Raw genomic sequence first — 72089 nt, forward strand, 5'->3', positions numbered from 1 at the left:
GGGTGGGGAACCACAGGCTCAGGGGCCAAACGCGGCCCACCAGGCCTCTTTATCTCACCCTTGGGAGTCTCCTCAGGCACCCCCTACCCATAGCTGCCATGTTATCCCTTTTTTTAAGGGAAATTCCCTTATGCTGAATAGGCTTCCTCGTGAGAAAAGGGAAAACTTGGCAGCTATGCCCCTACCTCAGCAACACCCCTTCTCTCACAGGCCGCATCCTTACTAGTCCAGCTTTGAGCCCTCTTAAGTGTTTTTGAGCCTGTCTGGAATGTGTGTGTGAACATTTGTTAAAACCTCTTGGCTGCCCAAATGGAAGATGGCATGGGCAGTGTCAGAAGTGTGGAAGACATCTGAAGGCAGCCCTGTCTAGGGAAGCTTTTAATGTTTGATAGATTATTGCATTTTAATGCTCTGGAAGCCAGATGGGCGGGGTATGAATAGTAAATTACTGTATTATTATTATTATTATTATTATTATTATTATTATTATATAATGTGGGGACACTGGGAGAGCATTGCAGAACAACTGATAAAGTTGGATGGTGTGTGGACAGTCCAGTATAAATCCACTTCAGATGCACTATTAATGTCCATGATATGTTGCTGCATACACCTGCAAAAAAGAAGAAGAAGAAGCTGTCTGGATGTGTCCTGCATCTGCTGACAATGAATTTCAGTGGGTGAAGCCAAGTTGTGTGTAGAGACCCTTTAACCCGGACTAGAAATAAATTCAGACAGGACTCATAATTTTGGTTTGGTTTTTGGCAGAATTTAGGCCACAACTTTATTGATTGCAAATGAAGTGAGTGGTTGCATAGGCTCCGGTTCAACTAGCTACCTGCAGCTTTGCAGGCAGCGCTGACTCTGGGCACCAACCATAAGTCAGCCTTGGGGGAACACCTGGGATAGAGGCAGGAGGCCCCCACCCAGATGAGTCCTGAACTCTGGCTAAGGGCACAACACCGCATGGGGAAGACCAACCATGAGTCCTTGGATTCTTTTTTAAAGGAATACCCAACGCATAGGCTAGGCATCCTGCCACCCCTATCAACAAGAACCAGAACCTCTCCACAACCTTACAAGTTGGGACAATTTGCTACGCAGCAGGCGAAACCCAAATGGCAAGAGCCAATCAGCCACGTGGGGAAAATCCTGCTGTGCCCCTGTCCCAACAACAGGCGAGACACGACGGCATAGCAAGGTCAAGCGTGAGGCCTAAATATAGGGAGAGGTGGGTCGGTGTTCCGATGCAAAGAGCCCAAAAGAGGAAGCTCAGGGCACGTGCATCAGGTTATATTGTGGTCCCTTGAACTGCTTTGACTGGCATCCTGCTAGCCCAATTGCTCCCAGATTCGAGGGACCACCAATAGGGTGTTGTGGCTGCTCCAATGATCCCACCCACAACACAAGGCCTGATTGCACAGGTCCCACTGCAACATGTGCCCTCTGTTTCGGGAGGACCTAATTTTTAGTGTTATTGGGGAGTGTGAGGGTCTTTATCTCTTTGAACTTTACAGTGTATCACTGAATGTGTGGGGAAAGGCCTCATATATGAATGGGGTTCTTTTTGTCTTTCTTATCCTAACTTAAACAGCTACAGTAACATGATGAAATGTTGAAATGTGATGACATTTAATATCAGAAACTACGTGTTAGGAAAACTTGAATTGTTAAGTGTCTCCAGCACATTTCCAGGGGGGAGCCCTGCCCTGAGCGTCAAAGCATAAAAATAATTTAATCCTCACCTGATAAAAGGAATTGTTAGAAATAACTCACTCCTTGTCTTATTGCATATAGACTAATTCGGGAGTTCATTATTTATTTGGCAGGTATTTAGCATAACAAATCAATTTAAGGTGACATCTGAGACTACGTAATTTATATTGAAAGTCAAAATCAAGATTAAAAAGGAAGATTAAGGGCTGTGTTTGTATAAGCAGGACGTTTTGATCCATAACAAGGTCTCCAACGGCTGTCTGGCAGCTGCACGACAATGGATGATGGCACAACCACCACAACCATTTGTTGCTTCTATAGTTGTTTGCAATCTGGAGTGGAAGATTAGAAATAGATGTTAAATGCTGGGAGATAGTTTAGCATACATTCAACGGCTGTCTTTGGACAAGACCAGAAGTGGTGCAGCCGTACATTCTGAAGGCCAGGAGCCTCCAGAGCTTTGTTTACAAAGAAAGTCCAAAAATGCAGGTAGGGGTTTTGTGTAGGGATTCCATGTCGGGATTTTGTAACTGCTATTTATGTAATTGCTATTTCTGACTTGGAAGTGAGCCAATCTGTGGAAAGACTAGGTTTTGGTTTTTTTACTTTAAAATAAGGTTAAAAAATCTGGGGGCGTCTTATACACGGATAGTGCATAGGCCAATTTTCTAAATTTGGGGTCCCCAAAAGAAGGGGGTGTCTTGTGCATGGGGGCATCTTATACATGGAAAAATATGGTGTTCTTTAATTTGAGGTGGTCTGATCACATGCTTTCTACATAATAGTCATTACATCCACATTTCTATCTATTCTGAAGGTTCTGAAATAATGATATTTGACCATGATTCCTTTTATTAGTGCATTTTGGGGTGAGCAGCCAAAATGGCACTACCTATGAAGTAGAGGGAGTTTTCAGAATGTTCAGGGGAACTCAGAGGTTTGTAGATTTTCCTTGCAGCTGATTTTTTATGTGGCAATTTTTTATTTTTATTTTTTGATACTGACGAGGATGCTCTATTGAGTTAAGTTTTATAGAACGTAGAAATTCTCTACTTTTTGTTTTGGTATTTGCTGTTTATTTAAGTTGTTTTAACCTATGTTGTAAACTGCTTAAGAGTTTTGTTTAACTATGAGCAGTATATAAATGGTCCAAATAAATATACTTTTTTTTAAAAAAAGTAATGGAACAACAGCAGGAAAACAGGAGGAAAACAGACTATGCAAGCTTGTGCTTGGAGAGTGAGGAAGAAAGGAACACAGTCCAATTTGGCTTCACTTGGATTTACTGTACATTTGGCACCAACTGAGTCAGGGTTTGCTTGCCCACTGTACTCTGCCAAGGTGGGCATGGATTCAGAGCACACATGAAAGCCCAGGAATCAAGTACACACCCTCAGGTTCATAATATCTAATTGCTAATCTGATGATTAGTTTCCTAAAGACTGGCAATTCTTTTCTTTTCTTTTGTTGTTGTTCCTATGAAAGGAACATGGAGACGGTCTTTCAATTTCAAACATCCAGGTCCTCTCTACCGTAGATAACTACACGAGGCAAAAAAGTTCAACCATCCATTTGTAAAACACAATATGTACCTAAAAGGCAAAAGATTTGGGGGGGGGGGTGTTTGGCGGGTCTTTTTATCTCGACTACACTCATTATTTGTGCCCAGAACGTTTGATTAAATTAATAAATGAAGGATTAGGGTATGTTATGAATTAATTTAAGTGGCAAATCCTGTAATCGGCTGCAATAATCAAAGTGCATTTCCACTTTCTTCTAGCTTTTACTTAAATTTCAGCTTCAAAAAGGAAAGGAACAGGGGGCTGAGCAGAGAAATTTGCAGTCTGTCCCCATTGACCAGGCACATAATCCAGCACATGAAGAAGTTGTAAAATACAACAATGAGTCTTGCGGCACCTTAAAGGCTAACAAATGTATTATGGCATAAGCTTTATCATGCTAATCCACTTCTGAGTTGCAGGTACATATACTGTATATGTTAGAGATAGTGTAAGTTGAGAAGTTCATGTGCATAACAGGCCATTGTGCACATTCACCAGACTTTATGGAGAATGTGCACATCACCCAGCCATGAAATAACAAATGTGCACATTTCTCAGTCCATCTACATAATCTCCAACAAGCCTTAGGGAATGTGTATATCTCAACTGCATTACCCCACTACTTACTGGTTTGTCAGGATTTAAGAGCAAGTTCAAAGATTTTAAATCCCCAAATTGGGAGATTGACTGGGTATTTGATTAACTTTTTATTAGGGGACAGGTCCCGCTACACCTCTGAAAAGTGGCCTGTTTTGCCTTTAGAGTGACAATTTAATGAGAAAGGTTTGTGGGAATGATAAGTTATATTCTTCAAGGGAGCAAACTCTTATCTGATAGAACGTCTTGTCTTAATAATTACTTTAACTATGTAATGTCTTTTATTCTGCTTTCATTCTGTTTTATGTATTTTATCTTTTGTAATGGCTTTGGCTAGACAAAACAACAAACAAACAAACAGTATTTTATACATTCCCAGAGCATCGTGCAAACTCTCCAACAGGCCTTGAACAATGTACATCACTCCACTTATATTACCTCTAACATATATAGTATGTGGCATGTGGTGGTGGATGGAATTATAAGCAGTAAAGTCAGAAGAAAATGAGGTGCTGAAAAGAACAGGCAGTGACCGATAATTACATTATTAGCAGTTAGGGATGGGCCAATCCATTGATTTCAGTTGCTCTCCATTTCACTTTTTTTCAACCGTAAATTCAGTTCTCCACATTTCCACATCAGTTTGCTTCGTGAAAATTCATCAGCATGCTAAAATGAATTCATATACAGTGGTACCTCTACTTACGAATTTAATGCGTTCCGAACACACATTCGTAAGTCGAAAAAATTCGTAAGTCGAAGCAACCCTATCTAAAAATATGTAAGTAGGAAAAAATCCTATCTAAACCGCATTCAAGATGGCGGACGGAGCTCCATTTGTAAGTAGAAACATTCGTAAGTAGAGTTATTCGTAAGTAGAGGTACCAGTGTGTGTGTGTGTGTGTGTGTGTGTGTGTGTGTGTGTAGTGTAGATCCACCTTCCAGGAAGCATTCTGAAGGCCTTTGCTACCCCGTTCCATTATTGTCATTATGACTATGGTTGTGATTAAGGTTTTTTTGTAAATCGCTTAACTTTCCAAAATGGCTTCTAACCGGTTTACAAGTGTAAAACCAATTATGAAAATATAACTATGCCTAATTAAAATACACGCTAAGACCATTTCATCAACACATTAAAAACCATAATTAAGATGTAAGATAAAATAAGCCTGTTAAAACAGCAGAACAATTAAAATAGTTAAAATTGCAATTAAAATGATTAGATCAGGAGGTTCAGGTCAAGAAACCAACAGAATGTTTGTCGAAATAGGTAGGTCTTCAAGAGCTGGCAGCAGGGAGAACATTCTGCAGCGCTGGAGCCACCAGTGAAAAAGACAAGCCGATAATCATCAGGCCATGGCAAATGAAATATACTCGGAGTCGAGAGTGAATTTCATGCTCTTTATTCAGCTCATAGTTATCAAGGAGAAGAAGAGAAGAATCGCTCTTTTCCCCAAACCACCTGCTTATATACATTATTTACACAATGGGCTTTGCCTGATTGGCTACTTCAGGGCTACACCTGTGGGCCAATCAGGTTGTGGATTGACTTCTGCCTGCAGCCTGATTGGCTGCTCCTACAGGCCAATCAGGTTGCAGATTCACTTCTGCCAGCCGCCTGATTGGCTGCTCCTGCAGGCCAATCAGGTTGCGGATTCACTTCCACCAGGAGTTGGATTGGGTAGCTCCTGCGGACCAATCAGACTGCTGATTCTGAATCCTATTGTTCTAGGATTCAGCTCAGTACATAACAGCAAAACTAACTGGGTTCCATTTGCTGATTTTGATGCTCTTACTTTCTTATTATTACTTTTCCAACAAGCAGCCTGGCTGACCACAGATCCTAGGTGTGAGAAAGGTATGTTTATAGTCATCTTTGGTCTATTTCCTAACTGCTCTATTTCATAGTTGCGTACTGGGTCAAAATGATCCTGGGAAACAGGCTGATTTGCAGCTCTGCGTATTGCTGAACTCCTTTCCCCTTCATAAATCATGAAATTAGCTACCCTCGAGTATGAAAAAGAGAGACCAACTTTTTAAACAACTGTGTGTACCCTGCAGAGATCCAAAGATATTCACCATGGCTCCCCACAGCATGTGCAAATGAAGGATTCAACTTTTTAAAATAAAACAAAAATAGTGGAATTTTGTGACCATGATGCAACTAATTTGTGTCATGACAAATCTTTGGCTGGGGCTTCCTTCATTATGGAGAGAGGAAGCTCCCAGCAATCATTCTTGTCTGGGGATGAATAAATAAGTCTATCTCTGGACCACCTCACTTTTCCTTGTCTTCACTTACAAGTCTGTCACCATAACCTGCATTTTACACACACACACACACACACACACACACACACACACACACACACACACCACGTGTTTAAATAAGTTGTTCTTAATCCATTTCTCTCAAAATGCACATTCTTAAATGCATTTTGTTATGTTTATTGAGCCTAGAACTGCATTGGAACATTCAGCACTGGATAGGTAAGTTCCAATCTTCACATTAGTTCAGGAGGTCCTTATGTTCCTACGTATGTTTTTCCTTAATATGTCTGAAGCTGCACTGGGTTACCAGCTCATATTGAAATTTGAAAGCTGTGTGCAGATGACCCTCTAGACCTGTCAGATCTAGGCCAATGCATCTGAACTTCCTCTGACTAAGAAACCATATGAGAATGACTTTCCAATTACTCATCCCTTGCCATTTACTATAATGGATGTATCAGTACTGGTGTCATTTATATGAAATGAATATAGAGCTTTGCTGCTCAGAACACTCTAATTATCATGTCTAGGGTATTAAGGTCGCATCAAGCACACACTCTAATATTAGTGAAATGTACCACACAGCTCAGGTTAATTAGGTGAAAGAGTAGCTTGCTGGCCTTTTTATTTACCATGGAAGTATAATAGTGTGTCTTCTTAATAATATAAATTGGAAGCCTTATAGGCTTTAAAGTGCATGAGGTTAGGAGTTAGAACCAAAGCATAATGCATCACAGGAGGTAACAAATAGCCTATTGAAACATACTACTATTTATCAAAACCTGAGATTAAAATATGTTCCGGTCTGGCGCCATTTGCGATCGGCGGGGGATTTTCGGGCTCCGAAGTCCCCAGCGACCCAGAGGAGGGGGGGAGTCGCGAGGGCACCGCGACCCCTCGGAGAACCCCCGGATTTGGCTTTCCGGGACCGTGGGAACCCAGCTGAGCTCCGTTGAGTCCCGTCCGCCGCCCGGAATGCGCCTTGCGAGGTGCGCTGAGAGCCGGCGGAGCGGGACGGAGCCTTGGGTCGATCGCTACCTCTGGGATGCAAAGCTCCGTGCCGATGACAATTTGAGCGTCAGATACCTCCAAATTGAATCAAGATCGGACTTGTGAGTAAACTTTGTTGGATTATTAAGACTTGTGAGTAAACTTTGTTGGATTATTATTTGGTCCGGGGAGGGGAATCTAAAAAGGAAACGGAGGTCGTTCCCCCCCCCATCCGAGACAAGCGAGCAATTACCAAGCCCACAGCCAATACATTAGATTGGGACCTTAAAAACCGCTAAAAAAATTAAGCAAGACCCTTCCCTGTGGGGCAGAGCCAAGGGAAGGAGAAATCCTTGTAGATCTCTGCAAAGAAAGGTTTGAATCTGGGAACGAGCCCTCCATAAACCTGGAGGCGAGACCCTGGAAACAAAGTCCAGCCAACAGAGCGCTTCCACCGGTTAAGAAGATATTTTAAAAAACGAGTTTGTGAACTGTCAAACCAGGCACGGAAATATCAGAACTCTGGGACAAGAACGTTTAAATTGGGAAAAATCAAGTTGGATCTTATAAATAAATAAATAAATAAAGGATTTGGAATCTGCGCCATCTTGGGGTGAAGAAACCATGCCTTCTTCATTGTAATTTGAGAACACAAAGGAACTGGATAGACACAACAATGAATTCCCAGCTGAGCAAAGAGAGACTGCAACTTTTGTTACAGCTTGTTCAAGAGCTGGGAGAAGATGTCCGGCAATATGGGAGACAGATACAAAGTCTTAAAGAAGTGCTACAAGAGTTTTCCCCAAATGACACTTTGGAATTACAGGATGAGATAGAAGAGCCTGAAACTGAAGAACCAGAGCAACTTGTGGGAGAAGTTGCAAAGGACATTGATTTTATGCAGACGGCTTCGACTCGGAATGTTGGTCTCTCAGTGGGAGGGGGAGCCCAGATTCTGGTCAAGGTTATTCAAATAAAGATGGAAGTTTGGAGAAAGCTATGGTACTGGGGGGGAACAGAGAAGAAAGTTGGGAAAGAGAGGCGGAGAAAGAGAGTTGTGCAACAGAAGGAAAAGTGGAAAGAGGGAGGGGGTATGGAGTGGGCGAGGGATGGAGTGGGGTGAAAAAACAAAATGAATTTTAATACGGGATGTCTAAAATGGTTTAAAAATGGATTGTTAAAAGGAGCTGGCCAAAGTTTGCAGGAAATCGCCAATCAGGGGAAGGAGGGGGGGGGGTTAAAAATGCTTTAATAATTTAAATAGTGATTTTAGTAAGAAAAAATTTGGGAATATTTTTTAGGGAAATTACAGGCTAAGGGGTTTAGTTTAGAGATTTGATAGAATATTCTTTTTGGATAAAATTTTATGTAAGATGAAAATAATTGGTGAAGTGATAATTAACATTATGAATTGTATTTGATATGAGAAAATTGCTGATGTGGGGTGTAAAATGAACTCGGGGAGGGAGGGATGGGGAAGCCGAAGTTATGTCAGTGAACATCGGATAAGATTTAAAGAATTTTTTCTTTTCTTTTCTTTTCTTTTCTTTTTTTTGCTATTTTTGCTTTTTGCTTTTTTTCCTTTTTTTTCTTGTGCTCTTTTTCTTTATTGTTTTTGAGGTTAAGAGTCTATGTTATGATGATGTGATTAATGTTTAAATTGAAAATCTTCAATAAAAATTATTTGAAAAAATAATAATAAAGTGCATGAGGTTAGGAGTTAGAACCAAAGCATAATGCATCACAGGAGGTAACAAATAGCCTATTGAAACATACTACTATTTATCAACACCTGAGATTAAAATATGTTAAGGAATGTTTTTTTTAAAAAACAACAACAGCAGCAGCAGCACATCTGCCGATTAATATATTTTCATGTAAACCAAATCAAGATCTTCATGGTTCCTTTAATCTGTCAGTTCACCTTCAAGGATATAATGAACTTGTCTAGGTTAAAAATGTTTTATTCAAGGCAAACACCGATGCTATCATTTAAGATGTAAATCCTAAACTAATAGAAGCTGGGGCTGATGTAAAACAGCAATTAATCCACACTGAGAGTAACCAAAATTAACAAACTGCTGTTCAAATATTTATACAGAGAAAGTTCTGTTATACATTCATCACTGTGATTTGGGTGACCAAATTTGGGGGGGGGGGGTTGGCTGCTCGTTTCCCACAATGAGAATTCCTTCCTCTCGGGAGGAACTTCCCACCCATGGGGACATGTGGGTGCAATCCTGCTGCTCATACATGCATAAAATTCATTACAGAAAAGCCCCAAGTGAGACTCACCTCATTTCCCAACAGTGTGGTTTCTCTGTGCCAACCTGCCTGCCACCTCCCACCTGGGAACTGACAGTGTCCCAGAGACCAGGAAGCTACCATAGCAGCTGTTCTCCACTGAATGAGCTGCTTCGGCTGTGCACAAAGGCCCTGGAAAAAAAAAGGGCTGCTATATGTTATGCCTCTGAGTGCCAGGTTCTGACTGGGCAGAGTCCTATTGGACTCAAGTCCTGCTTGCAGGCTTCCCATAGGCATTTGGTTGCCCAATAGAATAATAACACAGTGGTACCTTGGTTCTCGAACTTAATCCATTCTGGGAGTCTGTTCAACTCCTGAAACCATTGAAAACCAAGGTGTGGCTTCTGATTGGCTGCAGGAGCTTCCTGCACTCAAGCGGAAGCTGTGTTGGACGTTTGACTTCCAAAAAATGTTTCCAAACTGGAACATTTATTTCCAGGTTTGTGGCGTTCGGGAGCCAATTGGAAAAACAGCACAAGCCACGCTGACACCCCCCCCAGCACCGCCCTCGGCAGCCGCGCTGCGTGCTGCACCCGCCCGCTGCACTGGGGAACAGGGCGGGGGGGCCGCCGGAGGGATCCGACGCACCACACGCCAGAGGTGCTTAAGACGGCCCTGCCCCCCAAAACGTATATTAAGTAAAATAGAAACACAGTCACCTGACCCCCCATCTACTTCTATCCCCCTTTTTCTTCCCAATGTCTCAACAAATGAAACTGATTTGTAAACATGTTATGAGAGACATTGCATATATTTCTGTAACTCAAGAAAACCTTTAATTAAAAAAAAAACTTAAGCTGTTCAAGAACCAAGGTACCACTGTAATGATAATAACAATAACAATTAAAAAGCTTCCCTATACAGGGCTGCCTTCAGATGTTTTCTAAAGGTTATCTAGTTACTTATCTCCTTGACATCTGATGGGAGGACATTCCACAGGGTGGGTGGTACTATCAAGGAGGCCCTCTGCCTGGTTCCATGTAATAATAATAATTCACTATGCGAATAAATTGTAGGATTAGGTGAGCCTTTGACTTGATCCATCTGGACTTCACTTATATCCTCATGATCTCAGGAAGTGACATTAAAAAAATATCCCACCATTGTTATGAAATTAAAAACAAAGATGTGCTCTCCTATATTCCCAGCATGTTCGCCCTCCTGTCTCAGCAACATCTATGCTGGCTTGGTCATGTGCACAGAATGGAAAATGGCAGGATCCCTAAGGATGTGCTCTACGGGAAGCTGGCTTCAGGCACCAGGCCCATTGGCATACCATCTCTGCATTACAAAGATGCCTGCGAGATGGCAACATCAACCCCACCATGTGGGAATCCCTTGCAGATGACTGCAAGGCCTGGAGACAGACAGGTCATGTATTCATAGCACTGACCAGAGGAGGAATGACTGCTGGAAGAAGTACAGAGAGAAGAAACACCATGGTGCCGTTAGCAATCTGCAGCTGCTCATCCATACGCCTTCATTTGCCCCAGCTGCAACAAAACATATCTGTCTCTACAGCCACAGCAGTCGCTGCAACCTTCCAACAATTTGACTTCACCCCGAAAGGCACAATCCTCCATTGTCTCCTCAGACAGACAGATGTCAGCAGTCAGGCTGTTGATATAATGGTGCATTGGTCGTCATCATCAAGAGAGAGAGAGAGGGAGAGAGAGGGAGAGAGAGGGAGAGAGAGAGAATCCACAGAATGAACGGATAATGTTTCTCCTGCTACAGCTAGGAGACTAGGCCTCCTTTCCTTTCTTTTGGAAAAACAACAACAGTTTGTTCCCTTCCTTCTGTCTGGATGGGTGGGTGGCCAAGAAACTGTTCCCTTTTCATTCTCTCCCCCTTCCAAAGGAAAAAAGACCTGTCCTCTCCTTTCTTACCCCACCCCCACCCTTCTCCCAGTGGCTCCTCCTCAGGTAGTAGCAACAACCCACAATGACAGCTATCCAGACAACCTTTCATCCTTGTACAGAGAGGGAACATTGATGCCCTCTTCAGTTCTCAGAGTACCTCTGCACCCACTCTGAGGCAATCAGTCACCAGCGGGTAGCAACTCTCTGGAGCTTTTCTCCAACTGCAACAGCATGCCAGCTTAGTAAAAAGTTTAAAAGAGGGGAATAGAAAAGAAGTGGGAAGTGCCACAGTCTGGGAGGGTGTGTGTGCTGTGGCTCGGGGATTTCCACACTGTGTTCCAGCCTTAGCACTGCCATTGCACCCAGGCCTTCTGCACAACTTGGGTGGGCAACTCAGCAATTAAAACCTGTCTTTTTAATCTTGCAGGTGCCCAAATAGCTTGACATTCTCATGCTCACTTCACTCCCCACTATCAGCCAGCATCTATAAGGGAAGAATGATGCCTACAAATGATATAGATGCAGAATAGCAGCTGTCGCTGGACAGTTAATTGCCTAGCAGAGGCCATGTTTTGGCTAGCCGCCACACCTAAACTCTTGAATACTTTAAAGGTCTTGCTTAAGACACAGGAGCAATGGTTGCATCAGCCTTTCATGCCCTGTGCTTCTTTTTCCCCTATGCTGGCCTGCAGCAACATTTCCCAGCGAGGCAGCTAGGAGGATGAACAAAATGTATGCAAACAGGGATCTACAAAAAACAGAATTAATAAAATATTATATGTACATGCATTATGAAACACATCTGCCTGCAGAGAGAAATGCCAGCTTTAATTTTTGCTAAGGCTGGAACTTGGAAGAGCTGGCCGGGGAGGGAAATCAATGCTTTATGGAAAGTGGCCTCCAAGTGCCCGTAGCCATAATGAGGTGAGGAGTGGGAGAGCTGTCTTTGGCCTGGCTTGAATGGTGGATGGGAAGTAAATTGCAGCTTTATGATCAGGAGGCACACAGGGGAACCAAAATAAATGTTCTCTACAGTGCAATGGAAAAGGAGATGGCAAAGAATTGGGACCTAGAGGATTGCCCGAAGGTGCTTATTGTTGTGCCTCTTCCGAAGGCAAAGCAAGTCATATATTTAATTATTCAGTATACCTGAAGGAGTGTCTCCACCCACATCGTTCTGCCCAGACACTGAGGTCCAGCACCGAGGGCCTTCTGGCGGTTCCCTCACTGCAAGATGTGAGGTTACAGGGAACCAGGCAGAGGGCCTTCTCGGTGGTAACTGTACTGTGTTTTTAATATTCGGTTGGGAGCCACCCAGAGTGGTTGGGGAAACCCAGCCAGATGGGTGGGGTATAAATAATAAGTTATGTTGTTGTTGCTGCTGCTGCTGCTGCTGCTTTTATACTTGTAAATATAAATATAATCTAAAATCTACCATGCATTAATTTCTAACATTCACTAACTCTTGCAGTTAGGATTGCCCTTGCATCCTCAAACTTCATTACCCGAGACCTGCAAGAATATGCATTGTTGTTGTTAGCAAGCCAATGAAGACGTGGGTGCACAGACATAATATGTAGTAAGGCTTGAACTATACGTGATATGGAATTCCATGAATTTATCTGCCATGTTTTTGTAACCCAAAGCAGCCCTTTCCTGGGTCTATACATGCAGCAGAAAGAGGTGGCAGAAATTCCGCCCAAGGCAGCAGAATAGACAGTTACACTTTGGCTTGCATGTGGGGTATGCCGATTCTAATCCCAGCCGTCCCATAAAAAGAACTCTTTGCAAATATAGTTCTAGCAGCAGATCAGGGAGAAACTTGATGAGGCCTTTACCTGTTATATTTGGGTTTCTTTTTCCCCCTTCTGGAAATTTTATAACAAAGCTGAACACTTGAAACCACACCTTGAAGTGACACAGCCTATTCTATGAGCTCATACTACTGCATATGCAGACCAGGGCAAGGGAAATAAGTTTCCAGGGTGGCTCCAATCTATGACAAACACATGTAATAATTATGGGGGGAACACCTCTGCAAGCATCTCTGCCCACATAGTTGTGGGGGTTTAAATGTTACAGCTGTGGCATGAGATCAACCCATGGAGATCAACCCATTGCAGTGGGGCTGCAATATGTGAAGGAAAAATGAAAGGTCCCAACAGGGAGTTGGTGATAGAATCACAGCACCAGTTGCCTGCACACCAACATAATGATCCCCTGCATGCTGTAACCTTAAGTTCCATCTGTAGATTGTTTAAAAGCACAGCTTCCAAACTCTAGTTTCAAATGGAGCTTCAGCTAATAACTAGCGGACCATTTAGAAACAAATTTAAAACGAGACCATCTACTGATGCAGACCTCCTGGGATCTGAATTTATTTAAGCTTGCGTTTGTGGTGTCAAACCTCCCTCTGCATTTGAGGCTGGTTGAGAGAATAATAACAAAAGTGGCTATTCGGCAAACAGTGTTTCTGAGCCTCTAGTTTAAAATCCTCTGGGTGCCTTTGAACTGTCTTCACAAGAGCAGAGGCTGAATGGACCCACTTTCGACCCTTTTTTCACTCATCATGACATTCCATCTGCTTATGAGGCACGGGGTGCAGCAGCCTAAATGGCTTGAACAGAAGCTATCAGAGAGTAAATAAGCAAAGATTAAATCAGTTGCACATGGGAAAGAAGCTGACAATATAGTTGATAACAGAGGGCAAAAAGGAATATATAAAAAAAAAACCGCTGTCACATCAGGACATAGGGTTCCAGGATCAAAATTTCCCACGATGCAGCTCAGTGCTGCAAATCCCAAGTTATATTTGCACACATAGCTTCTGGAGTAAATCATCCCACTGTTTTTCAATGACAACCTATATCTAGTACATGTCTGCGCAGCTGAAAGGTGTAGTGCATTAATGGTACTACTTTTTTTTTGGTCCAGAAGTTTGGTGGAACCCTTGGGAGGGGGGTACACCGAGGGAGGAGGGGAAGATAATGTTTCATTGCACCAATACAAATCTTTAGGAAACAAGGCATTATTCTGGAAATCCTTGTCAACTCCGTGGAACTGTAGTAGGTTCCAACTTGGACTTTATGAACAGATGTGGAACAGAAACTGGCAAATTGGTCTTTATGAATGAACTGAGCTATTGGGACTTCCGTCTATATTATTGCACTTTATGTGTTGTTTATGTGGAAGTTAAACATTTGATATTGTGATAAGAATATATAGAAGAGTATTGTTTATGTGAATGCACAGCCGGTTATATCTTGTGTGTTTGTCGGCTGCTTGAGAAAGCCAGGAGTGTTTAGATGTATAATTTGCATATAATATTATGCATATAGTAAAACAAACATTACTATATTTGTTTATAGTGGGGTGGGGGGCTAGATGCTCATCAAGATTAAGGAGCAAGAAAGAAATAATAATAAAAATTGTGGACAAAGCTTGACATCGAGATTTTCAGGAAAATCCCATCCCTAAAAATGAAGTTGCTTCTAGCAGCTGACTCATACTGGGCAGGAATGAAAGCTGATCTGATTAACTATTGTGCTTTGCATTGCTTTAAGAAAATTCAGTAGCTTGCCATCAGATAAGAACATAGAGAGAGCCCTTCTGGACCAGATGAAAAGTCCCATCTAGTCAAGCATCCTGTTTGCACAGAGGTCAACAAGATGCCTATGGAGATCTTGCAAGCAGGGCCTGTCACCACTTGTGATCCCCAGCAACAGGTGTTCAGAAGCATACTGCTTCCAATGGAAGAGCTGGAGGATAGCTGCCATGGATAGAAGCCACTAATAGCCTCATCCTCCATGAATTTGTCTAATCCTATTGGAAAGCCAACCATGTTCATGGCTACAACTACAGCTGGTGGGAGCAGATTCCATATTCTACCAATGTGCTGTGTGGATAAGTACTTTCTTTTGTCCTGAATCTTCCAACACTCGTGATATCAATAGTCTGATGTGCTGGAGAGATATTATCCTACAAACACGCTGCCTGGGTGCTCTCAGTTGCCTTTGGACAACACTTCCTAGTCTAGCCCATCGTTTTGAGGAGAGTGCACAGACCTTTTTTTGGCTGAATTGTCTCCATTGTCTGATGGCTTTCACTTAGTCCCATTATTAACAGCTACTCAGTGTCACGCTCAATTTAGCATTATTTAAACAACTGGGACAGAAAGTAAAGTGCCCAAGCACTGCCACTAATTGCCATATGCTCATATATTTCATGACTTTGATTACAGTCACAAAAGGTTCACTCTAATAGGAAGGTATTTATTATTTCAAACCTATCTTCAGCTTTTTTCTTTCACACATTTTAATGGTTTCTTACCCCCTCTTTCTAATCAGTGATCATGATGAAGAGAAGCAAGGATATATACCGTAAATGCCCTTCAGACACATGTCCCTGTATGTCTCGTTCATTTACTCCGGAACTACATACAGATGAATTTTTTGTTTCATTTATTTGTTTGTTTATTAAATTTGTATACTGCCCTTCATCTGAAGATCACAGGGCACTTCACAACATAAAAATAGAAAATGAAACAACCACAACCACCAATATTCCTCCTCTCACAAACACATTTAAAAGGCCATAGATAGAATGTTAATCTGGTTACAGAGAAACATTTTCATCTGGTGTCTAAAGATATATAATGAAGTGCCAGGGGAGCCTCCCTGAGGAGGCCATTCCACAAACAGGAAGTCATCGCAGAAAAGGCCCATTCTCGTGTTGCCACCCTCTTATGGAGGGGGCACATAAAGAAGAGCCTGAGATTATGATTGCAGGGACTGAGTTGGTTCATATGTGGAGTAGTGGTCCTTGAGGTATTGTGGTCCTGAGCTGTTTGAGGCTTTATAGGTCAAAACCAACACTTCAAATTGGGCCCGTCAAATAATAGGCAGCCAGTGCAGTCGGGCTAGGATATGTTCAAACTGACTTGCCCCAGGAAGCAACCTGGCCCCAGGATCCTGCACCAGTTGAAACGGTCTCCAGAGACATGTACTGTGTAACACGTTGCAGTAATCTAACCTAGAGGTTATCAGTGCATATATGGCAGAAGTTGGGCTATCCTTGTCTGTAGGGGCGCAGCTGGGCCACCAGCCGAAGCTGATGGAAGGCACTCTGTGCCACCGAGACCACCTGAGTCTCAAGTGTCAGCAAAGGATCCAAGCTATGTACCCATAGCTTCAGAAGAAGTGCAACCTCATAAAGAGCAATATACCACCTGGGAGCTTTCCATGGTTCTGATTTCTGTGAACTGCTTAAAGCAGGCTTCCCCAAACAAGGCTCTTTTATGTGGCCCCCAGTGGGCCCCACTCTTAATTGTGCAGCGCGGCTGCCCACTTCCGGGTCCCCGGAGCGTCGGAAATAGCTTGTGCACATGCATCATTTCTGGCGCGCTTCCGGGCTGGAGGAGGCCCATGCGCATGCGCACAAGCTATTTCCGGTGTTCCAGCAAACTGGAAGTGCGCCCGAAATCACATGTGTGCACATGTATGGGCGCACGCTCCCGTGCTCTCCGGCCCACAGCACAATCAGCGCTGGCGGCACTGGCCCTCAGCGAGGTAAGTTTGGGGACCCCTGGTTTCAAGCATCTTTACTGGATTGGAAGCAAATGTATCGGACCAGAAGGAAAGAAACTTTGCCTGATGTGACTTTGCATAGCTACTGCTTACCTCTTGGTGGAACAGGATAGTGGAGGCTGCACGGGTTTGATTTCTCTTCACCTCTTCAAGCATTCTTAGAGCATCTGATTAGGTATCGCTTGCTCTATCCACGGTCTCTGTGCAGTGCAGCCCACAAAATGTGAGTCCATTCCTTTACCATGTGGTGGACTTTAAACTTCTGCCACTTTTGCATTGTGTAGATGAATTGGCGTAGAATCATAGGATCATAGAATCGTAAAGACCGCAAAAGACATCTAGTCCAACCCCGTGAAATGCAAGAATCTTGTTGCCCAACGTGGGACTCGAACCCACAACCCTAAGATTAAGAGTCTCATGCTCTACTGACTGAGCTATCCAGGGATGGCTGCCTGTTAAATTAAGACTAGTTAATTTCACAGCCTTTATTTTCAAATGCAGTGACCACAATTCTATAACGTGAACTACATTATACGGCAGGGATGAGGAATCCGTGGTCCTCTAGCTGTTGCTGGACTGCAACTTCCATCATCCCTGACCATTGGCCATGCTAGCTGGGAGCTGGAAGCCAACAACATCTGGACAGCAACAGGTTCCTTATCCCTATTATAAGGGCATGAAGGCACAATGTTAAAGCAGCTAGTTATTATACACCGTTAAAGCAGATAATTGCACTGTCCAGACCCAAGGCAGTTTCCTCACATACCTGCAGCAACCTGTCATGCAAAATGGAAGTGCAATTTTCTGACCAATTCATACGAAAGTTGGTTTCTCACCTAGTTGCCTTAATTTTCATGAATATTTGCAGTATAAAAGATCCTTCCTTTCATGCAGAGATATTGTGCGCATTAAGCCTTTGTTTCTTGCGGAGGTCTTTGAACATGACAGTTCTCTTACAATAAGAATTGTAACACTAAATTTGACATTTCCACGACAACATGCTGGGAAATCGTAGAGAATTCTAGCTTTCACTGACACAAAAGAGTCACTGACATTAAACTAAAAGCAGCCCTATTCAGACACAAACATCTTTCACGGAAATAGTGGCAACTGGGAAATGAAACATCTATATTTCTGCTCTACAATACGCAGGCTATCTCATCAAAAGTGTGTCTGGGGTGAATCTCCTTCTTTAAGCAACTTGCTTAGATCATATATCCAGAGGCATAAAATGCTGAAACAGCCTCAGTTCTGTTGTGAGAACAAAACAGAAAGCATCCCTCTTTTGCCAATGACAAAAAAGATGAATTTTCTTTACTACATTGTTCTGGCACACTCTTCCTCCAGGGAGCCCGGGATGCCATATAGAGTTTTCCCCTCAACCATTTCCTCACAACAAAACTGTAAGGTAGTTTAGGTTGAGAAACAGTGACTGGCTCAAGAGAACCCAGTGAGTTTCATGGCCAGTGTGGTGTAGTGGTTAAGAGCGGTAGACTCGTAATCTGGGGAACCGGGTTCGTGTCTCCGCTCCTCCACATGCAGCTGTTGGGTGACCTTGGGCTAGTCACACTTCTCTGAAGTCTCTCAGCCTCACTCACCTCACAGAGTGTTTGCTGTGGATGAGGAAGTGAAAGGAGAATGTTAGCCGCTTTGAGACTCCTTCGGGTAGTGAAAAAGTGGGATATCAAATCCAAACTCTTCTCTTCTTCTTCTTCTCGGTTGGAATTTGAACTTGGTCCACAGGAATGTGGCTTTCATCATTTGTCCATCTAGCCTTCTAAAGTTTATGAGTGGCAGTAGGCTTACAAGACCTCAAGCTAAGGACTTTCCCCATCACTTGCTACCCAGTAGCTGGCGGCAGGATGGGGCACTGGCACTCACCTGACTTCTGGTTTCCTGCAGCAGTGCTGCATCCGGAGACAAAGAGTGGGAGGGGTGAAGTGACGGTGAGGTCAGTGCAGTACAAATGCACCAACAAGTAGATTTGCTCTGCTGGTGCATTTGCACTGCACTGCACTGACTTCTCCTCCCCCCTCACGCTCTCCAACCCAGTGTGCAGCAGTGATGCAGGTGACCAGGTGATCAGGTGAGCACTCCCACTCCATCTCACCAACTGCTACTGCAACTACCAGATCATTTGACCTAAAAATGCCAATGATTGAACCTGGGACTTTCTGCATGATCTCTACCATTGAGCAATAGACTATTCCTTAAATCCTATTTTATCATTTTATCCCATGTCAGGCATTACCGGGGCAAGAAGCAACCCCCTCCCCCAAGCTGTCCATGGGGTGAGCAAGCGCAGCAAAAAGAAAAAAGGAAAAAAAGGCCCATCTCCCCAGATGTTGTAGAACAGGCATGTCCAACATGTAGATTGTGATCTACCGGTAGATCACTGGACGTCTGTGGTAGATCACCGGTAGATCAGTGGGTCCCCCCAAAGAAGCTAAAAAACTTTGGCTCCCCTAAAAAAAGCTCAACATCTTTGCCCTGCACCCCTTAAATGAGCTGAACCACCAAAAACAGGGCTTTCCTCTTCCCTAAAGAAGCTCAACAACTTTTACATGAACGCCCCAAAACAGGGCTTCCTTCCTAAAAAAAAGCTCAACAACTTTGACCTGAACCTCCCAAAAGGAGGTAAATCACTGCCAGTTTTTAACTCTGTGAGTAGATCGCAGTCTCTTGGAAGTTGGCTACCCCTGTTGTAGAAAATAGAACTACATTGCAAGAAGGAACCCTTGTGCTCTCCTTCCCCACAAATATACAGCCTCAAAGACACAAGTGACTCTGGGAAAGCCAAGATGCAAAAGTAATGCAAACTCCAGCCCAAGTGTTGCTGTTTATGACGCTTTGTTTCCACAATTCTGCATTATATAAATAGATGGATTCCCTGAGGGGAGGAACTATTTTTATTGATATCTGCAACAGTTATACACCTTCAAACACATTCATGAGGAGCAGAGATGAAATAAACCAATTTATTTTCAGACAATTAAAAAAAAAAGCTGGATGAGGGGATACACAAAGGAGAGTTTTAAGAATATTCTCCAAGTTATTTTTTGTTATTAAGCCTGCCTTAGAATAAACGTTATCTTAGGATGAGTTGGATTAAGACAACAGGATCAAAGGGTTCAAGGCTCCTAAGCACCCTTGCCATCGTTTCATCATTTTCCTCTCCAGTTTGAGAGAATGTGTCCATATATGAAAGAAATACTGAGCAACTGCTTTTTAATAAATGGCTAGCATATTTTTCTGCCTCCATAGCCACTTTTATGTTATTTGCATGATTTTCTTCTCTTAGGGAGCAATGCTAACTGCCCTCTCCCAAGCACAACAGGACTTTACAGAATGTCTGGGCCACCAACACACCAACACCCCTGCCACACACAATGGTAAAAGCAGAATGTGGGTGTCAGGCAGATTGCTGTACCTGCCTCAAGCTGGTGCAGGAATCAGGCCAGGGCGCCGGGCCGGTAGGCGGGGCGCTGCGCGACAAAGCCGCGCGGAAACCATGCTGCGCCCTGCAAGGGCGGGGGCGCCGGAGCGATCTCCGCCCCTCAGCGCCAGGGCGCCTGACATGCTCGAGACTGCCCCGGATCAGGCCCAGATTGGGCCCAGTTCTGTCACATAGTGTTAGCAGTGCTGGTTTAGAAGCCAGAGGAGCCTGGGCTAGCTCAGCCTCACACCCTCCTTGCCCCAGAAAGCCCAATAATAAATAAAATAATACTGTACATGCCACTCTTAAAAGTTATGGGGAAGACTTTATTCCTGAATACAGTAACAATAATGACAGCTAGATGAACTGTGTGCACTTGTGCATGATGAAGGAGGGGGGTTCGGGGTTTTTTTTTAAAAAAAAAAAACCCGAACCCCCCTCCTTCATCATGCACAAGTGATACTCCGCAGTATCATTTCCCTGAAAAAAATGCCTAACTTTAATTCAAGCATGGTAATTGATGAGGGTGTTGCATATGCAATTATGAAGAAGTGAAAGACCCATTACATTTTATTTGAGAACACATTCATGGCACTGTAATTAAGGAGTTTCAAGAAAGAACTCCACTTTTTAATTGTCAGGTAAACACATAAAAACCCTACTATTGTACTGTAGAAAACCAGGTGAACTGGAGAGGTGGCGGCAGCAAAGGTTGCTATTTTAAATCTGCTTATCCCAATAGCAATTACTTGGGGAGGGGCGAACTTGTATGTTTTAATTTCAAAGAAACTGTGTCATGAAAAATATGAGTGGCCTTTAGAAATGTGTCAGGTTTCTCTGACTAATCAGTCGGCTGTGCAAAATGCTTTGCAAACAAGTGTCTTATTAGCTGCACATTTAAAGCTTGCACAATTAATTTCTTGTAACTGAAGACTGTGTTCAAGGGATGTTACACTCCTCGTGAAAAATAGCCACATCTCACCCAAACGTCTATTGCTGGGAATTTATTTTGGTGAAAAGGCAGAGTAAGGGCCTAGGGTACTACATATGACATGATACTAATCACATTTTGTGGATTTAAAAATTATACACAAGATTTGTGCCAAATCGTTGCCAACTGGAACTTTCCCCCTAATACTTTGGGGCAGCAGATTTTGCAGCTATTGCAGACGGAGAGTGAAGGCTTAAAATTCCCCTCCACATGCACTGCAAAGTTGATTACACCCCCACCCTGCAAAATTGCTTGCCTAATATTTAATTTAAGAAATGTAGAGGGGGGGTTGCTAACCATAGTTATTCAGGCTCAAAGATTGTGGATATCATAGAGATATTAGCTACCTTCGGCAGACCCTCCAAGTGTCCCTATTTTCCAGAGACAGTCCTGGGTTTACAGAAGCTGTCCCCGTTTCTGATTTGAACCTGGAATGTCCCTCTTTTCCTTAACACGCCCCCATTTCCATCAGAAAAAAATGTGGAGGGTATGGTAGGATACCCTGAAAGTTGTTGAACTTTTTTTTAGGAAACCACCAAAATGGTTGAGCCCCGGATGTTAATTCTGCCTTTGAAATACCAGACGTATGGCAGCCCTACTTTGGACTTGCATGAGAAGAACAAAAAGTCACCCTGGAATTGCTGTGAGCAGCAGACATGCTGCTGCTCTTCACATGCTTTGCTTTCTTCTGCACCCCCACACCTTGTACCAGGTGCACTTGTACACTCGTAACTCCCTCCACCTCTTGAGCCCAGCCCAGTCCTTTTTCTTCCTCTGTGCTCCCACCCACCACTGAGTCCTGGAGTCAAAGGTTAACTGAGAGAGGAGAACAGGGCAGATCCCTTGGAGAGTTACAGGTAGGTAGCCGTGTTGGTCTGATGTAGTAAAATAATAATAATAATAATAATAATAATAATAATAATAATAATAATAATAATCCTTCCAGTAGCACCTTAGAGACCAACTAAGTTTGTCATAGGTATGAGCTTTCATGTCCATGCACACTTCTTCAGATACACTGAAACAGAAGTCACCAGACCCTTATGTATAGTCAGAGGGTGGGGAGGGGTATTACTCAGAAGGGTGGTGGGAATGGCTGATTGGCTGATAGGAGTGGTAAACCTGTTGATGACTGTTAACGACTGTTAATGACTGGAATTGGTCTTGCAGGAAAAAGCAAGGTGTGAGGTGCTAAAGAAAGCTTTATCATGTATAATGAGATAAGAATCCAGTGTCCTTATTCAGACCAGACCCTTGGAGAGTGTATGCAATAATTTGCAGATATGGAGGTTAATTGGGAGAGTAGAGGATGAAGGGGAGAAGGGCAGTCTATGCAATATTTTGCAGATGGCTCCTGCTGGCCTGAAGCTTCCAAGCTGCATGCACAGTCTTCTTGATATATTTATTTTATAAAGGCACTCTTCTCCACCTGGAGAGTCAAGCCCTCCACCTGCCACTAGGAGGGGTAAGCAAACCAGGTCAGCTCTGGGGATCTGGCAACCCTAGACTGGAATGTGAACTCTGATCATGCCTCTGAACTCTCTGGATGGAGGATAGAAAGTAGGGTAAGTGTATACAGAATTTAGCCTACTATACAATATTAACCTTTACATTCATGCCCCTGGAAAGTTGCCCAGAAGGGAATGCAGCTCTCGGGCTGAAAAAGGTTCTCCATTGCTGACATAGGTAATGTAATGGTGGAAAAAAGCTGGCAGCAGTGGGTCAGTCTCTGGCTGAGCAACAGAATGCCTGAAACCTACATGTTCCAGGTTCAAACTCAACGTGTCACAGAAGGTAGATGCTATAAACCTAAATTCATTAACAGCCCTTTAGTTCTCAGGCAGCTTCCTAGAAGCACGGAGGTCTGATTTATTCTGCAGGATGCCAAACTTCTCAACACATTGAGACACATTTGCAAGATTTTGAGAGATTAACAAGAAATGGAACATGCCATTGATGAAATGACCCATGTGTCAGTCTGGCACATCTCAGCGCTAACATCTGGGCTCACTTTAAACCCAAGTCCCTCGTCTACATAGTAAATTATGTGTCCCTCTTTTATATTGATGCATATACTGGAAGAAAACCAGCTTTCCTGCGGATTCAGCAACACTCCCTGCTGCGCAAGGCAACGTGGCGTTCCTCAAGGTCTCCATAGGGAGAGTTAAATTGCAAGAAGCAGCCTTGGCTTCTGTCTCCAAGCTTTTCTCTTGGCTTAACAATAGTAACACAAAGAGAGTGTTGTCGGGGGGACATTTGTTGTGCATCTGCCGCAGTGCCAACTTGTTGAAACTTGTTTTATGCCCGTGGATGAAATAACTAAGCAAGTGGCTCCAAAAGAATATTTTAAACTCTTGTTGTGTGATCACCACATTTTGAGGGAAAGAATCCTTTCCTTTCATTTTCCCCTCACATGTGGTTTGGGTTTATGAGACAGCATACTGCTGAGCCTCAAAGTCCCATCTCACAAACAGAAACAGAGAGAAGGGAAATTGGACCCTTCTGTTTCCAAAACTGACTCTAGTGTGCCCCACCTTGTCAAGGCATAGCTGCCAAGTTATCCCTTTTTTAAAGGGATTTTCCCTTATGCTGAATAGGCTTCCTCGCGAGAAAAGGGAAAACTTGGCAGCTATGTGTCAAGGTGACCCAATCTCTAGCACCAAATGTGGCCTCTGCAGGATGGGGGTACAGTCAGGCTTTAGTATGCCTGCATATATCAAAGTCTACTGATGTCAGTTAATGGATCTGATCCTGAGGGGGTCCAATAAAGAAAGCAATAAACACCTCCCCAATTGCGGCAAACCCCTGAAATCGGCTTTTATATGGGACTGTCTTCAATACTCCCAGTGCTGAGGATATTGTCTTGGAAGAGATCATGGAAGCCACACTCCTGTTCCCCCACTCAGTGGCGGACCTACATTTTTGGGGTCCTGAAGCCTTAGCTGTTATGGGGATCCCTTTCCAACCAGCAACGAGATCTGGGTAACCACTGCCATCTTCTTCAATGGTGTTGTTCCATGATAGATCGCCAAAACTTTACAACATCTATGCTACTGACTCTCAAATATATATACAATAAATAATCAAATTATGTCGTCTAGACCCAAATTTTTAAAGTCATGTGGACTGAATTCGCTTCTGGGGGCCCTACAGGATTAGGGGCCCTGAAGCTTAAGCTGTAAGTTTCATAGTAGATCTGCCCCACCCCAGTTTTGGTCCTGACCAACCATATTTCTGTGGACTCTGCCCCTGACAGGCAAAGATTGCTGCCACAGCCTTGCCCATCCCCAGGCAGGTATGAATTTCCCGAAAATATCAATGGAAAGCTTATCTGCAGAGATATTTTCTAATTCCTGCCTCACACCTTGATCTCAACAAGAAGCAAGCATTTTTTACCCTTCCCAATAAAAATACAAACAACCATACGCATCATAATATATACAATGTTACGCACATATACAGGTTGCTTAAAGTAACCAGCACATTAAGAGGTAAATACAATAATGCATATAGCCGATTAAAAATGCTTATATATTATTACTGATATAAAATTATGCTGCAGAAATATAGTGCCTCGTGGGGGCTTGACTCTTTATAATTGTATAAATTGCATTATGAATAATATATGCATTTGAGGGAGTATAATTTTGCATATAATTACAATGCACGAGCAGCGGGTGCTCGGCACAAGAGGTGTCCCAATGCGGGCAAAGTTGATTGCGTCGGAAACAGCAATTTCCCGATAAAACTCCATTAAAAATTAATTCCTCCTCCAACCCTAACACCAGGCCCCATCCAAAAATCAAAATTTGTCAGCTGTATAATCTGCCTACAAATACCAGAATGCTGCTGTACATAATGTACAGTTTGTGTCACCTTATATAAAAGCACTTATTCCCAAACAATCCTCACTTGTTGGTTATCTTCCTTTACATGGTTAACCATTCTCCCAGGCAATTTTTCTTTGTCACTGGGGTTTTGCCAGGTCCTGGCACAAGTATCTGTATAGCCAAGAGGGTTTCTTTCTTTCATTTTTACTAACTACAGCTGGAGGCATTCGATTCTAGACCAATATGGGCATTGTGCATAGACAATACCGAGAATATCTACTCTTCCCAGTGCTACATATTTGCTTTAAAGTATGGATAATATACCAAGTCACGTTGCAGGCATGTTACGAGGCTCAGGCGGTTAATATTCCAGATGCTTTATACCACCGATATCTAATTTCCTGGCCCCATGGTGAGTTTAGAGCATGCCAAGGCAGTTCTCATTTATTCCCGCTGAACTGAATATGATCCTCCAGGGATTCTGCACCGACAGAGGATTGCCAGAGTGCCATGTTACTCTCTTTGCACCTTCTTTGAAATCTCTAACATGCAGCGTAGTCTGAGATAGGGGAATTGATGGTGTACTAATAGGCCAACTGTGTTTTAGTTAGGAGAACTGAAATACAGAAGGGGTTTTAACAAGGCTTATTTAATGTGATCACAACACACAAGTAAGGAGCTAGCAAACTGTAAGACTTGAATATTGAATACCCTCCAACACAACGAAGGCAAAAACCGGGATGCCATCTTCTGGGAAACCATCTTCCCATGTTTTTCTCAGTGAGAGGGCAGCGGGCATTTGGGGTTTCGTGATCTTGCTCAATTTCACACAAAATCACGGCACCCCAAATGGCTGCTGTCTTGTCACCGAGAAAAAAACGGGATGTCCCAGTTTTTCTGGAACACTTGCAGGCTATAAAATTATTTCAATGGGAAGGAGGGAGTGAAGGAATGTGGCATTGCTGAGCAGCGGGAGCCTGCTCAGCCCCTAACCTGGGGCTTGGAGAGAGGTGGGGAGGTAAGGTATCTCTTGACAAGAGACACTGGGCACTGGGAAGATTGCAAGATTCCATTACATGATAGGGGCTCATCATGTTTGACGTTGGGCTGCCTGGTTGTCACTGACCCGTGACAGGGTTTTTCCAGTGCTGGTTCCCAAGTTGTGGAATGCCTTTCCTAGTGCATTGCACCAGTCTCCATCATCATGGCGCCCCCCGGGTGCATGCGTCATGACGCACGCACGCCGCTGATGCCCCTGCGTCCCCTCTATTGGCGGGAGGAGCGCGGGCCAAGGGGGGAGCTCGGCGACCTCCCGCCTGTGGAGGGGACGCTTTGAGCTTTTTAGCGGTGGCGGCGGCAGCAGCGCCCATAGCTGAAGGCTCGAGCGGCGGCGGTAGTGGCGGCAAGCGCCGCCACTACCGCCACTACCGCCACTACCGCCACTTGCCGCCACTTGCCGCCACTACCGCCGCCGCTCGCTCGCTGCGGCCGCCGCTGGGGAGCTCTTGGCATCCCCTCCATAGGCGGGAGGGCGCTGAGCTCTCCTTTTGGCTTGTGCTCCTCCCACCTGTGGAGGGGACGCTGTGAGCTCCTCGGGGAGCGGGCAGGTGGGCAGGCGGCGCCGGGGTATTGCGGGGCAGGCTCGGCAGTGCCCCCTCCATTTTGGCGCCCTAGGCAATGGCCTAGTCCGCCTAAATGGACGCACCGGCCCTGGTGGTGAGATCACCAAGACTGACCTCACCGTTTGTGTATGTGGAATTGTTTGGATAGCCAGGACAACCCAATTGGATCCCTCGGTTGCTGGGGTTATTATGGCTAATGGGGTTGAGAGAATTTCCAGCCAGGGGGCCTCTTTATACCGCTGCTTGTTTCGTCAAACTTCCTCTTAGCGCCCCGTGCATTGGATCACCCGCCCACCCTCCCTATATTTAGGGTCTTGCTATGATCTTGCTATGCCATTGTGGGTCATCTGCTTTTGGGGCAGAGGCCCGCTAGTAATTTTCCCATTTGGCTGATTGGCTATTGCCACTTGGGTTTCGCCTGCTGCGTAGCAAATCGTCACAACTTTGCAAGGTTTGGAGGTTAGGCATTGGTTCAAGGTGTAGTGCATTCCACATATCCCAGTGGGTATTCCATTAAAGGAATCTAGGGGCTTGCCATGCTTTTGTCCGATCCCCTTCCAAGGGTTAGGGTCATGCCAGAGCACCTGGGAGCATGTTGGGGTGAGGTTGCGTCTGTGGTCGGACCAATGCCCCATTGCCGGAGGTGTAGGTGCAGCTAGTCGAACCAATGCCTAAGAAAACCACCCACATTCTGTAATCAATAAGGTTGTGGCCAAAATTATGCCAATAACCTTAAACTAATATTGGTGTCAACTGTGTCTTTCTTTGGGAGGTCTTGGGGGTCTTCACATGCAACAACAAACAAAAGCAACAGGCCCCCACCACACACACAGTTTAAAGGGCCAGATTGTTTAATTAGCCAAAGGATTGGGAGAAAAAATGAATATTTTTGCCTAGCACCTAAAGAACTGTAACAAAGGTGCCAGGTGAGCCTACTTGGGGAGAGTATTCCACAAGCCACTGCAGAATCATGATGTGTTGCCTCTCTCTCTCTCTCTCTCTCTCTCTCTCTCTCTCTCTCTCTCTGTGTGTGTGTGTGTGTGTGTGTGTGTGTGTGTGTGTGTTCTGACTGTGGAGTGGTTGCATGATTTATTGCTACAGCTCTATAATCACACAAAAAAAAGGACAATGAGAGGACTTGATCGCCACTGAATTGAGAAATCAACTACCGAGACAAGGGAGTCATTCTCGTATTATACACATTGTTGAATGTAATTTTCCCTAATGCATTCTGTCTGCTATTTTCACTAATTTTTGCATTTATGTGCACACTCTCCCCTAAAGAGTTTTAAGGGCCCACATGGGTCATCTAGACCAACAATACAGGAATCTTTCACTTAATGTGGGGCTTGAACCCACGGCCCTGAGATTATGAGTCTCGTGCTCTACTGTCCGATTCAGACAAGTGCAAATTTTGAAAGCTAGCTGTATTTCAGTTTGTGCACTGTTTGCATCGAAAGGTGAACAGAATCAAGTCTTTATCCAATCCCCAGTTTCTGTTTCATCATACCCCCTAGTGCTTCCTTTAGTATAACAGGCCATGGAAATGACAGATGAATTCTGAAGCTCATCATAGACAGATTTGTGCTAGTGATAAGACAGAAGAAATTAACTCAAGTCCAGAGGCCTAGTTTTATATATAACTGAGGTGCATCCCAAAGATGCTTTGTGTGCAAATCAAAATGCACTTGTCATGTAAAAGCAGCTTCTCCAAATGATGCAGTTCCCATGCCACAACACAGGACTTTGCCAAGCAAAGGGGTTTCTTTTGGGCATAAATCAGTCTTCCTCACACCTCCTAGCTTTCACTGGAAGAAAACAAAGAATGATTGCTGCTTAGCATTAGCTTTGAACCAGGAATCATGGTCTCTGGTTTGGACATAACACTAAGTCCAATGATAGATGGATCAGTCTCCATGTCACTTTGGCCTGTGTGTGGCCATTCCCAAGTCCATTCCATCTCATTTTCAGACACATTCCCATAAATCCCCTATTCAAATGCATATTTTTATCACAGTGTTCACATTTATGAATGCATTTCATCCCAAAATACGTATTTTTAACACATGCTGATTCTTTTTGAGCAATTCAGAGAAGCTCAAAATCTGAAGCGTAAATGTTCTGATCTGTGTATTCATCTGGGAGGTACAAATTAGGTCATTTCACTTAAAAATGCAAACCAGAGGAAATTCTCTCCCTTCCTTAAGAAAGCCAGGGATCGTGGTTTGTTTCTCCTCTGTGTGAGAAGAAACGAACAAAACAGCCCAGCACAGCGCATTCACCATCAGCCATTAACTTTTGTTCACTGCAAAGTGTAAATTGGGCCAATGTAAAGCTCTGTGCAAATATGGTAGTGGGATGATCAGACACATCAATGGACAACACTGCCTCTATCGTTCTACATTCAGCATTTTGTAGAAACTATTGTCTTTATCCAGCTTCAGAAAGAGTTGAACAGGGGAAACAAAAACACTGAGCTGAACTATTATAGAAACTTTACAGTACTGCAACAAAACACTGGTAAACTGAGCTAGTAAGAGCCGAGACAACCAGCTTCAGATCAGTAAAAGGCCCCTATTTTCTGAGGCATGTTGGAGGGTAGGGGATTGTTCTGTTAAGGTGCTGGGATTGAACAGGAGAGGTGTAAGGAAAATGCAATGGAAGGGTTTACAAGAGCAGCTACTGCACATCCCCAATAGCAACAGATGTCCCGGCAGTCCTGCTCTTTAATTCCTGCCCCCTATTATAGCTTGCTTTTCTCCCAAGAAGCAGGCGTCTTTTAATTTCGTGACTGCTGTCACCATCTGCAGTGATCAAGGAGCCCAAGAAAGTAAAATCTCTCACTGCCTCCATTTCTTCCCCTTCTATTTGCCAGGAGGTGATGGGACCAGTGGCCATGATCTTGGGTTTTTTGATGTTGAGCTTCAGACCATATTTTGCGCTCTCCTCTTTCACCCTCATTAAAAGGTTCTTTAATTCCTCCTCACTTTCTGCCATCAAGGTTGTGTCATCTGCATATCTGAGGTTGTTGATATTTCTTCCGGCAATCTTAATTCCGGCTTGGGATTCATCTAGTCCAGCCTTTCGCATGATGAATTCTGCATATAAGTTAAATAAGCAGGGAGACAATATACAACCTTGTCGTACTCCTTTCCCAATTTTGAACCAATCAGTTGTTCCATATCCAGTTCTAACTGTAGCTTCTTGTCCCACATAGAGATTTCTCAGGAGACAGATGAGGTGATCAGGCACTCCCATTTCTTTAAGAACTTGCCATAGTTTGCTGTGGTCGACACAGTCAAAGGCTTTTGCATAGTCAATGAAGCAGAAATAGACGTTTTTCTGGAACTCTCTAGCTTTCTACATCTTAAAAAGCAGAGACATCACCTTGCCTACAAAGGTCCGTATAGTTAAAGCTATGGTTTTCCCAGTAGTGATGTATGGAAGTGAGAGCTGGACCATAACGAAGGCTGATCGCCGAAGAATTGATGCTTTTGAATTATGGTGCTGGAGGAGACTCTTGAGAGTCCCATGGACTGCAAGAAGATCAAACCTATCCATTCTTAAGGAAATCAGCCCTGAGTGCTCACTGGAAGGACAGATCGTGAAGCTGAGGCTCCAATACTTTGGCCACCTCATGAGAAGAGAAGAATCATTGGAAAAGACCTTGATGTTGGGAAAGATGGAGGGCACTAGGAGAAGGGGACGACAGAGGACGAGATGGTTGGACAGTGTTCTCGAAGCTACGAACATGAGTTTGACCAAACTGCGGGAGGCAGTGGAAGACAGGAGTGCCTGGCGTGCTATGGTCCATGGGGTCACGAAGAGTTGGACACGACTAAACGACTAAACAACAACATTATAGCTTGCATCGAGAGCTGCCTCAAGCTTTTCAGACTGCATAGATCCCAGGAGGCCATGCAAATTCTATGCAAGGTTACAGCCTCCCTTTGGGGCAAATCTCAGCTGGTTAATTCCCCACCACCATCAAAACAGGGGTGACGAAACCCAAGGCCAAACAGTCAGTGAACAGCTTTGCATGCTGGAGGTACTAATTGGCATAATCTCTGTGCAATGTTATACTTCATGTATTGATTCTATTTATAACCGCTTAATGCAGTCAAATCCCCCAAATCCAAGCTTTCATTTATCAATAACAGCAGCTTCATCAAATTTACTCTGTGTCCCCCCTGTCATTGCAGTCAAGTGTGCATAGTGTTCCCTTTTCTGTGAATATCAGGTTAAAAAAGATATTCAGCCTCACATATATGACCCATCCAAGCCTATTGGAGCACAACAGAAAGATTTGCGCTTGGCCACCATTCCCCAAGCTTTCCCACAAGCATTATCCCTCTTCTGCCAAATAAATAACAGCTACTAAAAATACTTTCTCCCTGATCCAAGTTAATTCTGTTTCTGGGGATATAGGGGCCCACCCAAGACTCACCCATGATTACTTTAAAAGTCGTGCAGGTTACGGGTAGGCAGGCAAGCAGGCTGGCTCATAAAGGAGTAGGTGATACAGTGTGCATAGAGCATGTTGTTATTAGCTTTCTATATACAATTCCAAGGTCCCCATTCCCCATATAATTACAAAGATATCCAATACATTTTGGAAAATCCCAGTATCCTGCCGAAATCTAAAGCTCCAGTGTTACCATCATATCCATCAACTGCCCTGGAAAACCAAGGCATCCAATTTTCCCCCACAAGAGCATGGCAGCCATTTTGGGTGCCTTGCTCTTGTGCGATTTTGGGCCGAAATCTCCCCCCCCCAACCCCCCCCCCCACATTTCCCTCCACAATTGTGGGTCCATGTGATTCTCGTGGGCTTTCAGACCCAGAAGATTGGTGTTCTGCATTTGGGTCAAATCACGTTGAAGGGTATGTAACATGCCCAAACCCACTCCCCTGAACTGAATGTGTGTGTGTGTGTGTGTGTGTGTGTGTGTGTGTGTGTGTGTGTGTGTGTGTATAGAGAGAGTTATAGTTATGGATGGGATGATCTGCCAATTTCAGTTTTTAATTTCCTTATTTTTCCAATCCTCAGTTTTTCACATTTCTACACCAGCTTGCATTTTTTTTAAAAAAAGTCCTCATGAAAATTAATCACCTTTTTAGGGCATATTTCTCCCAATTTCTCCCACATTTTTGTAAGCAGTTTTACCTAACACACACACACATTTTTTGCAAAACCGTTTTCTTAATGCAACACATTCTTTGTCTTATTTTCATTAATATATGCACCTTTCACCTTACCATATACATTTCTGTGTGCTTTACTTGGCTAAGGAGATGCACTGCAGAATTTGGAGAAGTGCAAATTTCGAAGGAGAGCTGGGTTTCGATTCACATAGCATTTTGGAGAGTGCAAATTAGGTATTATTATTATTATTATTATTATTATTATTATTATTATTATTATTATATTTATTTGTACCCTGCCCATCTGACTGGGTTTCCCCAGCCACTCTGGGCGGCTTCCAGCAAAGATTAAAAATACATTAAAACAGTAAATTCATCTTAAAATGCAAGCCATTCAGCAAACACCCCGGCCTTCTCTGCCTCTGCAGACGAGAAGAGTGAGCTGGTGTGTTGTGCAAATAGAACATTAATTTTGCTGACAGGCCAATAAAAGGTTAGTAAATCAATGCTTGGACTCCTTAACGTTGCATATACTATTAAAATTACATGACATATTTTTATAAATTGCATCCTAGGGAAATGGCTAATCAATTGTTTACATATGTGATTTTTCTTAACAGACTATTTGTGATTTTATAATCAGGAAAGTAGGTGACAGCTTTTTTTCTTCGTTTTTTAATCGTTTTTAATAAAAGCAGAAGGCACAAAACAAATGTGCAGTAAAAAGCCAGTTATGCTAGGCCTGAGCCAAAGGTACTTGTTTCATGACTGTTGAAAACTCCCCCCAAATATTAGCATTAAAAATATATATAAATGCAACATATTCACAATTGTTTCAGAGCCCTGCATGATGGTACCGGTTCCTTTCTTCTCTATCATACTCCCTCTCCTTGGCTTTATGTGGTCACCTACAACAAACCCTGTGTGATTCTTTTGTCAATGTCACAGTGTTGCACCTGGTGCTGTGTTGTCATGGATGCCCATAAACAAAAATCAAGTGAATCACCCTGGCCAATCGGATCAACTGGCAGCCATGAGCAAATAAGATGGAGGGCAAAGAGGGCAAAGAAGAAGAAGGGAATGCCAATGAGAAGAAAAGCAGCTGGGAAAACAGAGGCACTCGGCGGCATTGGAACAACATAAATATCGGGTGGAATATTTTTACTTATTTGATTTAGAGTAGTACCTTGGTTTAGGGACCCAGGTGGCGCTGTGGGTTAAACCACTGAGCCTAGGGCTTGCTGATCAGAAGGTCAGCGGTTCGGATCCCTGTGACGGGGTGAGCTCCCGTTGCTCGGTCCCAGCTCCTGCCAACCTAGCAGTTCGAAAGCACGTCAAAATGCAAGTTGATAAATAGGAACCGCTACAGCGGGAAGGTAAACAGCGTTTCCATGTGCTGCTCTGGTTCGCCAGAAGTGGCTTTGTCATGCTGGCCACATGACCTGGAAGCTATACGTCAGCTCCCTCGGCCAATAACCTTTACCTTTAGTACCTTGGTTTAAGTACACAATTGGTTCGAGAAGTCTGTACGTAACCTGAAGCGTACTTAACCTGAAGCGAACTTTCCCATTGAAAGTAATGGATTAATGAAAGTGGATTAATCCATTCCAACAAAATAAAAAAATCATTCCAGTAGCACCTTAGAGACCAACACGTAAGCTCATACCTATGACAAACTTTGTTGGTCTCTAAGGTGCTACTGGAAGGATTTTTTTATTTTGTTTTGACTGCGTCAGACCAACATGGCTACCTACCTGTAATCTGTTCCAGACGGGTCTGCGGAGTACTCAACCTGAAGCGTACTTAACCCGAAGTATGAGTGTAATCGGTTCTGGAAGTCCGTACTTAACCTGAAGCGAACTTTCCCATTGAAAGTAATGAAAAGTGGATTAATCCGTTCCAGACATGGGTGTAGACAGGGGGGGCGGGGGGCAGCTCCCCCCCTAGAAGCAAAAAAATTAATGTATTTTACAGACCATAACCAGCACTTTTCCCCTCCAAAAATGAAGTGGAAAGGGCTTTGCTTTAGCAAGAGCAGCTCAGTCTCCGCTTGCTGGGGGGGGGGGCGGGAACACAGCTGTAACAAAAACACATCAAATAAATAAAGCAAAGTGGCTACCGGTAGTTAAGCAGTTAAGACAATGGAGCAGAATACCCTTTCAGGCAAGATTTGATAGCCACCACTTCACCCTATTGTTCTTCAGTGGGAGTTGTTAATGAGCATTCAGGGATCACATTAAGAGTTCTATTGGTGATTTAATGAGGGTGCAGAGGATTCAATTTGACCAAGGTGGCTCTGCAAGGCTAAAAGGAAGTGAATAAGAAAAGGGGGGCTGTACCTTTGACAGACGCAGTGATGTTTATAAAAAGCAGTGGTGTTCCCGTCTGCCCCTCCTCCTGCATCTGTATACTGTAAATCAGGGGTGGCCACCTCTCAAGAGACTCTGATCTACTCACAGAGTTTAAAACTGGGAGTGATCTACCCCCTTTCGGGGGGTTCAGGTCAAAGCTGTTGAGTTTTTTTTAAGGAAGGGAAGCCCTGTTTTGGGGGGGTTTAGGTCAAACTTGTTGAGCTTCTTTTAGGAGGGAGGGAGGCCCATTTTTGTTTAGGGCTTCAGGTCATAGTTCAACTTTTTTTAGGGAGGAGGAATATTTTGGGTGAGCTTTTTTTAGGGGTGCCAGTGACCTACCAGTGATCTACCACAGACATCCAGTGATCTACTGGTAGATCACAATCTACCTGTTGGACGTGCCTGCTGTAAATCAAACAGAGAGAAAGTTGCTTACAGGGCTCCTGTACAGGCGTACCAGTATCTTCTTCTTGCTGCAGAGTTCCAGCATCACAGCGTCACCCAGAGGCACCCACAAATGTGAGTTATCCCTCTCTCTATTTCTTCCTTCCTTCCCTCCCTCTTCCATCCTTAATAAAATACTGGGGGGGGGGCAGATAAGCCCCACATAGAAAGCCCATCAACATGGGGGGATGCCTCTTTCAAATACGGTATTTACCAGTAATTGGGGGGGGGGAGGCACCTAGGCCTCTAGGAGTTGGCTGCTATGCCTAGGAGTAGGACAATTCAAGAAAGCAGAATGATGCATATGCTATGGTAATATATCAATAGAATCATAGAATTGTAGTCGGAAGGGACCACAAGGGTCATCTAGTCCAACCCCCTGCAATGCAGGAATTTTTTCCTAAGGTGGGGCTTGAACCCACGACGTGGTTGAAATATTATGCTGATATGCAGCAACGCCTCGGAGCCGTCGTGGCTGCAGCCGTACCTTGCCTTGCCCTCGCCCGCCCTGCCACCCCCTCTCGCCTGCCTGACCCTCCCGTCCTCTCCAGCCAAGCAGGGTAGCCGCCAACGCTGCCAGCCCCAGAAGCACAAGGTGGCCGCTGCCACCACCGCCACGATATCATCGGGCCCGCTGGCCCTGTAGCCCCGCCCACATTCCCACTTTGTGGCCCCTCCCCTCCCGTGCCTTGGCCCCGCCCCCCTAGTTTTGATCCTGGCTACGCCCCTGCCGAAGCGAACTTAAACCGAGGTATGACTGTATTTATTTACAGTGCAGTAATTATATGCCACCTTTTCCAGTCTTTTTCTTCTTCTTGAAAGCCATCCAAGTTGGGTGGCTGCTGCTACATCGGAATCTGTAGCTTAACTATGCATTGTGTGAAAAACTGCTTTGTTTTGTCTGTTGTGAACCTTCCAACATTCAACGTCATTGGATGACCCAGGATTCTGCTATTTGGAGAGAGGGAGGAAAACGTTCTCTCTTGGGGGAATGGAATAAAATGGCCCAATGGTTTTCTGTGCAATTTCCCATGAGATTGATGGCATCCTGCCAAGTCCCATTGCTCCTAGGGGACCTGCTATGTTCTGTACAAAGCACAGTCAGTGGTAGCCCCACGCATTAGCCCCTTTTTGTCAGTGGTTGGGATTATCTTGTAAAAACCTAGAAAAGAAATACCGGTAAGACAGGCAAGACCACAGTCCTTAAACCCACCCACCCCCATAAGTCCTGTTTGAAGTATGCTTTGCTGTGAAGATGTTTTTTCTAGATTTCTCCTAAAATCCACAATGAAAGTGTGATGTACAGTAGTTCATTTCTGATGCGTGTGAAAGTGCATATCTAGCTATAATACAGCAAAGAATACTTTTATAGTTCTTCATCACATTGACTTCTATTCCAGGGCAACTCTAGTTACCCTTAAAAAGGAAATACTTTTTAATGTTTTAATTTTGTTTTATGCTTAAGTACTTGAAATGTTTTTCAATAATAATAATAATAGTGGTGGTGGTTGCTGCTGCTGCTGCTGCTGCTGTATTTTTCATTACATTTTCCCCCCCACTAGAGAGATAAGGTGAAGTATAAAATCAAAACAAGGGAAAGAAACAAGGCTTCTTAAGACCTTTCAGGTGTTTCCGCTTATTATCTGCTTGGGGGCCAAATTCTTGTTTCTCTGACACAAAGCCACAGCATAATCATTGTATTCCTCCCTCACCTTTTGCCCACATCCAAGAAAGCTGCAGAGCTTTCAAGCCACTGAAATAATTCTCGTTCTGTTTTCGTTTGGTTTTTACTACAGAACACTCCCCACACCTTCAGAGATCTCTTAACCAGTTCAGAAAAGCTTTTTGAGATTCTCCACCATTGAATTCTTTAATTTTTCTAGTTCCAGGTCCATAGCCTTCAACATTTCTCCAGTGAAAATAGGGATATCCCATCAGGGCCGTCTTGAGCAGATCGCGCGCTCTGGTGCTGAGGGGCGGAGAGCGCTCCGCCACCCACCCAGCCCTCGCAGGGCGCAATTGGTTTCCGTGCGGCTTCGCCGCACGGCGCCCTCCTTACCAGGCCGGCGCCCAACTTACCAGCCCCCCCCCATGGTGCACTGCGCCACCGGGGGGCTATGTAGAGCCGGCCCTGTATCCCATTCCATAGTGATAATTTTACTATTTATACCCCACACATCTTACTGGGTTGCCCCAGCCACTCTGGGCAGCTTCCAACATCTATAAAAACATAATAAAATTAAAAAACCTTCCCTATACAGGATTGCCTTCAGATGGCCCAGGAGTCGGATAATTCCACAGCCTCCAACATTTCTCCAAAGAAAATAGGGACATCCTAAGGAAAAGTGGGACATACTGGGATCAAATCAGAAACAGGCTCGGCTTCTCTAAATCAGGGGTTTCCTGGAAAATAGGGACACTTAAAGGGTCTTGCTTCTGATGGAACAGTCAATTCTTCATTGTTGATTAAGCCTATATTTTCTAGTGTTAAATCTCCAGCACAATTTAATTGTTCTTGATGTAGTAGAGAGACTGCCTGTGCTGTAAATGTGCCACTAGATGTGCATAGGGCAAGCCAATCTTTTCCCATATGCAGCTGCCTCCCAAAACACCCTGCAAAGAGATCTCTGTAAAGTCAAAGGAGCTCAGAAAATCAACAAGTTATGTAAAGGATGGCAACTATTAACAAGCAGTATTATTCATGCATAACAAGTCCAATACAATGCATTTCTCTCCCATGAGCCCAAGAAAAGGGTCTTCTTCAGGCATAGGCAAACTCGGCACTCCAGATGTTTTGGGACTACAACTCCCATCATCCCTGTCCACTGGTCCTGTTAGCTAGGGATGATGGGAGTTGTAGTCCCAAAACATCTGGAGGGCCGAGTTTGCCTACGCCTGGCCTTCTTGCTTCCAAAACTCCTTTGTAGCAGTTCAAAGTGGCAATGCAGTGATTCGATATTTCTGTGACCTTAATTGGAGTCACAAGATTTTGCAGTTCTTACATTACATTGCATATGTTTTCTTCTCTCCCCCCCAGTACAATTTGTACTTTGTAAAATACATTTTCTAAGAAATACATCACAAATACTAACAAATGCTGGCCTTTAACAAAAGATGTGGGATAGCTCTGTTTGGAAAAGAGAGGAAAGCACCACCGGATAGGTGGCTCTGACCTCCACGTAGCCTGGATCAAATAGTCTGGAAGAAAAGCCATCCTGGTTCAATTTGCCATAACTCAGCAGCAGGGCATCTGCTTTGCATGCAAGGTGGTCCCCAGCTCAATTCCTGGAATCTCCAGGCAAGGCTGGGAGACTGCTATCGGAAACTCTGGTGAGCCACTGCCAGCCAGTCTCAACAATGTAGGTCCAGATGGACCTATAGTGTGTGATTCAGTATAAGGCGGCTTCCTATGTTCCTATGCATGTCTCCTCTGACGTCAGTCCCACTGTGTTTAACAGGGTTACTCTTAAATAAGTACAGAGAGGATTTGTTTGTTTTGGTACAGTGAGTAATACAGCTTCTTCTACAGAAAGCAAGTGAAAGTGATTCGTTTCCAGCTTAGTGTGCTCTACACACACACACACACACACACACACGGCAAAAGCCTACAATTTTCTTCTCACGCAGCTGGGTTAAAAAGCTTACATTTCCTAAGGCATACAACCTCAGGGGGAGGGGGCCTCAATTTATTTATTTCACATAAACTACTTCCCTTTCCAAATACTCTGAAAATACATAGAATGAGGTGGAAACCCTTTTCAGTGCCTGGAAAAATAAGGAGGAAACAAGCTTGTGAAACGGGGACTCTGATAGAAAGGAAGAATGGGACAGCTTGCTCACACTCTCAAGGATAACCACAAATTGTGTCCTCCCTCAAAGAGGGCACATGTTGGGGTGAGACCTGGAGACTGACCTCCTGGTTGTGGGTGGGTATATTGGATAGTCACAACACCCGATTGGTAGGTCCCTCATTGCTGGGTGTAATCTGGCCAATGGGGTGCAGTCTAAACAGATCGAGGGACCTATATATGCATGTGACCCAGAGCTTCCTCTTTCAGCTCATGCATTGGAACACCAACCTACCTCTCTCTACTTTTAGGGCATTTTTGCAATTGGCCTTGCTATGTCCTCTGTCGTTGGGACAGGGGCATGGCAGGAATTTTCCCCACTTGGCTGATTGGCTGTTGCTGTTTGGGTTTCGCCTGCCGCGTAGCAAATCATCACAACTTGTAAGGTTGCGGGTAGGCTCTGGTTCAGGTGATAGGGATGGGAGAACGCTCTCACCATCCCTATGTGAAGGGTATTTTGTTAAAGGAATCCAGGGACTCAACTTGGTTTGGTCAACCCCCGAGAAGGGGTTGTGCCCATGCCTGAGTCCAGGGGAGCATCTGGGGAGTGAACATGGTCTGTTCCCAAGCTTTTCACCTACCTCAGGTGTTCACCCTTGGCGTACCTATGATGGAGCTCTGGGTCAGCACTACCTGCAAGGGTGCAGGGAGCTAGTCAAACCAGAGCCTATGCAACCACTCACTTTTCTGTAATCAATAAAGTTGTGGTCTAAATTCTGCCAAAAACCAAAACTAAAATTTGAGTCAAATGTTTGTTTATTTAGGGGGGAGGTCTCTGGGTCTGAACACACAACACCTCCTTTTTGCTACCATCCTTTTTTGCAAATGATCTCTCAGAAGATCACTTCTGGCAGGGGGTTGGACTGGATGGCCCTTGTGCTCTCTTCCAACTCTATGATTCTATGATTCTAAGATCATTTCACTCCTTGAACACTATGGTGAGCAATTCCACCTCAAAAACTGGTTATTGGAACGGACTCGCTAAACAGAATGATTGCCACTCTGAGTCAGAGCAGATCAATTGTCTTTAGCTCAAAATATGAAAACTACCCAGAAAGTTGAAATAGACAAGACACTCTGTGTTAGTGTGTTTGTTACACTCTTTCATTAGAGGATAATGAAAAGAATATGCCACTCTTTTTCAAGGACACTGTGCTTTTGAGACTTCTGACTAGTAACCACTGAGAGTGTATCCTCCATCCAATCATCTAGGTCCTTACAGGGCCTGCCACAATATCACGTGGCAATGAATTCCACAGGTTAACGATGAGTTGCAAAATAAAAAATAAAATCCTTTTGCTTATCTTAAATCTACTCCCTATTGAGATCAATAGAGGAGTTGCTATTCCAGACAAGGCATTGAGCAAATCTATGGACATGATGATGATGATGATGATGATAATTTATTTATACCCCACCCTCCCCAGTCAAAACTGGGCTCAGGGTGGCTAACACCAATAAAATTACAATAAGACATAAAAAAGAAAACAATTAATTAAAATACAGATAAAAATACAATATTAAAATTTAAAATTTAAAATGCAGCCTCATTTTAAGTAGTCCATAAATCCAATCCATAAATTGATGATGTTGTCCTCAAAGGATCCTGTTTCATTTCCTCCCCTCCCAACCCCTCATGGCTTCAGACCATGGCTTCCATGGCCAAATTCTTGTCCATGGGCCCGTGAATTCCCTTCCTTTTGTTATCATGCTAGCAGGCTGGCTAACTGCAAAGGAGTTGCAGAGGAATTACTAGTAACCTCTGTGACCACCTCATCACCGTTTCCCTTTGACATTTGACAGGCGCAAATGGAAGATTATAGATGAAAGTTCTGCTGGGCAAAACAAAAGCCGTTTTCATTGCCAGTGGGTTTTCGGAGTCCTGTTTAGTGTGAGTCAAGTACCCTGAACATCCAGAGGAATGCTCTTTCCTTTCAAGCTCCCCATCTACAGCCAGAGTGGAACAATGGGATCAAAAGACTGACCTGACCCACAGAGATGCACTTTGGGTAAAAGGTTGTGTGTTGTTAAGTTGCTCAAAGAGCCTAAGCAGATCTGCTTCCACAATCTGGAGCTGACAAAGAAGGATCTCATGCTCTCTTTTAAAGGGTCTCTTCCTCTGCGTGGTGCCTGAAATGTTTGCATTCAGCCCACAGAACCATTTAAAACAGATAATGGCATCTCACACTAAAAGGCTTGCTCTCTGCGTTAATTTGTCTAAGCCAACATTGATTTAAAACTTACCAGGGGACTGAAAAGAAGTCACATCCAGGGAAAGAGATTGTAGTGCAGAGCTAAAAGTCAGCTTTGGCCCACATAGAAAATACGACTCTCTGCCTTCCCCTTCCCCTGGTTGTCCTAGCATGTGAGTCCTGCGCTGCAGAAATAAAGGGGTGAGGTGAGACCAGCATGCCTGCAAAGCACAGAAGCCTAGTTTAAGGGCCAGGTGCATCTGTACTGGCAGCCCTAGGCAGGTGACTCCCCTAGACAGATTGAATGCACCTTCAAATGTGTTCTATACAGTGGAACCTCGGTTTACGAATTTTCGGTTTACGAACACCACAGACCCATCTGGAACGGATTAATTCACTTTCCATTACTTTCAATGGGACAGTTCGCTTCAGTTTATGAACGCTTCAGTTTATGAACAGACTTCCAGAACCAATTGTGTTCATAAGCCGAGGTACCACTGTACTTTATTGGAAGGACAGGCATTCTTCATTTCGGCATTGGGCTGCATACTGGAGGAAAGGAATAAGCTAGTCTTTTAAAAATGCCTTACTTAGCTAAAGCATACCCTTCAACATCCTATTCAACAACAACACAACAATTTTATTATTTGTACCCTGCTCATCTAACTGGTTGCCCCAACCATTCTGGGCAGCTTCCAACATATATAAAACATATAAAAACATTAAACATTTTAAAACTTCCCCATACAGGGCTTCCTTCAGAGGTCTTCTAAAGGTTCTAGAGTAACTTCTCCACTGGGCTCAGGAGCTGCATAACTCCATACCCTGTAACATTTCTCCAATAAAAATAGGGACGTCCTAAGGAAAAGCAGGACATGCTTCTGTAAATCCAGGTCTGTCTCTGGAAAATAGGGACACTTGGAAGGTCTGCTAAAGTAGAATGAGAGTAGGCAAAGCATAACCCAAATTATTGGAGGAAAGGAATAAGCTAGTTTTTATTTTTTTTAAATGCAGCACTGAATTTTGCTGACTGTTTCCCTTAGTGTGTCTATTCTCTCCCCTTTATAAGTTGCTTATATGAAATGGCAGGTGTTTGGGCCTAGAACAGGGACACCGGTATGAACAGGAGTTTCCCTACATCCTACAGTCACCTGCCTGCCTGAAGAGGGCTATAGTTTGACAGAAGCATGTACAAATTAAACTGATGGAAACATGTACGGATTCAGGACTGCTTGCTCTAAAAAAAGGATTGCTTACTGGCGGGCTTGTGACTTTCACACCCCATATTTAAACAAGCTCTCATTTCTGTTTTGTGTGTGTTGTGTTTCTCACGCTTCCTCAAGTTTGGCTCCAGCTGACATCAGCGCGAGCAGGATCTCGCTTCGAAAACTCGGGATCGGAGCTTGCCAGAGTTGTGTCGTGTTACAAGCTGAGGCCCTTCAGAAACACCACCGTCCCAGCTGTCGACGGCTTAAAAAAAGCCAGCCTGCTACAACTGGGCTCCCAGCATCGCTGTTCTCTTTGGCATCTTGCAAGGATGGCAGAGCAATATAAAAGAAAAAGAGAGCAAGGGAGTCCCGTGGGGCTGCGATGCTATTCTTAGCTGAACATTGTAGCAGGGCTAAACTTAGACACCATTTATCACAGTTTTTATGGACCTTTTAAAATGGTATGAAAGATACGGTTTCGCTAGTCAAGGTGATGCATTTTATTATTCTCATCCAACAGCATAACCTTTGTTTAGCTTCAAGTTAATGGAACTAAGGGTAGCTCAGGCAGGGTGTGGGGGGGTCTATACTATATCCAGATAGAGTAAGACAGTAAAACATTGCAAATTCTGGTTTATGTTTGACCTCCAAAGGACACAGCTGATGAATCAAAAGTGATCAGAGTCACACACGTGGAGGACACTCCAGCAAAGAGACAGCAGTTTGCATTTGCGTGAGCCTGTAGCTCTGTAATAATGAGCTTCTTCATTTCGAGGGAAGGAATGGATCCCAAGAATCATCTGGCCTTGACTTAGTACTGACTGCCTATCTACTTTCAGGCCAAGTTTAAGGTTTTGTCACTAACATATGAGACAGCTTGGGTGCGGCTGACTTGAATCCCATATATACCCATTCATAGCTGGAGAGTCTCTTCTTGCAGTTCCTGAAATATGAGGAGCCTGCTTCACAGTGACTCAGAACAGGGCTTTCAGTGTGGCTGCCCCTGTTTTGAGGGAAACCATCCCTGCTGAGATACAACAAGAACCCAGAATATGCACTTTCAAGAAACAATTGAAGACATTTCTGTTTCAACAAGCTTTGTCAGCTGGATGAGAAAGAGGTGTTTATTTTGCATTGTTTTAAATATAGCTGCAATGGCTCCAGGTTTGTTGCAAAATAAAAAAAATTCCTTCAGTAGCACCTTAAAGACCAACTAAGTTTTTATTTTGGTATGAGCTTTTGTGTGCATGCACACTTCTTCAGATACAGTACACTGAAACAGAAGAGCCAGACCCTTATTCAGAGGGTGGTAGGGGTGGGTGGGAATGGGTGATGGGCTGATAGGAGTGGTAAACCTGTTGATGGCTGTTAACGACTGCTGATGACTGCAATAGGTCCTGCGGGGAAAAAGCAAGGGCTGAGGTGCTAAAGAAAGCTTGATCATGCGTAATGAGATAAGAATCCTATGTCTTTGTTCATCCCAGGTGGCTTCATGGTTTTAAGCTTGATAATATAATAATAATAATAATTTATTATTTATACCCCGCCCATCTGGCCGGGTTCCCCCAGCCACTCTGGGCGGCTTCCAACAAAACAGAAATTCTAAAACACAGAAATCCATCAAACATTAAAATACAGAGATCCATCAAACATTAAAAGCTTCCCTAAACAGGGCTGCCTTGAGATGCCTTCTAAAGGTCTGGTAGTTGTTTGATAATGAGTTCTAATTCAGCTTGATAATGAGTTCTAATTCAGCAACTTCCCTTTCCAGTCTGTTTCTGAAATTTTTCTGTAATAAAACAGCTGCTTTGTATCCAGGTTTGTTGTTAGTTTTCTTTCCATTTCTGTCTCAGCCATATTAATTGTTGCATGGATTTGATAGCTAGCTATTCCTCTCATTTTATTATCCTGAATGTACACACATGTATTATTACTTTGCAAATAACAACTATATTCCTTTGCTTGTGTACTTCCAACTACCGGTATAACTTTGATGTGGGCTTTAAAAGGTTAGATTTATCATGATAGAACCAGGGTTGGGCAAGATGAAAAACAACCACCTTGTACAGTCATACCTTGGGTTAAGTACGCTTCAGGTTGAGTACTTTCAATTTAAGTACTCCGCGGACCTGTCTGGAACAGATTAATCCACTTTCCATTACTTTCAATGGTATATAATATACCAAATACATCAGCAAAATGGTAGAATTTGTGCAAAATCAGCTTATGAATTTTGTTTGAAGGAAAATTGTGTAGGAGTGGGAGAGCATTGGCCAAGATGAGGGACAAGATAAAAGTGCTGGCAAATTATGGGGGAAAGTGTGGTACAGATATCTTTTTCCATAGGAACTTGCTTTATACCAGGTCTGAACATTATTCCATCCAACCCAAAATTGTCAGCACTGACTGGCAGAGTCTCACTAGAGTCTCAGGAAAAGGTTCTTCACATCTCATGCTTGGAACCCTGGAGAACTACTGCCAGTCAGAGCACTGCTGCTTCCAATGTTTTACTTGTGTCCAGTCACAGGTAGTTAGCCGTGTTAGTCTGAGTCGAAGCAAAATAAAAAAAATTCCTTCAGTAGCACCTTAAAGACCAAGTTTTTATTTTGGTATGAGCTTTCGTGTGCATGCACACTTCTTCAGACACTTCTTCTGTTTCAGTGTATCTGAAGAAGTGTGCATGCACACGAAAGCTCATACCAAAATAAAAACTTAGTTGGTCTTTAAGGTGCTACTGAAGGAATTTTTTTATTTTGCTTTGACTCAGACCAACACTGCTACCTACCTGTGACTGGACACAAGTAAAACATTGGAAGCAGCAGTGCTCTGACTGGCAGTAGTTCTCCAGGGTTCCAAGCATGAGATTTCCCCAGGCATACCAGGAACCCACAGGAATCAAATTGGCAACATCTGCATGCAAGACAGATGCTCTACCACAGAGCTGCGGTTTTCCCTGCCCCAAGAGGTGCCCTCCTACTATTTTCAGAGACATGAGGGGCAAAATGCAGACTTGCTCTAATTTTGCCTAGCAAACACCTGCTGTGAGATGTACCTCTGTGATACGCATTTCCCAGAGATAACACGATTCTTTGGCTCTTCCCCCTTTAGCTTAAACAATAATTAGTCTTGAAGACAATCAAAGGGTTGCAATCCCCCTGCTGCCCCCCTCCACCTCTCTCTGTAATGTGTGGTTTGGAAAAGGCATGTAGGTTCAAGGTGTGTGTGTGTGTGTGTTGTGAGTGTTCATGTAACATGAAGATATACATAGCTAGATCCACATTCGTACTGTTGTGCGTGGGCTGCCCATTCCACTTTTCCTGCCAAATGCTTTTAATATAATAGGACGCATCCAGAGATGGCTTCTGCAGAGATTGCCCTCTTTTTGGGCTAAGTCTGCATAATAAAGAAAGGAGCGCTTATTATTCCTGCTCGCCACCAGCACCACCCCCTGCCAGAATCTCTAACGCTCACATCTTCTGCCTTTGCTGTACCGCTGTGAGCAAAGCTGCTGTTCTCACTAAAACAGCCAGGATTACCAGGAACGTTTTAAACATACCATCTGGGGACGGCATAATTAGGTTAGATTCATTCAAGTGAAAGTGGAATCCTACTCAGACATGCAAAGGCACACTCCACACAGAGCTTGAAGTAAACTGCATGGCAGAGCCTGGAGGCCAGGAATCGTAAATGAGCCAGGGACGGCTTTATGAAATGGGATCCCACAAACAAGCCGAAAAGGAAAGCAAGAAATGTCAAAATGGTCCCCTCCCTCTGACAGCACAGCTGTGGCTCTCGCTGGTTCTACGGGGAGACCCAAACTCCGGATTCCTTCTCCCACCTACTAGCTAAAATAAACGAATCCTAATCTCTTTCACTTTCTCTTCCCTTACATTGCTTTCTGTTTAATTAGGGCTGAACTACCCCCTCCCCCCCAAAAAAACCCTCAATAAAATTTATGTGAGCAGCCTCCAAATTCAGCCCGCCATATTCCAATCCCATACTGCCATCTCATGCCATCTTATTCCGTGTATGCCAGGTCCCAGGGCTACAGTGGCAGGAGACTCCCTCCCTGCCATGGAGGAGCAGCTCCAGCCCTACCATTAGGCAGGGTAGTGGGTCTTCCTCAGATGGCTGATTTGGGGTTGCCATGAAAGGGTGCCAAATGGTTATTTATTTAATTCATTGTTGTGGTATTTTTACTGCCAGAGAGAAGCGTTCATGAGACTTTCTGCCTCAGGTGCTGAAATAACTTGGCCAACCTCATATGTACCTCAGCTTGTGGTGGTGGGGAGACCCAACTGATGGTCTGCCTCAGGTAGCAAACTATTTTGTATTGAATCTGTTGACCCAGTACATCCTTTAAGTGTGAGTCTTGGCAACCCTTTTTATGGCCTTATAGAGCAGGTTCTCCCCTTAAGGAGAGCATGGGTTGCGGAAGGGTTACCAAGACCTTCCCTGGTCAGCAGGGGCGGGTCAGTTTGGATGGCCACTGAGGGATTGTTGCTGGGGAGAATGTTATGTTGCTAATTTTGATTGACAGCCACAGCCTTTAAAAGGGTGCAAGCAGATTGCGCTTTCGCTTTTGGGTGCTTGCAAACGGATCTCCCTTCCTCCCTATATTTAGGGGTGTTTTGCTGCGCTTGACGTTGCTGTGCCTCTCACGGGGTCGTCCGTATTCGGGGACCTAGTAGGAATTTTGCCATCTGGCTGATTGGCTGGTGCCAGGTGGTTTTTGCCTACTACATAGCAAACTGTCACAACTTGTAAGGTTGGCGGTTAGGCATTGGTTCGAATTGGATGGGGGAGGGGTAAGGATTTGGCTGGGCCTGCCCCTCAAATTGCTGTTGCCTTTAGGGGGATTCCGTTAAAGGAATCCTGGGGCTCAACATGTTTGTCCGTACCCCCGCAAGGGGCTAGGACCGCGCATGAGCCTTGGGGAGCACCTGGGGGAGAGGTCATAGGGCGTGGTGCCCTGCCCCAGCCTCTCTCAGAGGGTGCTTACCTATACTGACATCCCCAGTATACTGGGGAGTCAGATCTGTCCCAGGCAGGGGACAGAAGGCATGGGAACCAATGCCTAAGCAACCACTCACATTCAATTGTATTTAAATAAAGTTGTGGCCAAAATTAATGCCAAAAACCAAAACTTAATTTCCGTGTGATGTGTGAAATTATTTGGTGGGAAGTCTTGGTACTTCGGCACGCAATACGTCTGTGTCATGCAGAGTTGTCTGTATGTCTTGTCTTCTTAAATCTTGCAAAAATGGGCAGTGCCCAAAAGATATTCCCCACATAAAACATATTTTTCCTGTTCATTGCATTCTCTCTAAAAGGCGTTTTCTTTTTAATTGGATGTTGTCTGCCCTGGCTAAGAGCCAACATCTTGTTGAAAGTCTTGAGGCTATTTTGGGCCTCAATTGCTTACAGAGAAGACAACTTTGTTTTCAAGAGAGCAATTGGGATGCTGGAAAGGCAACAGAATCACCCAGCAGAGAGAGAACCATTACATTCAATATGTCCAAGTGGGCCAAACAAGAGGGAGCTGCTAGTTGGCTGATTTCTCGTATAATGGCATCAAGAATGCTGTTGAATGCTGAATGCATCTGAGCTTATTTTGTGCTCCAGGAACACGGCAGATACAAACCCACATAATGCCTCCACCTGATTGTGAAAACCCAAGTAGCAGTATTCCAGAATAACTTGAAAATAGAGGCTTGGAATTCTGGAAGGAGCCTGCTGAGTATGAAAACATTTCTGGAGACAACCAACAAAAAATCTGGTCATTTTCATTGTCTCTTGGTTCTGCTAAGAGGAGTCTGCTAGATCATGCCTATGTCCCTTCTAGTCCAGCATCCTGCTTTCATAGTGGCCAACCAGATGCCTATGGGAAACCCACAAGGAGGGTCTGAGCACAAGAGCACCAAGTGCTACTATTGCCATTTCATTAATTTATTTAAATACTGCAAGACCTCAATGCGGTGTACAGCAACATAAATAAAACATTGTGGAACAATAATTAAAACTCAAGAAAATTGGAAGCTGCTTAGGCCTGTCAACTTAAAAAAATTATCAAGAGGTACCTGGAAGTCAAAAGAGAGGGCAGCTGCTAAATCTCTGCTGCAAGAGTGTTTCACAGGATGGGACCAGCAACACAAAATGGCCAGCTTCTACTACTAGCAGTACTGGGTGAAATACAATGGGAAATCTTACAGGACAGATTCAGGGCAGCTGCAGCAGGCAAGAGGAATTGCTGAAGATTGCCTCCCTACAGGCAGGTCTGAGTGGGATTCTAAGCTTGAGATTTTGACTCAGCACTACACTGCGTACAACCCATTGGTTTTCCCCAGCTGCTCTGGCTGTCACCATTTCTCCACCAAGCATTGTGTTCCCTCCTGCCTAGATGAGTCACAGTAGTTGATCCTCTCCAATAAAGGCAGGCATCCCCAAACTTCGGCCCTCCAGATGTTTTGGACTACAATTCCCATCATCCCTGACCATTGGTCCTGTTAGCCTACAATAAGGCATCACACAATGAATGGATGAATATGTGAGCACTATGTAGCCAATCAGATCTGGCTATGTGATGATGCCATTTAGAGTAAATGAGCTTAATTGCAAACACTGTTGTTACATGGCATGCAAAATCGCCCCAAAAGTAAGGGTTATTTTTGTCACTGTCGAAGATGGTCACTGAAACTGAGTGGTTTCGGTTCAGTGCTAATATTGATATAAAATATATGCCAATTCATATAACACACCAAGGTATAATATATGTGCCAATATAAAACAATCTGATTTCATCCACAGAAACGTCTACACATTTTGAAGAGAGAGGAGAGTGATGAGGGAGCATAGTAAGTAAAATTAGATTGAGGAGTCACAATGATCCCCCTAATAACATTGTTGTGAGGATGAATAAGGTAAGAGTTATACAATTTGATGCATTCAAAGAGCACAATCCCAGATTTCCCAAAGGCGTCCATATGCCCAGTAGAAGTTCTTGATATTTTTAGTAGGGAATGGATGAGCAAAGTCTCTACCAACCCTGTGTCATTTTTGCTTGTGTTCACCCATAAATCTATTCCGTCCCATTTTCAGGTTAATCTGGGTGGAGTTCTTTTTAACCCTCATGAAAACTCAGTTGGATGGTGCCTTGCACGGCTCCTCCTGGCAACCTCTGCAGTCAAGGTGGTACCCAACGTATTGCCCTGCTTTCCTTTGGGCCACATCAACAAGGCCAAGAGGCAGGAGTCTTGTCATCTGGGCAGTCCAGGACCTCCATCCATACACACTGCCCAGCCTTGCACCCCAGATCACTTTGGTGCTGCCATCACAGCAAAAGCAATGTGGGAGGCAGCAGTTAAAGGGTCTCTGTAGCCACAGCAGGCGCTGTGATTCTCCAGTGTTTTGACTTCACCCCTGGAGGCAAAGTCCGTTGTCTCTCGGGACAGATGCCGACAACCTGTGTACTAGAATTCTTTGCCTCTCGGCATTAGGCAGGTGCTTTCGCTATATTGTTTGAGACACTTGCTGAAAACATTTTTTTATTTCAACAAATGTACCCAGATACATGACTTAATTGCCTATATTCATTTGAAACATCTTGCTGATTTATATCTTTCAGGATACCCATGGACTTACTCTGCCAAAGGATGTGCTTTTGTAGATGACTTCCCATGGAAGATACCTCTGTTAAAGCATTCCCTGTCCCAAATGATAGACCTGCTGAATGCATGTTAGTCACAGCTAACTGTAGTGCCAATGACTGCCTAGCCTTTAACCAGTGTTAGATTAATTTGTCATTTGTTCGAAGAGCAGAATTTGGGAACATCAGCATCATTGTCAACTGGGCAAATCAAACTGTATCTGTATTTTAAGGCTTTGTTACATTTTGTTGTTCAGTGTTATGCGTATTGGCAGAGCCAAGTGAGATATGGCTGAGGAAATAGCAGGAAAATGCTACATTAACTGGTGGCTGATTTTGGAATGGTAGAAACAAATGTCAAGTCAAAAGTAAAAACTCCATATGGTACAGCCCATTTATAGCATCCTTTCATAATGCGGTCATCTGCCTATAATGTCCAATTTGTTAACAGAAACAGAAGAAGATGGACCTGACTGAATTTGGACAATAAGCCTTCATTGGTTTAAGCACAGAACCCATTGTGCAAGTCATATCAAGCATGGTCAATACTTCAGTGGACTGTTACCTGCAGCTGACAAAGGTACTTAATACCTACACATTCAGTTTCCTTTAAAACGCTGTAGAATCATAGAATCATAGAGTTGGAAGAGACCACAAGGGCCATCCAGTCCAACCCTCTGCCAAGCAGGAAACACCATCAAAGCATTCCTGACAGATGGCTGTCAAGCCTGTATTTGTGCCTTTCATTATTATTATTTTGCTGAAGTGTAGTACTTTACATTTCTCCTTGTTAAAATTCATCTTCTTTGCTTTGGCCCAGTTGTCTAATCTGTTAAGGTCATTTTGAAGTGTGATCCTGTCCTCTGGGGTATTAGCCACCCCTCCCAATTTGGTGTCATCTGCAAACTTGATCAGGATGCCCTCAAGCCCATCATCCAAGTCGTTTATAAAGATGTTGAATAAGATTGGACCCAAGACAGAACCCTGTGGCACCCCACTAGTCACTTCTCTCAGGATGAAGAGGAGCCATTGATGAGCACCCTTTGGGTTCGGTCAGCCAGCCAGTTACAAATCCACTGAATGGTAGCATTGTCTAGCCTGCATTTTACCAGCTTCTTTGCAAGAATATCATGGGGCACCTTGTCAAAGGCCTTGCTGAAATCAAGATAGGCTACATCCACAGCGTTCCCTTCATCTACCAGGCTTGTAATTCTGTCAAAAAATGAGATCAGATTAGTCTGACATGACCTATTTTTCAGAAACCCATGCTGACTTTTAGGGATCACAGTGTTCCTTTCTAGGTGCTCACAGACTGTGAAAAACTCATTTGGGCTAATTTGCCACTTAAGATGGTTTGGGTTTTTCTTTTTTATGGCTCCATTTGCAGATTTTCATTATTAACAACACAGATCTGAATAGCAACATAATACTAGCAGCAACAATGCAAAGACCTAGATCACAAACACATAAATGCTGTATTGTTTTAATATTCAATTGGGAGCCGCCCAGAGTGGCTGGGGAGACTCAGCCAGATGGGCAGGGTATAAATAAATAAAAAAAAATTTAATGCATCCATTTGAAATAGACACAAATTCATTTAACAGTCCTGCCTCTGATGAGTACAGGACACACAAGGTAGGCACAACTACCAGGAAGACCCTCATATGGGAGAAAGTGATTCTTATGGTTCATAGAATCATAGAATCATAGAGTTGGAAGAGACCACAAGGGCCATCCAGTCCAACCCCCTGCCAGGCAGGAAACACCATCAAAGCATTCTTGACATATGCCTGTCAAGCCTCTGCTTAAAGACCTCCAAAGAAGGAGACTCCACCACACTCCTTGGCAGCAAATTCCACTGCCGAACAGCTCTTACTGTCAGGAAGTTCTTCCTAATGTTTAGGTGGAATCTTCTTTCTTGCGGTTACTTGCCCCTAGGCAAGATTAACACCAGCACTGTGAATTGAGTTTGGGAACAAATGGCTAACCAAGAGCAACCCCATATTTGCCACATTGGGATGGGTGTGGAACAATTTACTTCTGGTCAGTTTCACATGCGTTAATTCAGGGGTTCCCAACAAAATTTTCTCGAGGACCCCTCATCAAGCCGCTATTGTGACAAGGACCCCCATTAATTCCTAATCCTAAAATTAAAAAGTGAGAGCCAAATTAAGAGTCTTTTTATATTTTATATTTATACGTTTTTTACAGTTACAACAGAGTACTCCATCAGTATACAGTTAGTTTTAATTTTCAGTTCTTAATGAGATGAGTTAAATCTGTCCTTTGAGTCCATTATTTCTGAAATATTAGGTTCCAAACTTGAAACTTTCACTCTGAAATCCAACCGCATGTCGAGCCGATTCCTATATTTGTTTTTCATGAAACACATGGAAGAAAATGCTTGCTCACACCGATATGTGGTTGCAAATGGAAGGATCTTTTTCATTGCCTTATCTCCAAGTTTCTTGTAGTCCTTGCGGCATACAGCAGAACTACTGCCTCTAGCTAATTCTAGTTTTGCGCTAGACTCTGCTCATGCAGGAAGCGGCCAAAACAAAAAATCTGTTATCATACGAAATATATTTAATATATTTTTTTATTCTAATAGGATCTTGAGGACCCCTCTGGCATAGCTCGTGGACCCCTGGGGGTCCCCGGACCACCTGTTGGGAACCACTGCGTTAATTCATCCATTCCATCATGTTTCCACAACTTTTTTTAAAAGTGTGTGTGTGTGTGTGTGTGTGTGTGTGTGTGTGTGTGTGTGTGCATTTTATTCACAAAGTATGCATTTGTGTATGTATTTTACCTTAACGTGTGCATTTTGCTCGTCTTTTAATGCAAAACATGCATGTTGGCACATGTTTTGAATCAAGGAGTCCGAAGAAGGGCAAAAAAAATATGTAATAACTATGTTCCAACTGTATATTAGACCAGGAATATATTCCTGGACATTCAGGACCTTGAGTGTTTTTGGCAGGCAAAGGCAGACTGATTCCCAATGGCAATGCTTTTCTCGCCATTATTTCAGACGATATTAGACATCAGAAATTAAGAGAATGCAAAGATGTTTTGTGACTCAGCTGGTGTCAGGAGATGTGAAGAGGGGGAAATCTCCTTGAACATTTCCAAGGTAGACGCTGCCCCTCAGATTGTATAATTCTTTACAAGGTCTCTTGTCTTTCATGGTTAATGTTTTTCCAAGGCGTGACTGACAGGCTGGGAACAAGGTCACTTGACGTGATTGTTGTGTACACCAACCTAGTGCCACTCTTCTGGGGATTATTATTTTTTCCTTCTCCCGGTAGATGAAAACTTTGTAGACTGAATAACATGCTTGAATCAAACTCATTGATCTTCTCCCACTTTCATGCCTGTACTTTCTTTTCTACTTGGTTTTCAAAAACAAAGCAGAGTGGCAAATAACCATGAGGCTGTACTATCAGCCCAAGCATGATATGAATGTTATGCTGACAATTCTTACAACACACTTAAATCAGGAAGAAAGAAACTGTTGTCTCTCAGTCTGGATAAGGCAGAGACACTGTTTGTGAGAGCTTCCTCTTGGGGTTCCTTTCCCCTTGCCTGGGGCAGTCGTGGGTCCAACATTGTTACTGGAAGCATCTGTGCCCTCGGTGACACAGGGCACTTTCTACCAGCTATGCCAACCTGTGCCAAGCTGACCCCATTCCACCCACTCCCACCCCAACTGGCCTCCACTGAATATAGCTTGGATTGGCTTTTTTATGTAGGTTTCAAGGGGCAGCATGCATATGAAAACAGCTAGGCACTGAGCATGCCCTACATTTCCAGCAAAGGACAAGGAGGCTGTTGTTTACATAGCACCACCTTGCCAATATGCATGGATGCTGCTTTACAAAGTGCAAAATAATAACCCCTCCCCCTCCCCCACAAAATGTATCTGCCCCCAAAGGACTTGCAATCTGAAAATCAACACAAAGGAGATAACTTAGGATGGGGAAATGCAGACAGAATAAATGGGATGCCGTTATTTCTGTTAATTCGCATCAAAATGGTTGTGCAGAACCACCTGCGTAATTCACTCGCCCTTTATTAGCAGGGGGTGTTGGCTCATTTTTTCAGTTAAAAAGTTGGAATGTTTCTTCTTCTAGCCTAGCATTCACTAGCATATGAGAGCACCCAATTCTAATAAGTCAGCAGCTTAGAGAGTTCAGATTTTGACCTCATTGGGTCTTATTTGAGCAGAGTGGACCTGAACAGAAGCTACATGAACAGCACTGCTTCATGGGATGGCTGGCCATTTCTAGTGTTTGATGGTGGTGTCCAGTGGAACAGCAGTATATTTGTGGCTCCATGCAGCCCTGAAGCTCACGGAGTAACTTTGGACCAGTTGCTGTCTCCCAGCCTCTCCGGTTGCTTTGAGGATAATAAGGTGCATGAGAGGGAAAACCATGCGCAGCACCTTGAGCTCCTTGAGGAAAATATGGAATAATAATGATTGATTTATTGATTGATTGAATTGATATCTCATCTTTCATCCCAGAGAATAATAATAAATAAATTGTCATCATCAGCCTGCAAACCTCCACTTCTCTTCCACATCTATCACCAGCTTAATCTTCTCGCTGCTTTTGTACGCTTTGGGGAGGCTCCAAGAACTTTGTCGTGATTTCATAGAATCATAGAATCATAGAGTTGGAAGAGACCACAAGGGTCATCCAGTCCAACCCCCTGCCAAGCAGGAAACACCATCAAAGCATTCTTGACATATGCCTGTCAAGCCTCTGCTTAAAGACCTCCAAAGAAGGAGACTCCACCACAGTCCTTGGTAGCAAATTCCACTGCCGAACAGCTCTTACTGTCAGGAAGTTCTTCCTAATGTTTAGGTGGAATCTTCTTTCTTGTAGTTTGAATCCATTGCTCCGTGTCCGATTCTCTGGAGCAGCAGAAAACAATCTTTCTCCCTCCTCCATTTGTCATCCTTTCATATATTTGAACATGGCTATCATATCACCCCTTAACCTTCTCTTCTCCAGGCTAAACATACCCAGCTCCCTAAGCCGTTCCGTGATTTGTGAGATGCTGTTGCGAGAAGTTCTGACTGAGAATCTGAATTCCTCCAAATTGTCCCTTGCCTCCAAGGACATGCTCTGTGTTTGTTCCACAGCCTGCTGGCGTGTACAGAAGCTTGGGCTGAATGGATGGTGGCGCCTCCAGGTGCGATGAGCAAGATCCTTTGTAGTTGCAGGTCAGGCTCCTCATTAAGTTGTAAAACGGAGAAGAGAGTGAGGGGTGAGTTGATTGAAATGTCAAGCCACGTTGTCGTCTTTTCTTATGAAAGAGCAAGGGCAGCTTTAAAAGAATCAAAGCTAGGTAGCTCTGCAGGCTTTTGCCTTTGCCTGGTCTACATGTGATTAGAATGTGTTTAAAGAAAAGGCCATGTCATTGCAGGGCAGATTTAACACTAGCCCCTGAATATCCCATTATTACAAAGGGAAAAACGCATCCACAGTAGAGATGCTTCATTGCTTCAGGAATTTGATCTTTGCAGATTCCAGTGTGAACCAGCTTGGTTTTCATCCTCTGGACTACTGTGCAAATTGGAACTTAATTATATATTGGCTTTCACACTTCTTGGACATTCCAACAGAGTTCTCGCCTCCAAAAACACGCTGAACTATGCTCTTCAAATCATATTTTGAGAGAAAATAAATTTAGAAATGCGTGGGTTTTTAAATTGCATTTCTGTATTTTCAATTTAAAAACAAACAAACCAGAATACAACAAAACCAAACACATTGCATACCCTTTGTACACAGCACCAGTCATATTAATAGTTAAATGTGTCAGATGACAAATGAAGGCTACAAGTTCCATGGCAACACATCTTTCTAAAAAGACTTCTGGGCATCTGGTACCACTGCCTATTTAGTACAAATGTTTTTGAAGGGCCCCCAAATATCCATAAAGTTACCCAGTGACTTATCCATAAAGAGTACCCAGTTTTGATATCTGCCCTTGTTTCCTGACAGAGATTCTCTGCCTTTAAAAGAGGCATGAAAGAAATTCAATAGGTGCAATATTTCCAGGGAAATTGCCCCTGTTGAAATTTTCTATTTCTTGTAAAAATAGAATATTTCTAGAATATATTCACTAGCATAAGCAAGTGAATTGCATGAAGGCATTTGAGTATAGATGCTGGAACTAAATTGGACCTGGCAATTCCATGGATTAGGGGATGGGACTTGCTGAAGTCAATCAGATTTGCACTTCCACTGCCCCTTGGAGCAATCATGTGAGTTGAGGATAGTATGGACAAAAGTCAAGAAAGCCCAGAAACCTATTGCTACCATTGCCTTATAGGCAGGTTAGAGGGTGCAGGTGGCACTGTGGTCGAAACCACCAAGCCTCTTGGGCTTGCCAATTGTAAGGTTGGCTGTTCAAATCAGCACGACAGAGTGAGCTCCCGTTGCTTTGTCCCAGCTCCTGCCAACCTAGCAGTTTGAAAGCATACCAGCACGAGCAGATAAATAGGTACCACTGTGGCTGGAAGGTAAACAGTGTTTCTGTGCACTCTGGCATTTGTCACAGTGCTCTGTGCGCCAGAATTGGTTTACTCCTGCTGGCCACATGACCTGGAAAGCTATCTGTGGACAAACACTGGCTTCCTCGGCCTGAAAGCAGAGATGAGCGCCGCACTCCATAGTCAAATTCAATTGGAATTAACCATCCAGGGGTCCTTTACCTTTACCTACTTTTATAGGACAGTCAGGTTCAACCTCCCCTCCTTCTTAGTGGCAGCAGAGACATTGCTATCATAAAACCTAAGGTATCTACATTTCTTTATTTTGTATAACATTTCTCTTCTGCCTTTTGGTCCACCAGGAGTTCTCAAATTGGCTCCCAACAAAATTAACTAAACAACATAACATGACTTTAATACCAGAATCAGTGTCACCTACAAACACAAAAAAGCAACACAAAGTTAGTGGGATCTATGTAGAAGATAACGTATATTAAAACTTGGTATTATTTCATAGAATTACCTTGATCCTGAGTTGCATGCAGCCAAGGCACTGGCATGGTTAGTAATGCATGGGTAATAAGAGCTGCACATGGTGGACCCTTTCGGCACACACTCTTGGCCTTATCTTTCCTATAGGGTTGTTTAGAATAGTGAGGGGCAGGGAAATCCATTTGTGTATATCATTTTAAGACCACAAAACCCAAAAGGAGCAGATACATTGAAAACAAAACAAAAAATAATACAGAACATGGCAAAAACCAATTTATCCAGGTGGGAAAGCTCATTGGAACTAAAATGTCTTGAACTGTTTCCAGAAAGTGCAGATAGTGGACACTTCTTGAATCTTGACAGGAACATTATTTATGACTTCCCCCCAGCCAAAGCCAGGAAAAGGAGAAAAAGTAATTGAAAAAAATGAGTGTAGTGAATGATTTATGTTTGAAGATTTTCTTTTGATTTGATTTGAATATATTTGTTAATCTTAGATACTTTGTTGCCTCCAGTGCTGTGTGACTGGGTTCTGCTGGTGCAATAGGACTTCTGTTTTCTCTCTTCCACCTCCATGCACAAGACCAAATTTCAAAGATGAAACATCCTGGTGCCTTCAGCTCTCCTTCAGCATTACAACACGTTTTCATGAGTCTGGCAACTGAATTTGAATTCAGTTATTACGATATTGTCTTAATAGTCTGTATTAAGATGTAGTCTACCAAATGGAGGTATTCCGTCCAAAGTTACCCATTACCCACTCTGGGTTTAACGGAAACCTCTGTTAAGCAGAGAAAGAGCTCAGCTAATCTTCCTTTCAAATTAAGTATCAGAATTTGCTGCCTTGAGGAAAATGTTGACAAGAAAGAGCTTCAGGTTCAACGTTTATCTGGAGAATAAAGAAGAATGAAAATAGCACAGGTAAACATGCATTATTAAACAAAATTTTATGTAAGGCATATTTCAGAACAGCGTCTTGGGTCTGCAGATGACCTTGGTTATTAGTATCAACTCTATGAGTTTTTTGCCAAGCTGCACCTGTATTCAGAGAACCTGTGCAAAGCAGAAGAAGACACCTGGGGTTGTATTCAACTAACGTTTACTCAGAATTGACCCACTGAAGTGAATGCACCTAAAAGTTAGTTGAAGGCAACCCTATGCTATCTTGAGAGGTTTAAGTATGTAAGAACTTAAGATGAACGTTGATGGATCAGAACAACGGACTATTTAGTCCACCATTCTATTCTCACAATGGCTAACATCATCATCATTTGCCTGTCCTTCACCCAGGGCAGGTCACAACAATTTAAAATACAACATTAAAAACAATGTAAAATGTATCACAACCACAAGAAAAGTGGGACTGTTAAAAAATATACATGCCAGGTGTCAACAACAACCAGGTTAAAGGGGTGTGCCTTCAGCGTTTGATGAAAACTGTAGAGTGAAGGTGGAAGAGCTCCTTCTGTGAAGAGGTAGTGCCACTACTTAGGGGCTGCCACAGAGTTTCCCTTCCTGGACCACCACCACTCAAGTTTCTACAGGTGGTAGAACTACCAAGAAGGCCTCCTCTGTTGACCTTAACACCCAAGAGTGTCTGCAGGGAAGGAGGCAGTCTTTAAGATATCTGGGGCCTAGATAAAGGTACCCAACAACAATGTAATTAATTTATGTAATTAATTACATAAGTTACAAAATGTTGCCACAATGGACAGCAGTACGAATAATCATTTTTGGTGGAAGGCAATCTGCAGCAGAATGGAAACAGTGTTGCATGTGATGAATACAGGGCAGAATGGAAAGTGATGCCTTCTTACATTCCTAGCTGTAGCTCAGTGGTAGAGCTCTGGGCCTGCATTCAAAAGGTCCCTCAGTCAGTCTTTGGTATTTCCAGGTAAGACTGGGAAAGATCTTCATCTGAAATCCCAGAATGCTGCTGCCTGTTAGTGTAAACCAGGGTTTCACAAACTTGGGTTTCCAGATGGTTTTGAACTACAGTTCCCATCATCCCTGACCACGGGTCCTGCTAGCTAAGGATGATGGAAGTTGTAGTCCAAAAACAGCTGGAAACCCAAGTTAGATTAATCATTGGTCTGTCTTGGTACAAGGTTGCTTCTATGTTCCTCTTTTGGAGCTAAGCTAACATGAGAAACGGGCATGTGAAAAAGAAGCTGAGGAAATGCAAGCTATGAAACTGCGCTCACATTTCTTGAATTTTGCGATGTGACAGATGAAATGTAACTAGTGTGCCCAGAGACTGGAAGGTCTGTCAATGAAAAAAAGCATATCTTTCATTAAAGTTATCTCTTCTTTCTTGGGTGTCAGCTCTAAATGAGAGAAGGGTTTTTTCCTTCTCTGATTGTATACATGCCCCTTGATTTATATTCTTTACGGCATTTTTATGAGCTTCTTTAGCACATCATACAGCGTAATAACAGCACAGTAATTGTGTTGGCTCCATGTCCTGGCACTTAATTATAATCCTGTCATTGGCATTTGCCAGCTTGTCTAACAGAATAACCTTGCCATGTGGCTGACATCCAACTTCCAAAAACAAAACAAAAGAGAGAGTTGAGGAATAAAGAAAGTGGGGAAATATACATGTGTTCCTGACAAATAAACCACATGTGCTTGAAGTTTGCGAGGACACTCCAGGAGGACGCAACTTCCTGCAGGCTGCTTGTGCATATGCTAAGCAGGAATTGTGTTTGACAGCAAGACCCACCTTCAGAGTTCCAAAAAGGTAGAAGGGAGTCAAAACATGTTAAGTAGTCATCAGTTGTTTTCAAGTATCGTTTTGACTTTTAAGGGGCAAAAGCTCATTAGACCCACAAAGATTCAAGGCTGGAGCAAGACAATGTTTCAATGTACGCAAACTATATCTGATGCCTTCATGATTTGCTTCAAAAAAATGAGTTCTTTCCCCTTTGCTTTCTGTATATTCAAATGTTTTGAAGACATGTATAGCAAGAGAAACAGCCATAGTTTAAAGTAGGAAGAATGACTTCCAGATTTGAAATTTGCCAGTCTATAAGATGATCCTCTTTCCCCTCATAATCATTCCATCTCCTTTCCTAAGCCAATTTTTAGTCATTGTGTGGTTTCATAACTGCACTCCTTTGGCGGAAGGGTGGAATATAAATAATAAAATGATAAAGAAAATTGGACAGTGTTCTCAAAGCTACCAACATGAGTCTGACCAAACTGCGGGAGGCAGTGGAAGACAGGAGTGCCTGGCATGCTCTGGTCCATGAGGTCACAAAGAGTCGGACACGACTAAACAACCAACAAAGAAAATAAATGGTAACTACATTGTATAGTTGGGCAAAAAGGGTTGGTTGGAAAATGACAGCTCAAGTGTGGCTGTATGAGGTACTGAAATGCACAAGGAGAAGATGAAAGGGACATGCAAATACAGCCTTGAAGTGGACAACTGAGGGAGCCCAAAAGGTTAAAAATTAGATGTGTGTGTAGACTGAGAGAAGATGTCATAGGAGAGGAGAAAAATAGTTTGTAAGGCGGAGGGAAAAATCTCTGACGTGCACAGTGGCAGGATTTCTGGCAGGCAAGCTTTTGAAATAGGGGTGAAGCTGGAAGTAACCACAGGGTAGTGTAAATAATATTTCTACAGCAATAATATCCTGGCATTTTTGAGACTGAGTAATCATGGAAAGCCCTTCACACAGCAAGGTTTGGAAAGGGGCCACAAAAATGAGAGAGCAACTCCCCATTGGGTTCTTACTAGCATGTGTGCCATGGGCTAAGAATCAGCTTCACCGGCTGAACAGCAGGCTGAAGGGGGACTGGAGTGATTCCACCTGCAGCTGATCAGCCTTCAAGGACACAGAGGAGAAGGCACTGATTAGAACCAGCTGGCTTCAACCTTCTTAAGTAGAGCTTCCAGCAGCAGTCAGAAGCTGGTAACAATGTTTGTAGTTCCTGGTACTACCTTACTGCTCCCTGCTCATCTTGACCCTTGAACCCATGATCATTGGATTCCCTGACCCCTGCAATTGCTGTTTGCCCGACCCTAAGACTGGACCTGACTTTGGATGCTGACTCAGCCTCCAGGCAAGTACACCTCAGAATCTCTTCCGGTTGGTTGGCCTCCTGCTCCACTGAGCTCTGCACGTTGTTGACAGTGTGCTTTGCAGCTTAAGCAAAGTTTTAAAAAGTGGGGAAGGGGGAGGGGAAATCTATGGCCAGACACAAAAGTTGTGCGGCTCTGTCCCCCCCCCCACACACACCCCTAGCAATGCATGCCTGCTGCTGGTATCTTTAAACTGAAATGACGTTGCCCTTGCCAAGGAGAAAGGAAAGAAGACAAACAGGGGGAAGCAATATGGAAAGCAAAAGAAAGCCTGGTCTAATATATAGGTCCCATGCCCACCATGCATTTAGAGCACTATTATGTCCAGCTGTGGAGACTCCCAGGTACTGGAGTTTAAGGATTTAGGGAATTGCAGCAGTGAGTGACGCACCTGCAACAAAATACGGTCTCCAAGTTTCCTCATGACTATTAAAGTGACTCAATAGTGCTTTCAGTGTATGGTGTGGATATGATCGTAGCCCAGTTAGAACAACTGTGTCTTGGTAGAACCTGAACCAGCCACACAGAACTGAATTCCACATGGCTGTCTCCATATCAAGAGTCAGTGGGAAGTGGCATGGAATTAAATGAAGGAAATGTTATGTGAATCCTGCAAGGCTTTGTTCTCTCTTTCAAACATTTCCACCAGGCCTGGAAGGTTAGGGGTCTGACTGACTCCAGCTATAATATGCAGCTCCGATGGCTGCTGCTGCTGCTGCTGAAAGTACCTAGAGCGCATCTGTTTGTGAGGCCGGCAAGATCTGGTCCCTGGTCATTTCTATCAAGCCTAGGAGGATAGGGTGATGAGTGACAGCAATTTCCAACGCTCTTGCTACAGAAAATGCCAACAATGCTTTTCTTGAGTTTAGGGCTTGCCTTTTAACATCAATGGTTTTGTAAGGATTCAAAATCATGTTTATTATTTATGACTCTGCTGATCTATTTATGACTATATTTAATTGGCACTGTATAAGGATGATTTGTTAGTATTCTTGTGAGCCATTTTGCACATATCTTGGGGAAGTGGTCTGTAAATAAAAGGGATGATGAAGATGAAGGAATAGGGAAAGAGGCAGGAAATAGTGGGAAGGGAAAGGATCCTAGCAAGCTGTCTTATATTGAGTCCTCTTATATTGGTCCATCTAGCTAAGTATTGTCTACATTGAATAGCAGTAGCTCTCCAGAGTTACAGGAAGGGAAAATTCCCAGCCCTACCTGGATATACTGGGGATTGAACATGGGACCTGCTATGTGCAAAGTAGGTGTTCTGCCATTGAGGTAGGGCCTTCTTCTTTTCCTGAACAATCTTCGCTATTTCAGAAAGTTCAATCTTGAATATTAAGAAAGCTGAAATCCTGCCCTCGCCACCAAAGTTCTCTGGGACTTAATGCATGCAGAATGAATATGTAAAATGTCTGTAGTGCTGCCAGGAATGAGATCACTTAAAGTGCTATCTTCCTGACTTTGGCTATTCTAAAGACCAGGGTGAGGGTCTTGAAGATAAGTAACAGAATGATAATCGGCAATACTGGAATACCAGCCTTTGGTGTGAAGTGATACCTGTTCAGTCTAACTCCTGCTTTGACCAGGGACAGGGAAGAAATTTATTTCCGTCTACATTTGAAGGTGAACTTCCCGAAACAATATGCAAACTGGAACACAGCCGTGAAATTCAAACTTCTCTAAATTTTGCAAGACAGTTCTCCAGCCAAGTACCAAAATGTGTATACTAGTGTAAAGTGTGCATTGAGATGCCTATATTGGTGAAAATAGCATGCAAAGATGCATTATATTAGGGAAATTACATTGTGAAAATATGCCTAGTAGGAGAAATTCACACTAGAATACTGGTGAATTTTCATGCGGATGTTTTTTCTTTAAAAAATTGCAAGCTGATGTTAAAGTTTGGAGAACTGAACATGACATTAGAAAAATGAGAAACAAAGAAACTGAAATTGATATTTTTACCCATCCTTAGTTTAGAGAGATGCTAAAACTCTTTGCATAATAACTAGAACTAAATTAACAGTGTCTGCCTTTCCCCTCTGTTGCTGCTGTTATAGCTGCTGCTGTTTATATATATATAAAATACAAAGTTAGTTCCTTTTTCCCCCAAGTAGCTAAAATATTTGAGTCAACCTACAGATTGGATGGGCTGCAAAGAGGAGAAACCCCCACAGTGAAGTGATAAGACCCAATCAACACTCTTGAGCACAACAGAAAGATGAAGGGTTTGTTTTTCCTCTTTCTGCTTAAAGGGGGAAAAAACATCAAGGAACAAAATCACTTTGTAAAAAAAATCAAACTTGTCATATACCCGAGATCTAAGGGAAAAGTGCAGATAGAGAAAAGGGCAGGTTGCATCATTGGTGGCCGCAGTCTGTGCCATTTGTATATGGGAGGGCTAAGAAGGGCTGCCCTCTTGGGCTTTCTTTGTAGCTATTGTATAATCAAGGTCCGTGGGTTGTCCCACTGTAACAAGGGCATGTGCGATGCTGCAGACAATATGCCATGCATTTATTTAATGTTTGCTGCCATAGGCATTCAAAGTTATTTCCACCATCACATCATGCTAATGTGAAGGAACTATTTGGAAACAACAGAAAGCCAGCTCGCCCAATATCATGATACAATGCAGTCACAATAATGACAGCTCTTAAAATAATAATGCAGTGGAGCCAGAGCAGCAGTTCGGTGGGTAGAGGTAGCATCATATAGTCCATATAACATGTTCAAAGAATCTTAGGCTGCAATCTTATACTTGAACTTACCTAGGGACAAGTCCCATTAAACTCAGAGAGAATTACTTCTGAGTACACATCTATTTAGCATTAACCTGCATCCCAAGTGGCCACTCTGCCTCATACTCATCTCCTCTGCTTTGGCAGGAGAAGGAGGTGTTTCAACTGTCCAACTTTAGAATACAGGTAAAGGATCTCATTTCTCAAATGTTAAACAATAACCCCTCCAAGTAGAAATCCAGCATAGCAGGCAAGGGGGCTGGCTAGAACATTTATCTCTTTTGTACTAGTTTCCCATTTGCAGGGAAATAGTTTCTTTGTTTTACATGTGGAACATTCAGAAGCAGTTCTCCCATCTGTAAGTAGCACAGTCTAGACCAGGCATCCCCAAACTGCGGCCCTCCAGATGTTTTGGCCTACAACTCCCATGATCGCTAGCTAACAGGAACAGTGGTCAGGGATGATGGGAATTGTAGTCCAAAACACCTGGAGGGCTGAAGTTTGGGGGTGCCTGGTCTAGTCTATCCACACAGCATTCTTACAACATTCTGTAAAGTATGACTAGGTCAGCATCGGGGATCATTGGGCATCAGCTAAGGCTCACAACCCTACAAGGAAACCAGTGCCAACCCCCAGAGGCTCCTGGCAACTTCCACTTGCCTCGCACTGTCTCTCTGGGGCCAAAAGGAGAGTGAACAATGGGCAACAGTGGCAGCTGTGAGCCAGATGCAGAGCAGAGCATCTTGCCCAAGAACCCACCCACCAAAAAACCTGGAGTCAGATCTGAAAGTAGAGTATTATTGTGAGGGGCATTGGGGGTGAGGCTAGGAAATAATGGTGTGTGGGTTTGTGTGTGTGTGTGTGTGTGTGTGTGTTTCAAGTTCAAAGCCAAGGTTCAATTTGAACCAGGGACTTTCTGGCTCGGTTTATACTTTATAGCAACCATACATACCACACCATCTTTGGGTGTGTCTGAGTGCTATGAATCACCCTCTAACAAATGGGACAATGTTACATTTATTTATCTGAAGATACCCCATACTCTAAATGTACTTATGTGAATTCCTTAGCAGAGACAGCAATAGTGCAGATTAAAACTGTGTTTCATTCCTGATCACTGTTCCCTCCAGCTGGATTGTTTTTAAGTAAAGAGAGAAGGTGGTTCTGGAGCTACCATTGCCCACACTGTTACTATTTTGGAGTAAAAGGGGGCATTGGTTTGCAGGTTGAAGACACGACTCAATAGCAGAAGCAAAGACCCTCTGGAACTGCTAAGACTAGGCAGGTTCAGTGTCTCCAAGATGCAAAGCAAAGAGGCTTAGGAAGGTGTCATGATCCAAGTGGGCCAAATGCCAGTACTGATTACCTGGTGTGTGTGGTTGCCTCTTTTTCTCTTGTGCCTTTAATAGCTTCATGGCAGGCGGAAACTCAACAGGAATGCCTCCATCATTGCATATCCCTCTGGGGAATGCTGCATCTGTTAGCTTTCTGACTCAGAAGGTAAAACAGGCATGCAGGCACTACTACTACTGGTAGTAGTTTTCAAGACACTGATGAGTCCAACAATGTAACTGAGAATTTTGCTGCTTCTGTTCTCATTTAAGAACTGAAAAGAAGAAGAGCTGTTAAAACACAGAAAACTCCCTCAATTGCTGTGATAACATGATCGTATATATTCTGAATTCTTAGTACCTGTCAACTTGCAACTTACCCAAAAAAAGAATCTAGGGTCGTATTGAGGTTTTGTTGTTGTTTTTCTGTGCTGAAATCCCTCTGCATTTCATTTTATGATTGTATGCTGGAAATTTATTTAGAAAGTTCGGCAAAGTGTAAAATGTCTGGAAATCACACAACTCGAGTTGATATGCCAGTTCTCTTCTCAGACAAGAGATGAGACAGGGCAATTGATCAGAAATTGATCAGTATCTGTTCTGAGGGCTCTAGTGAGTTTCACACTGAAGAGACTTAATGTGCATAGGAACTTTCCATTCCCAGGTTTGAGCATGACCACGTTACTCAGTAGTTAAGCTCAGTATTAGGGTTTCTTGTAAACAGCGTCTACTGATAGTTGGCCAGTTCTGTGGTCATTTTCAGGAGATTCCTTCCATGCAATTGTAACTGTGTGGAGGGTAAAATTGGTTGTTTGTCACCTACTGACCTCACCCCTGGTGTCCATCCCTCTCAAGACTCCTCCCTCCCCAGCCCACAAGCTCCAGGAACCCTGATTTCTTTTATTTACATGCATTTCCCCCAAGTATGGATGTTTGAGGCAGGGGGTAGCAGGGGATGTGGAGGTCTGGCTAATCTCTCCCTTCAGCGATTATGGGAAGTAGCATGGGGAATCTCATCCTAGGCAGAGAAATATGTTCTGCAGAGTTGGAATGGCTTGAGCACAATTCGGGGGAAAGGAAGAGGCAGATGCAGCAAAAGGGAAAGGTAGATGCAGCAAAAAGGAAGGAGTTGCTCCATTGCAAAATTTAATAAACCTTAGATTGAGGAAGAATTTCCATTAGCAGCCAGAACTATATCTACACTTCCAGAATATGAACTGTATGGTTGTTATATATCATTGCTTTTTGTTAATATCATCATCCAGCAAATTACATCAGGGAAAGACAAAAGCCTGTTTAATAAAATATAGCAATTCTGGTGTCTACATCAATTTTCTATACATGCTATTTCCTTTATTACCTTTCCTTTCTACTGGTATCATTAATTAGGGCATCTATTGAAAGCAGTTTGCATTAGGTTTTTTTAGTACAGAAATGTTCATCATAACATTTTGTTTGATCCTTTAGAAATTCAGATATCTTTTAATTTTCTAAAAACCTCATTTAATGTGATGGAAAATACCTAGCCACCAAAGATGGACTCTCCCCTGCCCTACTCCAGTTGGTTGCTAGTGAGACTGACATTTCTGTATGATTCATGTGTAAAACTGAACATCATTTGGATGTAGCCAAAAATAAAATAAAAAGTGCAGTACAGATCCTCCTGAAAATTAGTTTGTGTGTAGGAGATATAAGTCTTTGAGCTTGTTTTAATTAAAATTGCACTTAAAATTGCAAGTATGATCTCTGCAAGTGTGCAATGTGTAGTAATAGGATCAATATCAAAACACCGGGGAATGTTTTGTACAGGATGTGAACTTTTATAGATTGCCAAAAGACATGTGATCTGTTCATGGCCTATAGTGGCACTGTTCTGGGTGGAAGTCATTGCCAATATTAACTTGGTCATGGAAAAATCCATAAACTTCTCAGAATCCCACACTATACTCAATTATATTCCAGAGCCGTGGGCCTCAATGGAGGGTCAACATAACTGGACTCTGCATGGCCTGTTGCTGGCCAAATGGTTGGTCTTACTACACTGGAAGGAACATTTGTCCCACCCCGGTTGCTCAGTGGGCAGAATACTTATCTCCTCTTGTAGCATATGAAAAAAGATGCTTTTAGCAGGCGGCACTAAGCGTAAACACCAGGGCATTGGGGATCAGTACTTAGAATCATAGAATTTAAAGGGACCCTGAGGACAATGGGATAGCTATGTTGGTAAGGGTAGGAGACTCTTAATCTCAGGGTCATGGGTTTGAGCCCCACGTGGGGCAAAAAGATTCCACCATTGCAAGAGGGGTAGACCCTTGTGATCCCTTCCAACTCTGCGATTCTATGATCTTCTAGTCCAACTCCCTGAAATGCAGGAATATTTTGCCCACTGTGGGGCTCAAACCCACGACCCTGAGGCAAAGAGTCTCATGCTCTACCATCTGAACTATCCCAGTTTGCATAAAGTATATGCTCGGTGAGCTCTGCTGGAGCCTAACCCCTCTCTTTCCCTTCTATCTCCCCCCCCCACCAAACTCCCTTCCCCTTTTAGTGTTGTTTGCACTGTATTTACTTTAACTGTGTGATGCTGCACAACAAATTGAGGGCCATTGCTGGTCTTTCTCTTTCCTTTTATTGTTTTTATTCATAGACCGTATTGTTAAAGAAGAACAATCAATAACATAAATAAATGAACAATTGAGACTGGAAGATGTGGGGGGGGGGGGGCTTTATTCATGGGTAACATCTCCATGAAGCCACATGGGAGACTACCATCAAAGCTTGGGGCAGAATCTTCATTTCAAAGAGGGGTCATCTTAAACACCAGCAAATATTAAGCAGGCTCGATGGGACCACAAGGTTTGCCAAACTTTTTTTTTTTAAGTATTTAGCGAGGGAAAACCCTAAAGCAGGCATCCCCAAACTTCGGCCCTCCAGATGTTTTGGACTACAATTCCCATCATCCCTGACCACTGGTCCTCTTAGCTAGGGATCATGGGAGTTGTAGGCCAAAACATCTGGAGGGCCGCAGTTTGGGGGTGCCTGCCCTAAAGGGTAAGACTCCAAACAGGCCAATGAGAACTGGGTGACTACAGGATGCTAATGGACTGAAAAAATGGGTGGGAGAAGGAATAGAATGAAGTACCCTGGGAATGAGGATGGTTGGTTGATCAGGAACAAGAACAAAGATAGGGATTTGGATAGCTGAATGCATTTAGTGTTCTTGTGAGTTTTTAAAAGTTTGCTCTATGGTTTTCTGAATTTATTTTGGAAGACTGCCTTTTTTTAAAAAAAAAACAGTATTATGCACAGACAGTGTGGTGTAGTGGTTCATGTTTTGGTCTAGGACAGGGGTCTGCAACCTGCGGCTCCGGAGCCGCATGTGGCTCCGGAGCCGCATGTGGCTCTTTTACACCTTTGCTGCGGCTCCGGAGCGGATACGAGGGGAGGAGGCGTCCGAGCCATGCGCCGCCTGAGCCATGCGGCGGTGCCCGCCACGCCCGCCAGATACTCGCGCGGTGCCCGCCGCCGCCCGAGCACACAGCTGCGGCGGCACACTGTGCGCCTGCGCCCCGCACGGCGCCCGCCGGAGTCCACAACTCCGCTGTGCACGTGCGCTGTGCAAAAAGGACGCAAGGTGACGTTAGCAGCCCGGGGAGCGTGGTCGGCCCCCTCCCTGCATCAGCCCCTCCCTGCATCATCCCCTCCCCGCAGCATTTCTGCAGCCAATAGGCTCACGGGGGGGCGGGGGCGGGGGCGGAGTTATTTATTTTTTTAAACGGGCGCGCTTCTTCCCGCCCAGCAGCAGAAAAGGCTTGCGGGCTCGGAGCGCATGTTTGCTGCTGCTACTCCTGCCTGCGGCCTGCCTGTGGCCTCCTGTCGGCCTGGTCAGGAGATTGAGGTAGATGTATTAATCAATGGGTTGATTCAATATGAGGAAATTTTATAAGTTCACTTGATGGGAGCAACACACATGAAACCATACAGGTGTCCTAATAAGGGAGTCAGAGTTTTGCCCATTCCCAGTAATCAAGGCAGCCCAAACTCAAAGTTATTTTTATAATGACGAGGATGACATTGGGCCCTCATTATTAATTATTATTTACATCAGGCACTGATTATGATTTATGGTACACTGGGGCCCTGATTAATTTTCTATGGCATTTTGGGGCATTGATTATTGGGCATAGCAAATTTTGCTATGGGGCCCTCTGATTTCTAATTACGTCCCTGTTTTGCGGCTCCCAGTTTAATTTTTTTTCTTCGGAAACGGGTCAAAGTGGCTGTTTTTGTCTTAAAGGTTGCAGACCCCTGGTCAAGGACCTGGGAGAGCAGGCTTCACATCCCCACTCATCCATGGAACTCACTGAGTGACCTTGGCAAGTCAAACCCTCTCAGCTTAACCTACATTTCAGGGTTGGTATGAGGATAACATGGGAAGAACTACCATATGTTTCCACCTTCATCTTCTTAGAGGAAAGGTGGAGGAATTAGAAGATGAAGGAGTTACACTTTAAAAGAATTCTTTAAACAGATTTCAAACTGCAACTTTTTAAACAAAAACAGGGGTCCACTATTATTATTTTTAAAAGCCTTTCTTAAACTTCATACTAAGCATTTCATTCACAACATGTACCAAGTTAAGATGACTCCAAGGACCCAGAATAATGACTATCCCGTCCTTTGTCAGACACACATTTCCTGCTCTGCTCTGAACCATATCATACATTTTTGGAGTTACTGTATTCTGGGTCACTGGCCAATGAGTTCTGTAGACCTGATGGTATATTTAGAATGCACAAACCGGTGCGGATCTCTCATGAATAATGCATCGGGCAGTTATCACACATCAGCAATCACTGCAGAGGCCACTCCATTTCCAAGGTGTATTCACGTTATGCCTTCGCAGGCCAGGCAAGCGAGCCAGAGCTAGCTAGGAGAATGTTTCTGCCTCTCAATGAAACAGATTTTTAAAGGAGATATCAGGGCTGAAAAGGAGCTCTTGAGTCAACTTTAATGACCTGCCTGTAGCTGCCTCCAGGGCCCTAGAGGAGTGAGTTGCGTGAACAAAACTGACACGATCAGCTCTCCTGTGATGCCAGGTGGGGCATGGTGGATGGTGTGTTCTGGAGCATAGCAGGCAGAGCCGAGAAGCAGCAGCTCTCTCATTTCCAGTGGGAAAAGGGAAGGTCTGGGATGCCAATGGGAGCTTCCCTCCTGCTGCGAATGGCAGGTGTAGTAGGAAAAAACTGAATAGGACTCCATTACGCAGATCAGATCCAGTTCTCACACAGCCCTCCTGCACCATCTCTCTCTCTCTCTCTCTCTCTCTCTCTCTCTCTCTCTCTCTCTCTCTCTCTCTTTCTCTGCAAAGAGATGTTCTACTACTGAGCTAAAGCACTCCTCCAAGCTCCTTCTCCCCATAGGTAAAGCATATAAGGTGCCACTTTAATCAAATTGAGGAAGTGAATGCTTTTGTTTTTTTATGATTGCTGCTGTTATGTTTTACAGTGGCTGCTCTTAAGTTTTATAGCTGCCATTTCAATGTTTTACATGCTTTTTCGTTTTGTTGTTTGGCGTACTTTCGCAGTTTGTCTTACTTGCGTTCATTTTGGTAAGCTGCTTTGCTAGGTGGAAAATAGGAGGGTGAGGGTGATTGGAATACAACTGCTGCCTTGTTGCTCGGAGAAGGGCTTTTGATACCTCCGCCAACAGAAAAGGAGGGGGAAGCCATTTTTTTTTATTACCCCCCTCACCCCTGCAGCCCCCAGTACTTCCCTCAAATTTGAATCCAAACAGTTGGAGGACACAGTTACTGTGGTTTTATCTTTATACTCCCTTCAAGCTTATTTCATGTTTCACTTGTGCTGGTATTTTATGCATAAATGTGTTTGTAAACATTTATTATACTGGATGATAGCAAGTAGGTGCTTTCAGCGATGTGACATTTACACCTACTTAGAACTTATTAGATATTTTCATAAAAGTGATGATGAATGTCAGACTATGACATCTTGCATTTTGCATATCATTTAAGTTTCCTTTTGTTGCCTGTGAATACAGTACCTCTCTCACATCTGTTTGGAGATGGAAGAGCTAGAACTCTTTACAGTGGTGCCTCGCTAGACGAATTTAATTCGTTCCACGGGTCTTTTCTTATAACGAAAAATTCGTCTAGCGAATCCCATAGGAATGCATTGATTTTTTTTTTATTTTTTTTTGCCCATAGGAACGCATTAATTGAATTTCAATGCATTCCTATGGGAAACCGCGATTTGCTAGATGAATTTTTCATAAAACGAATTTGTCTAGCGAGGCAACCTCCGCTCGAAAAATCCTTTCATTAAGCAGAAATTTCGTTAAGCAGGGCATTCGTTAAGCGGGGCACCACTGTATTTAAATGGATAATCATCCCTGTAGCTTCCCGGATGCATGTTCAGTTGCAATTATTCTCAAAGTGTACAGCACAATGCTATGCACCTTCACTCCAAAGGAAAGTTCATTCAGTTACATAGGGCTCATTCCAAATATGGGTGCACAGGAATATTAGGGGGAAAGGAGGGGAACCTTTTTCAGTCCAAGGACCAGCTTGCTTTCTAAGCAGCCTTCCAAGTGTTGCAGATATTAAGATTGTGCAGTTCAAAGTGACTGGAAGCATAAGAACTGACTCCTTTTGGAAGTACCGTAATCATTGTCCAGTCCCATAAAAGTATTATTCAAACTTTTACTTGCAAAGCTCTTTAAAAACAGAACATAAGCAACAAAGATACACCCAAAAAGTATCCACACAATGTTTTGTACTGTCCAGCACAGGCTCATCATCTTACAAAATATGAAAGAATCCAAACAGACATAGAAGCAGAGGTCTGTCTCTCCCCAGTGTCTGCATTTCAGCCTTTTATTGTCCCTTCAGGAGAGCTTCATTTACATCTTCACCCCTTTTCCTTCAAAATCTGCAGGCACACACACACACACACACACACACACACACACACACGGGTGTAGGGAGATAGGGGCGGTGAGGGCAGGCTGCCCTGAGCGGCACAATCCCAGGGGCGCCATCATGGCTGCCCACCCCGCCCCCAAAACACGTGCCCCACCCCAAAATGCACGCGAGGTGGCATCACGCTTGTGGGTAGCGTGATGCCCCTCGCTAGCCCACCCCTCGCCTCCGTCCAGGGAGAGAGCGCATTGGCTGAGCAAGCCCCTGCAGCGCCTAGTGAGGTTTTCGCCGGGCGGCTGCCGGGACCACATTGCTCCCTCAGCCAACGCGCGCTCTCCCTGGGTGGAGTTGGGGGGGGCAGGCCAGCGAGGCGACACTTGTGATACCC

The sequence above is a fragment of the Zootoca vivipara genome, chromosome 7 (assembly GCF_965207765.1).
Source record: "Zootoca vivipara chromosome 7, rZooViv2.hap1.1, whole genome shotgun sequence".
Taxonomy (NCBI): domain Eukaryota; kingdom Metazoa; phylum Chordata; class Lepidosauria; order Squamata; family Lacertidae; genus Zootoca; species Zootoca vivipara.